At 38.5% G+C, this 72,089-nt stretch overlaps 1 protein-coding gene across 1 annotated transcript; it reads right to left on the bottom strand.

The window, feature by feature from the left end:
- Positions 1 to 20,374: 20,374 nt before the first annotated feature.
- On the bottom strand, positions 20,375 to 46,082 carry LOC128855733 (doublesex- and mab-3-related transcription factor A2). The gene is made up of 4 exons (XM_054090887.1): positions 45,878 to 46,082; positions 31,283 to 31,384; positions 30,325 to 30,664; positions 20,375 to 21,342 (listed from the first exon to the last, which is right to left on the bottom strand). Exons 1-4 carry the CDS (start codon positions 46,022 to 46,024, stop codon positions 20,375 to 20,377), a joined length of 1,557 nt encoding a protein of 518 aa, XP_053946862.1. The 5' UTR covers positions 46,025 to 46,082.
- Between the last annotated feature and the right edge of the window lie 26,007 nt (positions 46,083 to 72,089).

A 72,089-nucleotide genomic window follows, 5' to 3' on the forward strand; every position in this document is an offset into this window, starting at 1 on the left:
CTTCAATCTGGTACATTTGGTCAATGCCACTTTGTTTGTCTGAAGCTACCGTTTGCGGTAAGGAAATATTGAATTGTTTTTTCTTTGTAAATAAGGTTAACGAACAGTTCGTGCAGGAGAGAATTCATGAATAAAAACGGTAGTGTACTAACGGCTGGCTAGAGTGTTTGTACGCGGCGTATAGGTAGATTGTTTTTGGTTCGATGCCCATCGCCAATATTAAACATGAAAGTTTTTCTAATAATAAACAAAAGCATTGAGGTTGGCCATGGGCAGCCTCGGGGCAAGCAGCTTTTTAAATAAAACTTCTGCGGAAGAACGACAACAATATATGTACAATGCACATTGTACATTAGGACGCGTCGATTTGTGAGGAGGCAAAAAAATCGCCCATTGCTCTGTGAAAATCATATTCGAGGGATCAAAATAAGAAACTTTGCCGAAGGAACCATACCTCTAAAACGAATTCTGATTTCCCCCAATTTGGGTCGAACTTTTTAGTTTCTTTTCTCATGTAAAGGTCAAAAATGGTGATATTTTGAAATGATTGTATGGGGAACCCCACAGGGGATTTCCAGGGGGTGTACCACTGACATGGGTGGATCGGCCGTCCAAAGTTAGTGGGGGTCGGTCATACATTCGGACTCGATTGGAGCACTCTAAATGGGTCAAAGTGGGATTTTTCAAAATTTGCCCCTACCCAAAAGTTCGACCCAAATTGGGGGGCATCAGAATTCGTTTTAGTGGTATGGTTCCTTCGGCACAGTTTCTTATTTTGATCCCTAGAATACGATTTTCACAGAGCGATGAGCGATTTTTAAATCGATCCGCCCTATTGTACATATAATCTATACCTACTTTAATTTAAAGAAACCACGTATGGCGTATACAGTTTGTCTAATAGAAGTGTGATCGGCAAAATTCAACCTTATTTCGTTACAAAAAAAATTTAAATGCTTTTAAATAGGCGTTTCTTTTTCGCAATAGGCCTTGAGCAATTGTTAGTTTTGTGAGAAATTCAGAAAGCGAACATTGTTTTTAAGAAATGAGTTCCTCGTATGAAAATCGATTTGAAGCAGTGTTCCTATGTACCTACATACCATAAAAGCTCAAAAATGTCACATTCATTTGCAGCAAAACTATACCGAAGCTAAAAATGTGGGCGACTTCGCCGGATGAGGTGCAATAAAAAATATCTCTCCAAGCAAGATCAGAAAATCATGGATTCATTTGTAGCAAAACCGGATTCATTTGTTTTGATACTTCATAGGTATAGGGTTATTCAATAGGTGCGTTTCAACTTTTTTCCGATAGGGAGTGCGAACGACGCAATATTTTTTATTTTTCGCTTGTCATTTGTAAACTTCATTAGTATACATTTCATCATGGAACGCCACACACTTGAGCAACGATTGCAAATCGTGCAAATTTTTTATGAAAATAATCGTTCTGTTGCTGCTACTTTAAGAGCATTACGGCCATTTTACGGTCCATTTAACAAGCCGTCCCGTTTTGGGGTTATGTGAAGTCATTCGTCTACAGTAACAAGCCGGCGACGATTTGTGAGCTCAGAGCCAATATTGAACGCGAAATTGCTGGAATTTCGGCCGATTTATGCAAAAGAGTGGTCGAAAATTGGGTTCAACGATTGGACTTCGTAAAACGTGCACGCGGTGGTCATGCAAAAGAAATCGAATTTCATACTTGAATGTATATGTTCAAACTCGATAATAAAAAAAAATTAGTTAAAAAATCAAACCGTTTGTGCTTTATTCAAAAAAGTTCAAAAGTTGAAGCGCTCTTACTGAAAAACCCTATACTTCGTGTACTTTGACTTTGCCATGCAAGAAGCCTTAACTGTCTGCAATCGGGACCAAAATTTATATGGGATATTTACGATAGTAATATTGTCTATTGAGGAGGTGAGACTGAAAAAATCGGTATAAGAGCTTTTTAAGGACCACCCTAGTACACATCAAAAATGTTACTAAAAACTAAAACACGTGATATTAAATATAAAAAGTAACGAACACAATATATAATAACAAATATAAGAAAACAACTCAAATTTCAATTCAAAATTCAAAACCCAAAGTTACTCATCCATCAATCCGCTCCTGCAATTTGTGCTTAATTCGGAAGCGTTATTTTTTTTCAACTGTGCCATAATACAATTCCATTTTTTATTTTTTATGCACTTGAAGTCAAAACTCCAAACCATTAACTTCATTTGTTTGCACTACAAAATTTCAATATTTTGTGGTTTTACACATTTGGAAACTTCTGCTTTATGGTTAGCCGCCAAGGGAGAATGTCTTGTGTATGTCAAGGTATTGCGAGTAAATAAATATGAGAAATGTCCACATGTTTGTGCATATGTGCGGCCAATCGTATTTAAATTTAGTTTATATGTATAGATGAGTATTTCTTGAGCGCATCAATGAAACTCAAAAATGCCACAGAAGAAAGTCAAAGAAAATAGAATACAATTTAAATTTAAAAAAATTTAAATGAAAATGTTTACATGGCATCTGTGCGCTCAAAAATGTCGATGCTACCGATGTGCATACATATGTACATACGTACGAGTGTACATATATTTATTTACACATCAATTGGTTGGTCCATCAGCAGCGCAGTGGCGGTGCTGCAGAGCTCCGAAGATACACACGCTTGCTAGCATAAGCATAAGCATATTTATATATATAAGTATGTATCTTCATGTTGCTGGAGTAGTTGATTGCCTTACACTTGGGAGGTCACACTATTTACACAGTCATCTCATATTCGATTTCAAATTTCGGTAGTTTTGACCAAAAACAAGAAAATTAAGAAAAAACATTTGCTTTAAGTAGGTAGCCTTCCGCCGCGATAAACATATATACATACATATGCACGCAAACACATGTCTGCACAAAGCAGTTATCATTATGATTGTTTGCATTTTTTTGTTTTTGCTTTTTGCCATAAAAGGACAAATGTTACAACTCCAGAACGGCGCTCATGACAAATAGGCACCTACTCATATTTTTGTTTTAAAAGGCTCAACTTTTTATTGAGACTCCGTTTGTGGAACTACAAATAAAAAATGTCAGTTATAGCCTTCTTCCTTGGGCTATCGAAAACATGTTGCGAGACGCATAACCATTCAAACAAAATCTGAGTAAATTAAATCCATGAAAGTTCTTAAAAACCTATGAGAGATGGAGGATTTGTGGGGGGCCGAAAAGTATGAAGTGTTTAGCATTTTATCAGAAACCACTCAGATATCAAAGCTCTAACTCTTTCAGGTTCTACACTTGCCTAAGGAAGAAGAAATCGGATTTCGGCGAGCCCAAAAAAACAAATGGTACGACAAGGAATGTCATGCTGCCGCGGAAAGAAAGGATGCTCCCTATAGCGATCCCACATGGCTGTAGGAACAAAGACGGCGAACTGGTGACTGATATCCAGAGCAATCTTAAATTATGGAGGGAACACTTCTCGAACCTGTTAAACAGTGACAGCTGCGCATGTCACAGAGAATGTGAAGATTCCGATACCCCAATCGTTAACGACGGAATTGACGTTCCGCTACCCGACGCTACATGACGAGGTGAAAGTAGTGGTAACTCGACTATAGAACAACAAAACCGCGGGAGCTGATGGAAGCAACGGGTTGCCGGCTGAGTTATTCAAACATGGCGGCGAAGAGCTGGTAAGGTGCACGCATCAGCTTCTATGCAAAATATGGTCGGATGAAAGTATGACTACCGATTTGAATTAAAGTGCGCTCTGCTCAATCCATAAGAAGGGTGATCCTGCAATCTGTGCCAATTACCGCGGGATTAGTCTTCTAAATATCGCCTACAACGCCTATAAGGTTCTAGCGAACGTATTGTGTGAAAGGCTGAAGTCCACCGTCAACCAACTGATTGGACCTTATCTGTGTGGCTTTAGACCTGGAAAGTCTACCATCGACCAAATATTTACAATACCCCAAATCTTGGAAAATACCCATTAAAGAAGAATCAACCCACACCATCTTTTCGTCGACTTCAAAGCTGCATTCGACAGTACGAAAAGGAGTTATCTGTATGTCGCGATGTCTGAATTTGGTATCCCCACAAAACTAATACGGCTTTGCAAGATGATGTTGCTCAATACCAGCAGCGCCATCAGAATTGGGAAGGACCTCTCCGAGCCGTTTTATACTAAACGAGATTTCAGACAGGGTGACTCGCTGTCGTCTGACTTATTTAACTTCATGCTGGAAAAGATGGTGCAAGCCACAGAACTCAATCGCTCAGGCACTATTTTTTATGAGAGCGTACAATTGATGATTTTGACATCATCGGCCTTAACAACCGCGCTGTTAGTTCTGCCTTCTCCAAACTGAATAAAGAGGCAAAGTGAATGGGTTTGGTGGTGAATGACGACAAAACGAAGTACCTCATTTCATTTCATTTCATTTATTGCCCAAAATCATTTTAACATAGGAGTTTACGAAGTACCTCCTGTCATCAAACAAACAGTCGGCGCACTCGCGTATCGGCACCCATGTCACTGTTGACAGTTATGATTTCGAGGTTGTAAAGACTTCGTATATTTAGGAACCAGCATCAACACCGATAACAATGTCAGCCTTGAAATCCATCGCAGAATCTCTCTTGCCAATAAGTGCTACTTTGGACTAAGTAGGCTACTGAGTAGTAAAGTCCTCTCTCGTCGAACAAACTAACACTCTACAAGACTCTCATCATATCCCTCCTATCGTAAGGCGCAGAAGCGTGGACGATGACAACATCCGATGAAGCGACGCTTGGAGTGTTCGAGAGAAAGATTCTGTGTAAGATTTTTGGACCTTTGCACGTTGCCAACGGCGAATATCACAGGTGATGGACCAACGAATTTTATGAGCTTTACAATGACATACAGGGCCGTCGCGGTAAATGCGGAAAACATTTCGAAAGCTCTGGAGCAGTAGTGTTAAGTCTAAAACCGCTGATAAAGGGACATATTTTTAGTGTATTGTTTCCTGATTGACATTGGTGTGCCGGAGTGAGTGCTAGTGAAACGATGAGTCGAGAGCAGGACAGAAGAGCTGCGATACTAGAGTGACTTCGCGCCGGGAAAAGCCCTAAAGAGATAATTGAGTGGTTTGGCTACAAAAGAACGCAAGTTTATGAAATTGCAAAAGTTTTTCGCGAAGCCGACGGCAATGATGATGTTTTTTCTGATCGAGCAAGTCATACAAAGACTCAGGCTTGACTCCAGAATAACCTACCCTACCACTGGTCACCAGATTTTTGGCCACCTTCAAGCCCAGACTGCAATCCTCTTGATTATTACGTGTGGGGCACAGTTGAAGCAAAAGTTAACGCGAAGCCTCATAACACTAAGGACGCTCTAAAGACAACCATCGAGGAAGTGATGACCACAATGGACAAAGAGGAGGTAGCTCGCGCATGTGGGCGCTTCAGGTCCCGGCTGGAGCAGGTAATTGCGCGAGATGGAGGTTACATTGAATAATTTTCAACTGTGATATGTGTACTCACATTATACAAAGTTAAGTGCAAATAAAATTATTTTTAAGTAAATATCCAATAGTTGTGTTTTTAAGTTCAACATTCCGGATTTACCTCGACGACCCTGTACATACATGTCGTCCGAATGGAAGCGTTTTCGATGCGGTACCAGCTGGTGCTAGCAGAGGAAGATTAATGCCTCCTTTGTGCTGGAAAGATCTGGGGGAGAAGGAATTGGCTTCGCCTGCGCCGGTTAGCACGAGAAGGAAATGACTGGCGCGCTTTGTTAAATACGGCCAAAATCGCTTAAGCGGTTATTGCACCAATCAAGAAGAAGAAAATCTTCCTTAAACAAATGTCCAGTTTTTCTAATTTTTTTGGCATACAAATTAGTTGCAAAGCCTCTTTCTTTGCCCTGCTTAATCCCACCCTTAGAGTGAAGTAAAAAAGGAAGAGGGTGATTTCGAAAGTTGAGATTTTACCGAGCTACTTTGGGAGTACCGAACTAGAAAGCGCTCTTCTATTCGCCACTTCTCTACTGGCTAACTCTCTGATCGGCTCACATAACGAAAAATAACGAGAAAGCAACAACAAAATTATGGAACAAGATTCTACGCTACCGAGTATGGCTATAGCTTATTAGACGCACTGCCATCCCAACACAAGTAATTTAAGGCAGCTCCATTCCCGCGTTGCTAACATATGTTCAGTTCTATTCGCCACTTGCTAACTCTTGGCGAAAAGAAGACGCCTAGGAACACTATATACCAAATCTGACAAGTGCAGTGGACGTAAAACTTAACTGGTTGCATAGTTTAATGAATATAACGATGGAAAATATTCTCAAGCAAATCGCATTTCCCAAAAGAAATTTAAGACTCGGTCAATTCAATTATTCACAATTCATTGGCAAAGCATTTGATATGAAAATTCAATAAAGAAAATGCCTTCGTTGTATTTAGTTTTATACAAATTTGTTAAATTTCTTTGCAGCCCCACATTCCCATTGTCTATTCTCAAAGCGAAAGTATGCAAGTTTTGTGTTCTTTATGCTCATCATTCACATCATCCCCAGCCCCTCGCGTCAAATAGGTTTAACATCACACCAATTCACAAAGGCCATTGTAGCCATTGGTCAACTAGTTTTGACTTAGAATTGCTGTTGCTATATGGATGGTGTTTTTGTTAACCATTTGGAAGAATGGATTTAGTTTCGAAATAATAGAACTGCAAGAAGCGAAACACAACAACAACAACGAGAAGAATGTTGACAATAACAACGATGCAGAGAAGCAACTATAAGCACCGGCAGCATCAGGGGCAGCGGAAAGGGGGCCAGCAATTCAAATAAATACACTCACAAACGCACAACAACTACACCAACAACAAGAACAAGATGAGCAGCAATGTCAGCCGCAGCAACAACAATTACAAGTACAAAAAGCATTGTGGATACAACAGGAACGACAGAAATTTCCACAGATAGTAGTTTTCATTGTTTCAGCGAACAATGGAGACAAGAGACAACAAGCCGCTTAGCTAGACCGGGAACATGGCCGGGTGTAATGGCATGCATGCATACCCACAATCTGACAAAGATACTCGGGCAAGCAATGCACAGTCATACATATGTTTGTAGGTACGTAGGTGGATATTCTTATGTTTTAGGCATCGCTGTTGATCGAATTCAAGACTGGCACAATCGTATTGGCTGTTGGTCATTGCGCAGTTGGAGCCTTTTATGCAACTCCATGTCCGTGAGTTTGCACGCATTGAATTGGTCAGCTATGTGCACAGTAATCCAATGTTTTTGTTGTTGCCATTGCTATGGTATCCATTTGTTTCGCGTGCTTTTGTTAATGTAATTCCATACTTCCTTAAGGCACACACACACACACACCCAGCATACAGTGAGCCTGGTTATTCGCCACATACTATAAAATTGACATACTTACACATACGCATGTGTGAATTAGGGTGATCGGGAAAATTCGAGAAACCAGGTCTGGTAAAATGTTGTCTTCTGTATTTTTTATTCATTTATTAATTATTACAATGTTTGTTTGTTTTTGCCACTTTGTCAACGGATACGTTTTGAGCTATACTGAGTGCTGCCATAAGTTCTGTTACAAGTTAAGTCTGTTGTAGATATGAAATAAAAATACTTTTTTAGTTAGTTTTATTTAAAAACGTGAATATTAAAACAATAAACTTAAATTCTCATTCGAAATGATCACCATTTGCCTTTACACAAACCTTCAAAAGACTAGGCCATTCAGCTTTTGCAGCATGCACGGTTTCCATGGATATTGACGTCACTAAGCGAACCAAATATTGCTTGAGACTCTCCAAATTTCAGTGAGGCCTTCGACAGGCCACGTTCTACACAAACTGCCGTCCAATGCAATCAGATCTGGACTTCCAGACAACCAATCTTCTACGGCTATGAACTCAGGAATATTGTTTTTTAGCCACTGCTGGATGGCCTTTGCCTTATAGGCTGGAGCGGAATCTTGCTGGTAGATCCAACTCTCTCCATTGAAGTGAGTACTGCTCAACTGCTTCACCACGCCTTCTAAGATATTTTGCTGGTACACTTTTACCTCGGTCTTAACTCTTTTTCGCAGAAATGAAGAGATGTAACGGCTTTGCAAGACACTCCCCGCGACAGCATTTTTCTTCTTTTTTTGTCGGGACAACTAGCAAGTACATCATTCAGACACAATTAAGTCCATTGTACTACACTCGAATTCCTTTTTTAATTTTCTTTGAATCTACTCGACCTTCGAAGAAATCTGATTTGACCTTGTGGTGCCAAGGAGCCAAGGTAGTCGCTTCCTAACATATCTGTGCCAAAGACCTCCAGCCTGATGGATGATGGGCAGAGTGCACTGTCTGAGATGCCCATCATCAGTCCAACCAGCCTCCTCCAACCATTACGGGGGCTGAATTGTGGCTACGCTGAACGCTTAGATCAACAATTTTTGCGTCTTTAGAAGTTTTAGTATAGATTTTGTCGTTTTGCCTATTAAAAACTTCCTCAACCGTGAAAATTTCTCATCTGTGGGAAAAATATTTTTATGGCCGTTGACTGCGTGCCACCGAAGAAGCTGCTTGCATCTGTCGAGTCTAATTTTCTTCAAGCGCATTGTCATATGGAGATCACATGGATCTGGTCGATACATTCATTTCCCTGGACATGATTTTCTGCTTTCTAAGGGGATTTCTTGCGAATTCTTTCTCTAACGAATTTTATGGCTGCACTGGTTCGAAACGCGCAAGGACGACCACTTCTTTTTCTGCCTGTCACTTCGGACGTTTGGCAAAAACCTTTGATTGTGCAGTAAACAAACATTCTCTAAATATAAAGTTTTTTGCAATTCGTAAATCTCGCATGCACTTTTACCACACCTTTGAATGACAATCACCGCAATGCGATTTGCTTAGCTCCCTACTCCATTGTTAACAAGCGAAATTTGCCACGAAACTGAGTATAATTTATGAGTAGACAAAGCATACGGCCAAAAGCAAAAATAACGGAACTATCTTCTGCGAATTTGAAAAATTTGTCACAGGACTTATGGCAAGCCTCAGTATATGATATAAGTTCTTCCTACTTACAATATCTCGCCGACGTCTTAAAAAATTTCTCATTCTTTGTTGCAAAGTTTGAATGCAATCGGCGCTTACACCTTTTTGGGTGTTTGGCCAAGGTCCTCTTCCAATTTGTGGTGTGCGTCTTGATGTTGTTCCACAAATGGAGGGGCCTAAAGTTTTAAGCCGATTCCGAACGGCAAATATTTTTTATGAGAAGCTTTTTCAAAGCAGAAATACACTCGGAGGTATGCCATTGCCTGCCGAGGGGTAACCGCTATTAGAAAAAACTTTTTCTACCATTTCTTGTTTCATGAACGGGGATTCGAACTTATGTACTTCTGAATGGTAGTCACTCACCAAACCATTATATAAGCATTATTTCGAAAACTGACTCGGTGTTTTGAAAGTTATGGACAGCTACGCTACGAAATACAATGCCGCTCAGGTATCAAGGGCGGATAAAGACGCAGCGAAGGCTTCTACAGCGGCTGAAAATGATGCCTATGAAAAGACCGAAGAATTATTATACGCACCAGGCATAGACGAGTAATGTAAGTACGAATTTAAACGTGTTTTTCTCAAAACAACGTTTTTGTGGTCTGTCAACAACCTACAGCAAATTCTAGTTAACCAATTCATCGGAAATTTTCATCAGTTGTTTCACATATCAATAGTTCAGGCAGGTGCTACTCTCGTTTCTTTTCAGCCCTAACTTTCCATACTACAGTCTGATTTCCAATCGAAAAACATACCTTTTTTCAAAAGTCCGCCATTTTGTTATTTAAAAAAAATTCCCTTTGTAGCACCTGCCAGAGTGACAAGCCGACAGAATAATAATCAGTTTAACTTTATCGTTTCAGGCGTCCTGAAGAGCCAAAATCTTGTTGACAAGCCACCTATCTTTTTTTCTAAGACGCTTACTTTGGTGCCACACTACTACAAAAACAAATGTCAAAAAAAAATTTCTTTTGTATATTATTGATATACTATGATGTCAATAATAACATACTTTAAAATCAAAACGATCGCATTTTATTTTCTTAAAAAAAATTCCTAAAAAATATCTATAAAAAATGAGTTTTTGACCAGACTACTACCTTAATCTCAAGTCTTTGGAAGTAAGAAGATGAGTTCTCTCGCGTTCATATGTTTATAACATCATGAATGGTTGTATTGACTGCTCCTTTCTTCTGGAACCAATTAATTTTAATATGCCACAGTGCAATCCTCGTAGCTCTTTACCTTTCTATGGTGCTGAATGTAAAACGGAGTATTCGCGTAATGCTCCTCTTGTTCGGGCCTAAAGTGAGTTGAATTCAATGGATGGTCTCTACGGACGCAAGACGTTTTCCTTTCATGACCAAATGCAATTTTCGGAATAGGTTGAAGTCACAGGGAGCCATATCAGGCGAATACGGTGAGTGATTGAAGGTTAAAATGCGATTTGTAGTAAAAAAATCAGTAGAAAGAGTGGATCGATGAGATGGTGAATTGTCATTTAATAAGCGCCAGCTTCCCCCTGTGCGGTATTCAGGGCAAATTCGACGAATATGATGCAACAAACGCTTCAAAATGCCAAGATAGAAAATGGCATTGACGGTTTGGCCCATAGGCATGAACTCCTTGTGGACAATTCTATTGGAATCGTAAAAACAAATGAGCATCGATGCGATTTTTGACTTCTCCAAACGCGATTTTTTGGGCGGTGGCTCTTCTGGGGTCTTCCATTCGACACTTTGACGCTTAGCTACAGGTACATGTTGGAAACATTACATTTCATCAGCAGTTCTAATGTTGTAAAGGAAGTTATCGTCTTTTCTCGTCTCTTTAATGCGGTCTTTCGAATGTTGAATTCTGAGCAATTTTTTGCCTTCAGTCAACTTGTACGGAATGAATCGCGCACAGAACTTTCGTAAGCCCAAATTATCAGTTAAAATGCGATAAATCCGTGTTTTGGAGATACTCAACTCTGATTCCATGAATTTCAACGATGATTTTGGTTCATTTTTTATAAATTTACGAAGAATTTCGATGGAGTTTTCGGTGATTACTGATTTTGGGCGGTTACTTCATTGTCATTTATCTCCTCACAAACATCTCTGAAACATGTAAACTCCTCATGAACTCTGTCACGAGATAGACAATCATCGCCATACACTTTTTTCATCAATCGAAATGTTGCGGTAAACATTTTACCGGAGTTTTAAAACAAAATTTGATATAAGCTTTTTGTTCGAAACTCATTTTTGTACCGATATTTTTAACCAAACATACTGACACTTTAGACGCAATAACTTCGCTTCCACTTAACCGAATGTCACCATGCTTTCACTGGAAGTCAGCTCGGGATGTAACTTCTAATGCATTAACTCAATAAAAGGATGGCGCCATCAGAAACATTTTTATGACGCCAGTTTTGAAGCTTGAGTTCTTAGCCTAAATAATAATAAATAAATAAATACACTTCACAGCCAAGCACAGGGAGTGTGGTCTGGCTACGCACTTTCTGTTGACCAATGGCTTTTAAAAATCACTAAAAATGTGATCACCCTAATGTCTATGTGTGCAAATGTGCAAATATATGAATGTGCGTTTTATTTTATTTCACTTGATTTGTGTAGTCGATACTATGCTCTGCTGCTATTGTAAATTTTCCTCATATGCTGGTCATTACACAGAAGTAGGGAAATATGGGCACATAAATTCCATTATTAAATTTATTATTACAATAGTTAAACTATTTGTACCAGCAAATATGAGCGGGGATTAGTGTGGCTCGTGTGTGAAACCACATAAGTGAAAAGGGATTTCACACTTGAGCCCTCAAACACATTAATACAAAATATCGCACATGAAGATGTATATGTGTGGCTATGTGTGTGTAGGCGTGTGTGGATATCTGCCAGTGCTTGTTGATTGTTTGATAATTTTCGCAACACTCGCCGCTCCGCTACTGGCCATTAATTTTCTCATTCATAAGTATATCCTTAGTAGTTTTTGTTGTTGGTGCGTCATTGTATTGTTATTGTTGAAACTATTTGTTTATTTTAATGCCCTTCTTCTAGAGCCTATTCCCAAAGTTAGTTGGCAAATTGTATATCCCCCATAATCCCGGTCATGTGTGCTCATGACAATGTGAACGCCGGAGCGCCCTTTATGAACGGGTGTGATGTTCATCGAGATAGGCAAATAATTATTGGTGTGAATTTCAACTTATTGACCGCTTATTGGCAAAAGTCAAAAAGTTTTTGATTGTTTTGTGAGAATAACGAGAAGGGTGGCCTATTGATGTGGCACACGTGCTGGGTAGTTCAGTTGATCACGCACATCAGTACTTACATATGCTCGTACATATGACGATAGATAATAAGATTCAATGCTGGGAAAATTTGGCAACTGGGTTAGGCTGGGTTTTTACTGGGTTTTTTTTTTTATTCTTATTTAAGCCAAAAGAAAGAGTTTTTTAATTAGTTGAGTACAAAGGAATTTTTTTTCTAATGGCGACAATATTTTTATTTAATTTTTTTTTCATCAAAAATGCGCCAAATGTAATTGGCCAGAATTCTAGCGAAAAGGTGAATAAATCAAATATCACTGTTCGCCAGTCAGTTGGGGAATTAATTAAATCAAGTTTTGCTGAAAGTCTGGGTGATATTGGGATTTTTTTTAGCTGCATAGAAACTATCGATATCGACAACTATGGTTTGACAGTTGACATTTGCAAACTGTGTTGATATTTCTGTTCAGTAAGGTTTTTTCGTTGATCTGGGGCCCGTTCTGCCACTCCGAAGAAATCTGAGCAGATCTTGTGGTGCCAGGGAGCCAAGGTGGACGCTTATTAAGGGGTAAGGGATAGTCAGAGTTTAAAAAAAATTGGATTTTTTTTTTTAATTTCTTAAAGTATAATATCTCAAAAATATTGTGTGAAAATTTGAAATAAATCCGACTGGTGGACTCACCTTCATTTAATAAAGAGGCCATCCTCATCGGCTGCGAAGTAGCGAGATAAATGATCGAGGTGAGTTTTTTTTTTATTTCATTATAAGTCGAAATCTCCTTATTTGGAACAAAGGCAACACTCCCACGTTTGTATTTCCAGCATCGAAAACATCAAACGGTTGGGAGGAGGTTCTTGACATCACTCTATCGACTAATTCGCCTGCCATTAGGGTGGATAATTGGAAGGTTTCTCACAGAAATTTCTTTTCACATCACAGGTTGATCCTTTTTGAAATCAATTTCACACGGGGAACCATATCTCGCCACAGGAACCCTAAAAGAATAGTTCAATAGGGTTTTCAATAATAAATTGAACAGGCGAACTTTTTCCTACTCATCCACTGATCAATTGGACTAGCAGGTGGAACACTTGCAGCGATCCTATCAGACGGCCTTCAAAGTGGCTTGTCCAGTATCTTTTAGCAAGATAGACTTTCCTCCCTGGTGGAGCAAGACGCTGACTGACTTTAAAAAGAAGGTTAGGAGAGATTTTACGGTTGCTACCAAATAAAAAACTTTAAAAATTACCGTGTAATTTTGAATAAATACAAAAAACGCATTAAATATGCGAAATGTAACGTACTGCGAGTCCATTTAATTCATGAAGGATTCTGCCAGGCTAAGCAAGACCCTTTCGAGAGACCACTTTTTGTAAAAAGAGACCACTTCTTGTAAAAAGAGAGGACGGAGAGTGGGCTGAATCTGCAGAAGAATCTTTGATTACCCTGGTGAATAATCACATTCCGGAAAATTATATTACCCCACGTGACATTGTCGACACGAGTCGACAGACAGGGCTACTCGATGTTTCCCTGGAATCTATTCTGTCAGTTGACAGAATCACGTAGGCAATAAATAGTTTTTCTCCTTTTAAATCTGATGATATCTTGCGATACTTCAGAAAACAAGTACCTCGGTTGTTCCCGTCCTGCAAGAAATCTACTTGGCGTGTATCGCTCTTAAACACGTTCCCGCCAACTGAAAGAAAACTAGGGTTGTTTTCATACCCAAGGCAGGGAGGAGGGGTCACGTCTCGGCCAAGGACTTTAGGCCTATAAGTCTTACCACATTTATCCTAAAAGTGTTTGAAAGATTGATTGATTATCATATCCGAGAGCACATCGAATCCAAATTATCTCCAACGCAATACGCTTACCTGAAAGGAAAATCCACGGAATCAGCCTTACACGAGGTCATAGGGACTGGGGAAAAATCTCTAGAAGGCAAACAGTTTACTTTGGCGGCCTTCATAGATATAGAAAGAAGGTGATTTTAATAACATCAGGGCGAAGTCAATTTTCACTGCGTTAGATGGACTAGAGGGGGAAAGACCTATCTGTGTCTGGATCTCGTCCCTGCTTGGCTGCAGGGAAATTAATGCGGTCGCAAGAGGGGCTAAATGCACTAAATTCGTTCACAGGGGGACGCCGCAGGGAGGTTTCCTTTCGCCTCTACTATGGCTAGTTGTAATTGACGAAGTTCTTATAATGCTAAATAAGGATGGGGTTAAGGTAGTAGCATACGCCGATGGATTGGTCCTGATGGTATCGGGACCGTTTTCCTCAGTCATGGCTGTACTCAGTCGCTGGGCTACCACTTGTGGCCTCCGAGTCAACTCTGACAAAACGGAGCTGGAGCTATTTACCAGAAAATATAAACCTCCACCTTTTCGACTTCCCAAATTAAACAGCCACGTTCTTCCGCTCTCATCGGAAGTTAAGTATCTTGGAGTGATACTGGGCCTCAGAGACCTTATACCCGGTCATCGGCATCCCCTTGAGTGTTGTTAAAGGGGAACTGAACAAATTATTTCTGAGAAAAGATTGAGCTCCATTTCTTCATGTGCTATTTCGAAAACCCTTTGGCCCCAATAAGATATACAAAGGACTCAGAAAGTTCTTTGGACTCCTCGCCATTCAATTTTCAAACTCGTAGCTATGTTTACCGGTCACTGGATGATCGGCAAACACGAGGAAAGCTAGGGTTACCATTTAACCCCCATTGCAGAAGCTGTGGGGACCTTTCAGAGAAGGAGACTGTTGAGCCTTTTCTCTGTAAATGTCCGGGTTTGGCAGCTAGACGACTAAAGTCACTGGGTGCTCCTTTCTTCGACAGCCTGGGGAAGTGCGTCAACCTAATCCCCATAAATTTTCTCCACTAAATCAACAGCTCTGGCTGGCTGTAGATATCTGCCTGTTGGAGGTCTCGTAATGGTATCAAAACGGCGCTTCAGTGCTACTTGAGGAGTGCCATTTCACCCATTTCACCTACCTACCTACCGGCCACTGGTTTTTGGGAGATCATGCCAAGAAGATAGGGTGGCCGTACAATAAATGTAAAAGCTATAGTCAAGAAGAATATAAGGAAACAGTCTTTCACTATCTGTGTGAGTGCCCAAGTATGGGTGCTCTATGAGATAGAATGCTGGGCGAATTCTCAAGGGTTGATTTGAAATAAATTGCAGAATAGAAAATTGATGATATAGGCAGATTCATAGTCAAATGAAAGTTGGCTCGACTAATAAAAAGTAGTGGTTTTACAAGTGAAGTATCAAAATGGCATCTTTTGTGCTCATTGGGTCTGGGCTGTGTCACTCAGGCAACACCACCACCACCACCAGCCATGGGCGACCGCAAAATCGAGTCTTGAATGCATTGATTCAAATGAAAGTAAATAATAAATTTGTATAATAGAGCTTTTATTGTTTTATACGCTTTAACACAGTACCTTTAGTTTTACAGTAATATTTGTTCATAAGACTAAAACTAAAATTATTTTTACATTTTAATTTTAATTAAATTTACTCAATAATTTTAATCTATAGTTCTCATATAATAGTCGTATGTACATACATATTTTGTCTACGACCTACAAATCTATTTGTCGAGTACAGAAGTATTCAGTTATTGTTTTAACTAGTGGCTTCTAACGCTAGGTTTTTCTAGGATATGAATAATTATTTTTATAAGTACATGGGAAACATTGGGAAATCAGTTATATCCTACACTAAGTAAATTATAAAATTTATTCATTTCGAAAGTTGTTTTGTTTTTTCAATAAAATACACTTAGTAGTTGTTAACACTGGTTAAAATGGTTATTTGTTGGTTGTTCCCTAGTAAGATGTGTGTTTTTTTTTTAAATTTTATTTTTTTTGGTAAATTTTTTTTTATATACTCGTATACAGTTGCGAACATAAAAACGGAGCAGCGAAGGTAATGAAATTTGTGTAGTGGTTAAACGTACGACGGTTGCTGTTTATATTTCTGGTCTTTGGTATTTTTGGTGCAGTCAGGCGCCATCTGACATTCACCTTGGAAAGTACGACATATTTTACCACAAACGCACTCAGAACGTTTTGATGTGTGAGCTATATTAGTGTTGGTTACAGCGGCTTGAAAAGTGCATCTCGGCACAGAAAAAAAAAACCGAAAGTAAGCCCTGATATCAATTGCGTGAGCAATGGAGTAATCCAGGCAGCATTCAAAGAGGTTTCACGGATATTTTCTTTGCAAATGGGTCCAAGAATGAAATAGGTTCTGGAGCCGCATGGTACTTAAACGATAGTAATAAGTATCATTACGCTATGGGAGGAATGTCACCTGGTTTCCAAGCGAAGTATTTAGTGACAGTCAGGCTGCACTAAAGGCTCTAGAGAATGCAAAGTCAACCTCAAAGATTGTTCAAGAACGTAAGAAAAGTTAGTTCTGTTGCAAGACAGAATAAGCTTGTACTTATATGAGTTCCCGGACACTGCGTTGTTCAAGGGAATGAAATTGCCGGTGAATTTGCCAACTGTGAATCAGCGGTTACCCCACAGAGACCAGATGTAGCCAATAATCGGAATTAGTTCTGCAGGAATTATGAAGTGGATCAGCGATTATGTAGGCAATCTACATAAAGAGCGATGGTCCGGTCTGGAACGCTGCAGAACTGCAATGTGTTTTGTGACAAGCCCGAACAAAAAACTGTAGGACTTTCTTCAAAAACTTGGGAGAAAAGACGTTGGATAGATGGTCGGTATTATTACAGGTCACAATCACTGGGGTCAGAATATGACCACCATTGGAATCATTGAGGACCCGATTTGACTGTCTTGCTTGGAGAAGGTGGATAGCACTGAGCATTTTCTCTGTGAGTGTCCTGCGTTTGCTACGAATTTTGGATTCCGATGCCATGAGAATGAATAAAATTCGTTTTCTCAAACTGGAGAATATTTTCGGACTTACCAAAGAATCTAAAAAATTCCCACAGGTCTAACTACCTCTATTACTCTATTCTATCCTATCTTTCCCTCTGTTACTTCCCCCATTTCCTCCTTGAGTATCTACCATTTCAGTTTCCAGAGCTTTAAATAAAATGCGCCTTTTAGCCTGAGTGTTTTAAGTGTTACCAAATCCCTCGGTGCTTCTTGGCTCGACTGAACAAGTTTGAATTTCAAGCCTTGAGTATTTTCGTGCGATTCTTTTTCACAATTTTCGATGTAGGCTCACAAGAAACTAAACTAAAAAGAACTAAAATGTATATACGGCGAGCAAACATCAATCTTAGGCACCGTATAAAACTGTTACAATGAGTTTTCCTGAAGTTGTTGTTGTTGGTGTAAGATCATAGGCAATCCCCTTAGAAGTTTCTGGAATTCTGCTGTAGTGACAGTCTTTGGCTGTATATGAGCCCGGATCATTCCGGTAACGTAGAACGGACTATCATAGGAACACCGCTGATTGCTCACCAACGAATCCCGGGAAGGTTGTCCAAAATCAGTTGTTGTTACAGAAAATAGCGGTGCTGGGAGCGAAATGATTGAGCAAGCTTGTTATGTTGCATACCGTGAAATTCAGAAATCCTTAGTATGAGGAGCATCAATGAAATTTTCCAAGACCTAATTTTGGGCCACCATCAGTAACGTGACGAACAACACTCTAGAAACTGTCTATCCAAGGACAACTCGCGCAGGTCTAGGGATAAACGAGGAAAAAACAGGCATGATAGTTCTTACTAGGAAGTATAAGGCCCGGCGTGGAACCTCGCGAGTCTAGACAACAACGAACTACACCTCAAAGATCATGGGAAGTACCTTGGAGTAATACTGGACAGTAAATTACTGGGGAAGCGCTATATGCATGCAAAAGAATGCTGGGCGTTACTTGGACGACACCCTCACTGATGCATTGGTGCTACACGGCAATAGTTAGACCGATATTGCTGTATGGGGCCCTGTTATAATGGACTGTGAAAAGAAATTTGACATATTTAATGGCTTTGGAAAGGATTCAGCGACCCTGTGCATAATAGGAGCAATGAAAACCACTCCTACGGCGGCACTTGAAATGATACTTAGCACAGCACCTATTGACCTTATGGCGGAAAATCTTGCAGCAAAACCGCGGGAAGGTTAATGGCTGCTGGAGTATTTACTTACAGAATTTTCTGACAGAGCTCAATAGGAAATAGGACTACAGGTTGCGCAGTTTACATGACTCCGCACGTTAATTGGGAGAGAAGGTTTCATACTACAATTGAAGAGGATGGATGGCACAAAGGCATGAAGCCGGCCGCAGGACTTTCCACATTTACAAAGACTGCTCTAAAACCTTAAACGGAGTGCGAGCGGCTATTTACCGTTCAAAGCTAGGGTATAGGCAGCCAATCCAGCTGCCGGATCAGAGCAGTATTTTCCAAGCGGAAGTTTTTGCTGTTGGGAAAGCTGCGGAACTAGCCTACTTCAATAGGCTACTTTCAATAACCGAAAATAACTCAATAATTAATATTTACGTGGACAGTCAAGCAGCAATCAAAGCAATAACTTCATATTTGTATGAAGTCCAAAAATGTTCAACAGAGCAGGGAGGCTATAGAAAGGCTAGCCGCAAACAGAAGGCTGCACATCTATTGGGTACCGGGTCACCGAGGCATCGTAGGTAACGAAATAGTAGAAGGGATAGCTGAAAATGCTATTAACCTACCTTCTGAACAAGAAAACAACAACAACAAAACTGCTAAATATAATATTCAAGGAAATGGACGACTACATGGAAAGGCAAGTGCAAACTAGGTGGACTAATCTGACCACATGCAAAACCACAGAAATCATTTGTAGAACTAACGACAACAACTGACTCAATTCGTACTTAAGCTCTCGCGAAAAGACTGCAGAACTATCATAGATATGATAGGGCAGACAGGTCATAATCTATTGGCTGCACATGCGTACAAGATAGGAATTGCTAGCAACCACAAATGCAGGAAGTGCAAGGAGGATATAAAGGAAACTTTAGAGCATCTTCGGTGTTTTTATCCGGCATTATCAAAAAGGCGCTCAAAATGCCTGGGAGCCCCACAGTTTGATAGTCTGGAGGCTATTTCAAAAAAATATCCTCCTGCGCTGCTTAGGCTTGCTAAAAGCATTGACATCTTACATCGTGTCTACTTTACATCTTAATGAAGGTTAGTCGCCATCTGGTATCGCTGGGACCGAAAGGTTTATGCGTGGCTTAATGCCACCCGGGTTAACCTAACATCACCTGCTTTTGGGTAAAAAAGGTGTGCTCGCCTAGGATCCCACACAATTTATAAAAAATCCAGGAAACGCGATTGGACAAAGTACTACAAAAATTGGTTTAAACGAACGCAAAAGTGTGTTGATCATCATGGAGAATAATAAAAAAATGTATAATTAAAAAAAGTAAAAAATTTAATAAAAAACAGTTAAATCATTTTCAACCCTCAATTCTAATTTTTCCATGGTTAATCCAGAAATATAAATAACCACCCTCGTATGAGCAAAGTTATGTAAATACTGTATACTGCATAAAGTTGTAGGTACCTCCATTTGTGTAAAAACATCAAGCCGCACACCACAAATAGGAGGAGGAGCTCGGCCAAAAACCCAATAAAGGGTTTAAAAAAATTAATAAAAATTTTAAATAAATACCAAAAATATTCTACTGAAAACTCGAAATATACAATATATGCAGAAATTTTACTCACAATTACTTCATTTTTTTTCAATAAGCTATTGCACATAGCTACCAACTAAAAACAAATACATTTTCCTGCAAAAAATCACACGGGAATAGCAAAATTTTTGGTGTCCGCATTTTCATGTTCGCAACTGTTTGTTGATAATTTGCTATTTACAAAGAAAAAATATGCACAATCACTCCTCTAAAATTACGCAAAGTACAAGGAAGAAATCTCCATTTCCCGCTAAGCATACGGCCTGAACATGCAACGTGCCACGTCCAAACGACTCACTGTCCAACAAGTTTTTCAATCTTGCGAATCGCCGGCGTTGCTATTGCGATCCATCGACGTACCACCATTTGACTCTGCCTGATCGATAACATCGGGTGGCAGCACGCCGGGCAGATAAGCAGCACCAGCGTAGGGCCCGGCAAGGAAACGCTTCGCATGCGCCTGCATGAAGGGCGGGTAACGATGTGTAGGCGAACCAAAAACTGCGGCGGGTGGCACTAGCGGCGAGAAGGCCGACTTTAGCGGGAAGGGCGGCGATGGCGGCACATTGGGGGGCGATGCTGCGGCCGATGCAGCAGCTGCTGCCACCGCCGCTGAGGCGAGCGCCTGCGTCATATCCTCGCCGGAGAGCATTGCCTCCATGGCTTGGAGTACATCGCCGCGATAACGCGCCAGCAGCTGCTCAACATCACTGCGACGACGATTGGGAAATACGCGTAGCAGTACATCGACGGGTGAACGTTGTTGCTGTTGTGTCGCCTGCATTTGCTGCTGAACCATAGCTAGTGGCAGCGCATGTTGCTGTTGTTGCTGCTGCTGTGTGTGATGTTGATGTTGATGATGCTGATGCTGGTGCTGATGATGTTGTGCATGTGGTGAATGTTGATTGTGTGGATGTACACCGACGGCAGCAGCGGCGGCGGCAGCAGGCATGGCAGCAGCAAGGAACTGCGGGTGGTGATATGGAATGAAACCTTGTGCTGCGCCATTATTGAAAGTGCGCAGCAAATGTAAGTTGTCAGTGGGCGTGTTTGGCGGCGATGTTGAATCTTCCTTTTTCAGACTGAGATTTTCGGGTGTTGCTTCATCGGGCGCAGAGTCAACATCGAGATCGGACTCGGGTGAGCTGGGTGGTCCGGTGCGTGTGGGTGATAGATTGCCGCTGTCATTGTAGTTGCGACCCTTCATGCGGGGACTGCTGGGCGAGGACTCAGAACCGGTGTCTTGATCGGTCTCGTTAGAGAGACGGGCACGCTTAGAGCCTATGGGGTGGAGAGAAAATAAAAGAAATCTAAATAAGTAAATAAATGATTTTTCTGTAAAAAAAACAGATTAAAAAAGACAGATTTTTAATTTGTGTGGACTTTTACATCGAGAGGCTACGTTACACCCCGTGTTTGAGCTGTGGATGAAGGCGTAAAATGAGTATAAAGGGGGCAAAATAATCGATTCACATATATATAAGGTTGTCAAAAAAGTCTTGCGGTATTTCCGCAAGCTTGTCTTGGCAAGCGCGTAGTTCTAGTTGTATTCGTCGCATCGGTTCACGCTAGAGCTTTTTGGAAAGCTCTTTTCACGTGCTAACACGTGTTTGATTAATTGTTGTTTGCTCTTAGTCGTTCGTGAGTTATAGCGTCGCAAACATGGAGCAAAATAAAGAGAAAATACGGCATATTTTACAGTACTACTACGATAAAGGCAAAAATGCATCTCATGCTGCCAATAAAATTTGTGCAGTTTATGGACCCGATACAGTTTCCATTTCCACCGCACAACGATGGTTTCAGAGGTGATCGAAGATGCGCCACGGTCCGGAAGGCCTGTCGTCGAAAATTGCTATAAAAGTCATGAGTCATCAAACCGTTATAAACCATTTGAAGAAGTTTGGATTCAAAAAGAAGCTCGATGTATGGGTGCCACACGACTTGACGCAAAAAAACATTTTTGCTCGTATGGATGCATGCGAATCGCTTCTGAATCGCACCAAAATCGACCCGTTTTTGAAGCGGATGGTGACTGGCGATGAAAAGTGGGTCACTTACGACAACGTGAAGCGCAAACGGTCGTGGTCGAAAAACGGTGGCCAAGCCTGGATTGACGGCCAGTAAGGTTCTTCTGTGTGTTTGGTGGGATTAGCAGGGAATCATCCACTATGAGCTGCTCGCCTATGGCCAAACGCTCAATTCGGACCTGTGCTGCCAACAACTGGACCGCTTGAATGCAGCACTCATGCAGAAGAGGACATCTTTGATCAACAGAGGCCGAATTTTCTTCCATCAGGACAACGCCAGGCCACACACATCTTTGGTGATGCGCCAGAAGCTCCGGGAGCTCGGATGGGAGGTTATTTTGCATCCACCGTATAGTCCGGATCTCGCACCAAGTGATTACCACCTATTTCTGTCCATGGCGAACGAGCTTGGTAGTCGGAAGTTGTCCACAAGAGAGTCCTGTGAAAATTGGCTCTCCGAGTTTTTTGACAATAGGGAAGCGAGCTTCTATAAGAGGGGCATTATGAAGTTGGCATCTCATTGGGAACTCGTCATCGAACAAAACGGCGCATATTTGACTTAAATCGCATTATTATAACCAATTTTATGAACAATTGAAAATTCAATAAAAATACCGCAAGACTTTTTTGACAACCTTATATATATTATATTTTTTTTTTTTGGTGGGTGAGGAAGTGTTCAAAATGCCTTCGCACTTACAGCGACCGTCGTCTACTGCATCGTGTGGTATGGCCATTAAAACGATCCCTCCTCTCCTTTTGGGACAACCAAAATTCTAGCTGCTATGAAAACAGCAGGGCATGCGCTGACAATCAACACCCTTAGTAGCGAATAAGTTTTTATAAGTAAATATAGAATCAGGTGGTCATAAAAGCAGATATCGTTTTTTGGTATAAAGAAACCTAAGAAGGATTGGTAAGGTCTCGAATCGTACGCTTTTATTGAGTTCCGAGACGCAGAAACGGCAACTAAAGGGCTGACGAAATACACAAGGAAGAACTCCATATCTACTGAACGTATCGGAACTAGCAGCCAAGACTCATTAAAATTCTATTACCTGTCAAAAGAAAGGGCTCAAGACTTATGTTTGCGCAACTGAATAAAAGTGCTGATATCAGCTGAGTAAAACGTGGTTTTGTTTGTGCTCTTGGGTATTCGTTTTTTTTTTTGTGAAATTTGCCAAGTGTTGCTGATTTGCCGGTGTGTGTCGTCTCCCAGTTGTTCCTGTTGCTGACATATCTACGTGTTGATTCACCTGACCATATCAGCTTTTTTTTCACGAATATTTTAAAAGGTGCATACAAGTGTCATCAACAAAAAAAAGTACAACAAGAAAACTTGTATCGCCCCTGAAAATTCCTCTCACACCTACATCAGTTATGTTGGAGAGTATGGTAGCAAAAATGGAAGAGCTGAGAGACTCAATCATCTAACAATTGACTGCAGTAATGGTTACATTAGAAGAGAGGGTAATGCAGAAGATTGGCGAGCAGGCTGCTGAAAGGGCGAATTTCAACCTAACAATAACGGGCACTGAGAAAAGAGTGACTGCTGTTGAGAGCAGATTCATATATGTTTTGGTTCTTCGCAGTAAACTAGCCCCTGCTTAGCCTCAGCTCGGTGCTCTTGAAAGCAGCGCAGTTTCAGCAGCTGTAATTATTAACGGGATCCTAGCAACTAATGAGTGTTTGCCAGAAGTCTTCCGGAAGATTTGTGATGCAGTTCAGCACGAACCTCCGCCTTTGCATGTTGCTTTTAGGCTGTGCAGTGCAAATTGCAGTGCATAGTGCAAAAGCAACAACAACTGCCCTATTGTTAATAAGCTGTTCTCTGATTTTCTCTGATCGCAATCAGCTCTTAATACTGCTGTATTTCGGAAATCCAAAAAGAGATCGCTTGCGCCCTCTCTGATGTTGGGTTACCGGTATACGGTTCACAAGAATGATAGAAAGAAGATTGCGCCCATCAGAGAGTGCGTGACGTCACGTTTTTCCGAGTTGTGAGGTATTGCCAACAATTTGCTCTTCGCAATAAATTTAGTGCTTTTTTATAACGAAAATTTCGAATTTTCGTGTTTGTTTCTTTTTTTAATTAAAAACTAACGAAATTTCAGTTAAAAAAAAAACTGTATTTTTATATAAAAGAAGGTCAAAAAAGGCCACTCTTAGAAGATTTTACTGCTAATGAAATTTTTTTGATTCTTATAAAATTTGATATTTTGAAAGTGTGAATTTACTTTTTTTCTCCTTTTAAGGTTATGCAAGAATATTAAATGTCCCTCTTTCAACTCTTCTTAAGATTGAAAACCTTTTTACACATTTTAAAAGGCGTTTGAATTTACTGAATGCAGATTAAAGCCATCATTTCTTCCGGCCGTCAATCTTTAGTGGGGCATAGGGCATTAACAGGTGTATTCGTTGTAAAAATAAGCCACAAAATACCAGAAAATACTAAAGAAACCATACTGACATTTTTACAAAAAGAGTACCTTATCTAGTTACATAACCTCAAATTTAATATAGCAAATAAGTCGTTCCCTTAACAAAAGAGGTGAGACCTAACAAAAAACAAACTCATAAATTAAATTTTACATAAACATAACACATTTATTAAAAATTATTTCTAAAGACAATTTGTCACGCATACAAAGTTCTTTAAGTAATTCAATAAAAATTTGGTATTTTATTTTCTTTAAGGGGGCACTTTAGTGCGTTTTTATATCCAAAGCTAGGCAGCACTGCAGTAGCGAGAGAGAGATTTGACTGCTGAAAGCAGAAGAACACCAACAACACCGGCAATCGAGGGCAGTGCCACCAGATGTTAAAAAAAGTAAAGCTAAATAAAACTGAATGAATTATTTCACTAATTATTACAAAATTATAAACATTACATTTTAATTAAAATAGGCTAGAAAAATGTCATGAAGAAAGAACTAAAACTCCGAGACTAAATAGCAAAAAAAATGCTAAATCAAGCTACGAAAATGGTAACCTGGCCATACTGGTGCTAAAATTACGTAACTCGTTGTCAAACTCGCTGAGAGCAAAATAACGGGTCCACGATAGGCGCCATTATTCATTATTCTTTCCATCATGGGTTCAATTATTGTGCATGAGAGCCTGCCGAAAATGATACATGAAGTAATTTCGTATGTCATTCTCTATCCGTGGCAAAATGTTTGGCCGGCTGAAACCAACTGGGGGAGAAGACATAAGAGGACTTACTTTGTATTTGCTCAGTACTCGGTAGAGTTAGACTGAGGCTATCAAGTCAAGAACAGCTAAAAAGTTTGGTATTAACCATCGACAAATTCATCAAAAGGACGGTAGTGTTCGCTGGTATCGTTCATGGTTCTGAAAATTAAGATTCACCAGTCGCGACTGACTATAGACCTGCCGGCTCACGTAACCACTCACATTGCTCGCTATTTGCAACGCTTTTTTACTTTACCTCCAATTTTCTACTTCGATTCGAATTGATTTTAGGTCTTTGAAGTCCTAATACTTAACTTTACAAAATCCCATCATTAGACTACAGAAAAGCTTACATTTTCTAAGCCATGACACCACTTACAAAAACAAATTTGCATAAACCATAAAAGGTATTACAAATACAGAATCATTTCCTTTCTCTCCAACAGCCTCAGCAATCAAATTTTCACGATTTTCTTTAACGCATACCTTGGCAACTATTTTGAGCAGACATCTGATACTGCTTTGGTGTAGAAGTACAAACAAAGAGCGTAAAAAAATTGAAATATGTTCTGTTGTGCCCTTCTGGTTAGCAAAAGAAAGTATCAAATTGAATAACAGAAAAAATTTAATCACGGGAACTGTAAACATTGAAATCTGTGCAGGGATGCAAGGCACACACACACACACACACACAAGCTCACACGGCACACACATCTCGTATAACGCAACGCATAGCCAAAGATGGAAAGCAGGCAGGTGTTGGTCGCTTGGAAACGCGCAGAGTATTGATAAAAAAAAATAGCAAACGTCATTTGATATCTTCTACATTTACCTAAACAATTTTTTATTTGTCTTCATAAGTTTTTTTTTTTGCTTCAATTGTTATTTTTGTGACTTTCTGCTGAAGGACTGAGGATGTGTAATTTAATTAAGTCATTCCGAGCGATGCATGAACGACCGGTGATTGGCAGGTGGGGAATTATTTTTTTTAGTATTTTTTTTTTGTAATTTGGTAATTGTGAAGGGTATTTCAAAAGTGACGCGTAGATGCCACTGGTACCTTTCCATGTATGTCAGCTTTCAAATTTATAAGTAAAAAGATGTACAATTTTACGCGATAGAACAGTGCGTTAAAGTTTTTGAAACTTATTATGAAAATCTAGCCTAGGTGCGTGAAGTACAGACGCTTCATCTAACCTATTATGAAAATAATCAACCTCGTTCTTACAACCGCGCAAGAGAGCGCCACCAAAAAACACTTGGAGAAGGTCGATGTTACGCGAATTAGCAGATGCCGACATCTCATGGGACGGTGCAAAAACAAGAGCACAGAATCGTGTAGGACGGAAGAGTCATGTCGAGGCCTTATGCTCCCGAGAGGAGTGAACAAATAAAAAAAAAGAGATCGACATATCGCAAAATTCGTTCGTGATTTTTTGGTGGCAATAAACGCCCAAATGAGTTGTTGGAAAAATTTGAAGAAACTATTTCAGTCAAGTATAGAAAAAGAGAGAGAGAAATAGAACGTTGCTGCCGTAGCGCAAAGTGTTGCTCAATAATCTTCAACGTCGACGTTCTCAACAATTAGGCATTGCGTGAATCGTTTGTTTGGCGGAAATTAGTCTGTAGAGGCGCTCCTGGTGGACACTCAAGTGATGTCATATTTCACGTGTAATTGTTAAGGGGGAACACCACTGTGATTAAAAAAAAAAATTGAGATTTTTTTTGCATTTTTTTTAAGTAAATATAGTCAAAAATATGTAAAAAAATGTAACTTAAAATCTTCGAAATTGACGAAGTTATACCCAATACAATAAGCGCAGGTAGTTAGTTACAACGACCAATAAAAACTTTAAACGCGTTTTTCTTATAACGACTTTTCTGAACACGGTGGCCTCGATTTCTCGGAGACTTATGAACCGATTTCAATTTTTTTTTTAATTTTTGTACATGTATTGGCTACAGTCGTTTTTAAAAATTCCAAAACTTAATATTTTTTCAAGCCTTTCGAAAACAAAAAAGTGTAAAAACACGAACTCATTTTTCAAACCTACACCGTTTTCTCAAACAAAAAAAAAAAAAAACAAATAAAACAAACCGCCACGTACGGTGATAGCCATTGATGTATAAATTAAGCATTTTTTTGGGGTTTTTGCTTTCAGATGATTTTTCACCGCTGTATCGCCACCAGGGTGCATCAATTTTTTATGACGTCATTGCATTAATATTAATAAAAATTGTAATTTTTAATATTTTATAATAAAAATTTGTATCGGTATAGTTGAATATATGTTAAATAAATTATAATTTGTCCGATCCTCAAGTAATCATCCCTATTTATAAAAAAAAAATCCTAGAAAATCACTAAATTTGCACGCGTGGTGTTCCCCCTTAAACGCCATATTTTGAATAAAAATAGTCAATCCTAAAAGAATCTAAATTCTTACATGTTTTATTTTAAAACAACATGTAGACGCGTCTTTTGAAAGACCCTTTATTAGAGTAGAAATGAGTTCTTCGGGTTTACTTTTACATTTTTTTTTTGCCCACAAAGGATTATTAATAAGGGTGCGACATTCTCTTATTGCCTCTGTGGCACAAAATGGATCGCTTACCGCTTGCACAACGTTCCGAAATATTGAAAAATGTCTTCTTTTAATTGTGATGTCATTTTGACAGTCACAAGTTAATTAATACTTCACATATCAATTTGACTTATGGTTAATTGGATTGTTAAAGGGTTATATACCTTGTGTTGGACTAAAACGTCGAACATTTTTTTATGGCATCTTCTAAAAGTACATCATCTTAAAAATATAAATTCAAAAAATCATAAAGATCGGAGCACTAGAACGAAAGTTTCAGACCGTGGAAGCGCGCGACCTTTCTTGAAACGAGAAGTGTACGCAAAACTTTAGGTGTATCTCGAAGTCGTTAGGTATCTCGAAGTCGTGTTTTTTTTAAATTACCGTCGCGGTAATCATTATTCATCAAAAACTATTTGACCGATTTCCATAAACTTTTTTTTTTAATAATTCGAAGTTACAACCTCGTGAATCTGAACGGTTCACTTTTTATAAGTATTTTTCATAGTTCGCTGGAATTAACTTTTTTTTGTTTAATTTTTCAACCCCTCAAAAATCGTTTTTTGGTGCGAAGCGATTTTCATATCCAGAAAAATTTTTTTGGGTAAATAAACCGTTCAAATTCACTAAAAATCATTTTTCCACAATAATCATTTAATTTTTTTGATTTCAGTTAAGCTGCTCATGCGCTACCGTGATCACTGCAAGCCTCTTCTAAAAGACGGTGTTTCGGCGGACAATAAATAAAAACATTTTTTAAAATAAAACACCAAAATGTATTCTTTGAGAGTTACCCTTCACTATAATATACGCCTCATTTGAATAAAAGTTCTAATATTCATTCTAATATTCATATTTTCGGGCTCACAAGGTATATAGCCCTTTAATTTTTTTGGCAAGCACCGTTATGACAAAAAGTATATATGCACTCAGCAGCAAAACTGAGCGTGCAAACTATTTTCCTTAGAATTTATGAACATACGGGTGGGGCATATAGCGTTTGATTTTTGAACCACCTATTTTTTTAGGCTATATGTTTGCGCGTCTTGATGGACATAAATGGAGGGATCTGCAGTTTCAAGCCGACTCCGAAAACCAGATATAATATTTTTTATGAGGAGCTTTTCCATGGCAGAAATACACTCGGAGGCTTGCCATTGCTCCAATGACAGAAATGCAAACGGAGGTTGTCCATTGCCTGCCGAGGGGCGAAAGCTATAGAAAAAACTTTTTCTTAATTTTGGTCTTTCACCGACATTCCGACCTACGTTCTCTCCGATTTCCGAATGATAGTCACTCACCAACCCATTAGACTACGGCGGCCGCTGAGCAACTTTGTTATCTATATTTTAGACTTTAATTTTTAACGTACTGTGGTTAAAATGGGATGTCCCATTTAGTTTTTCTGCCTGGTCTTTATGGATGTGGGAGCTTTAAATAAATTGCTTTGGTTTTCTAAAAGTTGCTCTTGCTATATTAGCTTTACAGTAGTTCTTTAACCCTAGAGTGCCAACCAAAGTGTCATAGCGGTCTGATTATTTAAATTCGAATACGTCTTTAGTATGCGGCAACATCTTCTAGGTTGCTTTCTCAATTGACTTGCTTTTGTATGTTTAAAATTTATTTTTTTACAATTTTATTTAAACTGTTGACTTTATTAAAACTGCGGATTATTGCACAATGCGGTACCTAAGCCTACAGCGCAGGGTTTCAAGATTGAATCTTTCCTTGCTGATATGATTGACTGAATAACTTAGTAGCAGGCCTCCGTTTCAAGCTAGTAAAGCTTCGAATGTAGTTCTGTTATAAAAAAATGCGCTCTAGGAAATCTTATGCATATATGTACAAATAAATTTATATTAAGTTATGTTTTTCTTAGCTTAGTACAACTGCGCTGCAAAAATGGGTTAGACTCCGTTAAACGAAATGTGCAAATTTTCTGACCTTCTTTGTCAACTCATACAAAAGAGCCAACAAACAAACCTCCACACTTTGCCAAATTTTGCCACAATTCGTATTTCATGTGTAGGTAAAACCTCTTAAGGCAGCACACCCACACTCATTGCTTGCACCAACTCACTCACACACACACACACACACATGCACGTGCATACATTCGCCTACTCGAATAAGCACTCATTGCATCGCTGCACTTCCGTCTACGCACACTGAGCGTTCAAGCGTTTTCATTATTTCAAATAAACGTTTGCTGTAATTTTTCCGCACTCTTAACGGTGTTCTTGCGCGGAAGTCGCCAAAGTGCGCGCAAACACACTTCACCGCTTAAGTACAACAATAGCAGCAACATAGAACAGCAAGCAGAACAACAAAGTGTCTCAAAATGTGCAACATTGCACGCCATTCACTACAATTTTCTCCTGCCACCTCTCCATCTTTTTCCCCCTCATCATCGTTCACACTCTTTACGAGTATGTCTTCACAACGCAACTCACCTGGACTCTCCACTTCGGTGCTGCGATCAGGCGAATAGCCCATCGAAAGACGTTCCGAAGAGCGCATTCGCACATCTGTATCTGATTCATTGCCATTGTATTGCATGCGTTGACCGTTGCTGGTGTCCAAGCCGTCGCTGGGCGGTGAGGGAATGCCGGGATGAAAGGCTGCGGCGGCATTTGTCAACGGCGGCGGAGGGCTGTGTTGATTTGGTGGAACGCCACCGCCGCCGCCTCCGCCTTCAACACCATTCTGTTGCCCAGGTGGCACATTAGTGTAGAGTAGACCCAATTCGCGTGCCTCGTTCTCCTCTTGCGCTTGTTGGCGACGCAGCGCGACCTGAAGTAGAGCGTAGAGAAGGAGAAGCAGAATAGTTGAGATTTTAGGTTTATTTGATTGTGATGAAGAAATATGAGAAGGTATATAGGTTGAGATTAATAGAGAGCTAAGCTACATACATAGATTCACACCCATGGGCAGGGCACAGAACGGCGCGAGACAGCACAGAAAATGAGAGACATTTTGCTACGTTATTTATTTGGCATACTCTCAAGCGCATGCAGGTATTTCCAAAGTGAAGAAACATTAAAGAAACTCATCGAATTGGAGATTTGTGCTCGACCAAATAAATACTTTTTGTTTTTTTCTTATTTGTATTATCTGGTAATTTAAAAGTGAAGTAGAATTTCCTTAAAATCTTTAATGCTTTAAAATTATATTTTAACTATTTAAAAAAAAAAAATTTAATATTTTCTTTACTTAGTTTAAGATTTTTTATTATTAATTTCGGTTTTTTCCATTTCTTGTATGCTTCCTTTGCACTCCGCTGCCGCTGAGTGCGAATTATGATTTTCTTTTTTAATTTTGTTGTTACATTTCATTTACTTGATAGCAGTTTCTAAAGTATTGTAACGCATCGTTCCGTGCTGTTAGTTGTGAATCGACCTTAATGCGTACCTGTGCGGCCATGACGCGTTGTCGTTCGGCAATCAAAGTGCATTTCGCACAAACACAATCTCGCCAACGGCAATAACGTTTATGTCCTTTCAGGGCGCTAACCTGTGGGAGGAAAAATAAAATTAGTAATGACTTTAAGTAAAAAATTTGTATTTACAAGTATACGTATATTTTTGTATTATTATTTTTTATATATCCTATCTACATTTTGAAATCTATGAGATTATATTTTTTAGTATCTGTGAAATCAATAACTTTAACGTGAAATTTTTGAAAATTCTTAAAACTTACTATATACCTCACAGAAATAAATATTTGTGCAAGGGTATTTTCAAATGAAAAACTATAAAGAAGCAAAGAAAGGTTCATCCAATAATTTTAATATATATTTAGGAAAAAATAGAGACAAAAAATTATACAACAAAAATTCAACTTGACTAAACTTATTAAATTAAAAAAGATATTAAAATAACTTCATATGAAATAAGTATATGTGCATTGGCCTTTCGTTGCACTTTTTTTCAACGTTTTTATAACTTTCGATTTTCTAATAATTAATAAGTTTTCCATTTTGAAAAAGGACATCATTTATATGTTTAGGCATAGAGTCTGCCAAGTTTTGAAGAGTGGAATCACTTATCTTGTCCCACTCTTCAACTAAAGTACCTTTCAAGTCTCTGATTGTCTCAAACTGCCGACCAGTTTTATAAATAAGGGCCAACAATATTCCCCAGAGGTCCTCAATTGGGTTTAAATCGGCACTTAGTGCCACCCAATCCAGAAAAGTCCTTAGTTAAACGAGCCGTATGGATTGGGGTGCTGTCTTGCTGAAAACCCCAGTCGTCTCCGTATATGTTTCCTGCAAATTCAATAAGAACATCCTCTAATATTTCAACATAGAATTCTGCGTTGGTTCTTGACGGAATAAAACAAATTGGAGACTTTCCCCAATGCGGCCCAAATCATCAAAGACCCGCCACCGTGGTTCCGCTTATGGAACGTTTACCATGGTTGCCTAAGATCCCACCAATGTTTCTGGCAGCCATCTGGATCTCCTAAGTTGAACTATTTTTCGTCCGAAAACACAAGGTTTCGGAATTCGTTAGTCCAAAATTTATATATTCTGCCAAATGCTAAACGAGACTTAATGTGGCGTGATAATAGTCTTGGTACCGGCTCCCGCAAACAATATTCAAGTGTTCCGTCCTCAACCAAAATTTGATGTATTCGCCTATCGGTGACTTTAAGACTTCAATGGTGTTTGATTTACTTGCAAGACATTTCTTTTTGAGCAGCCAGACGTCGAATTTCTCGTTTGCATCTGCTGTCGATGTTAGTTGGCCTGCCGCTTCGTTTGAGTTAACCATATCTTTCTGGATTTTTAAGAAAGTTGCTGATGGTATTTTTATGCCGATGCACTCTAGTAGCAATATCATGAATACTTTTGCCACTTCCGCTTAGCCCTTAATCAGACCACGCTCTTCATCGGATAAATGTGACATTCTACAGATTAACCCATCAATAATTCAATTAATCTTTGTTCAAAAGAAGTAATCTATTTTACTTACATTTTTCTTTATGGTACCAATGCAAATAACACAAATTTGTAATAACGGTACCAAGAATAATGACTAAAGAAGAACTTCGCAAGCGAATAGGTAAATTGGACTGCAAATACAAACTTTGGCATACCGAACAAAAATGCACCGTTACTATCAAGAAAGATAACGGTATACAAAACTTTGCACACATACTTATTTCTGTGAGGTAAGTTCTGGATGGATAGTCGCAACTTTAAGACCGCTACAGTCAACATATTATTTTTTATTTTCATTATATTTGTTTGTTTGTCTTTGAATGGATACTTTCTTACAGACTATGTTAAGTTAATGTAGAATAGTTTAGTAATTACTAAGAAGAAAAAAAACAATTTATGGTGGTTGTCTTAAATGCCATACGGCCATGTAAAGTCAGTACCAGAAGAATTGAAAAACAAATTTTAATCTACACATGCCGTAGAAATCGAAAAATTCAGCCCGTAAATAGTACTCGAAAGCCAATTTTCAAGGTTTCCTACTGTCAAAGTTTCTATTAGGAATATTAAATAGAATTTTACCCAAAAGGGAACGGCAATCAATAGTATCAGTAACGATACGAATAGTAAATGAGCACGAGAGAATAGATCGTCTGCTATCAAGTGCTTCTAAGTCAACCAATAAACAGCGAAAGCGATACGATGGTACGGGCTCAGAAAAGTTTAAAGACCGAAGGGCAAAACTAAGAAAAACTTTCTGAGCTCTCTGAATACGGTACCTATTTGGTACGGTCTCCAAATAACAGCGGCATACACAAAACTCGATCTAACAAAAGCACAGCACAATGTTTTGAGAGCGTGTGGGTTTGTAAATGTAGAACAATTTCGGCGTACGAATGGCCGTCCTAGGGCATGGTTAACGTGATTAGTGAAATTCTGCTTAGCCCTCTCGCCCCTCGGCAGACAATGGCAAGCCTCCGAGTGTATTTCTGCCATGAAAAAGCTTCTCATAAAAAATATCTGCCGTTCAGAGTTGGCTTAAAACTGTGGATCCCACCATTTGTGAAACAACATCAAGACGCACACCACAAAAACCCAGGAAAGGGTTTAAGCGCCAATTATATATATGTTTAGGCATAGATATAGTATACGATGCAAAGAACCCTATTGGTATATGTTTAAATGCGTCTTTCTTCTTCAAGATATAAAAGCGGAGGAAGTAAAACGTTTATTCAATATTGTGCATATATAGGTAAATAAGAAAAGCTTAACAAAAAAGAATTTATAATAACTAGAATACACGTTGACTATTTAAGAGTTGCCATCTCAACACTCCTCCTCAACGTGGATACTGTTTTACAAAAATTATTCAAAATTCATTAATTTCATGAAATTATAATGTTTGTTCCTGGCTAAATTCTTCGTTAAAATATCAGCCAGCATTTCGTCTGTAGGACAATATCTCAGCTCAACTTCCTTCCTCTGTACGGCTTCGCGAATGTGATGGAATTTGATGTCAATAAGTTTGCTACGTTTATGATAAACAGGATTTTGCGCCAATTTCATAGCGCCTTGGTTATCGATATACAGCTCTACAGGCTCGTTTTGACCAATTCCAAGTTCAACCAACAATCGCCTCATATATATAGCCTCTTTTGTTGCATCTGATGCAGCCATATATTCTGCCTCTGTGCTGCTGAGTGCAACCGTATGTTGCTTTCTCGACTCCCAAGATATTGGACAATCGCCGTAGAAAAACATGAACCCAGTATACGACTTCCGGTCCAACACGTTTTTCATTTCTACAGTGCCAGCCAAATACTTAAGAATATGTTTCAGTTTGCAAAAATGCTCTACATGAGGGTTACAATTACGCTGCGCCATTTTTGACACTGAATGCAGTATATCAGGACGCGTTGTAATGGCCAGATACATAAGAGCACCAATAAGGGACTGATAATCCGTTTGATTTGCCTTCTCGCAATCATCTGCACAATCGACTTGATATCCCTTCTCTAATGGAACCGATACAGCTTTAAAATTTTTCATACCATACTGTGACAACATTTCACGTATGTACTGTGCTTGACAAATAGTCATCTCGCCTGTTTCTCCATCGCGACTAAACTCAATTCCCAAAAAGTGTTGTAACATACTTTTATCGCTTACCTCGAATAGTTCTGCCAGTTGTAGTTTTATTTTAATCACCACTGCCTTGTCTCTGCACCCTATGATCAGGTCATCAACATACACCAGCACCAACGTAAGCTGCTCGTTGAAATTTGCCTTGTATAAGCAGGGCTCATTTTCGCATGCAGTAAAACCAATGCGCGTTAACACACCATCAAGCTTGCTATTCCACTCTTTGCCACTTTGCTTTAACCCATATATGGCCTTATGGAGTTTCAAAACTTTTTGCGATGACTCGCCCTCGACGAAATGTTGCGGTTGCTGCATGTAGATCGTGTCTTGAAGCTCACTGTTTAAATATGCTGAATTCACATCTATTTGATGAAGATGCATTTCATGTTGCACTGCTAATGCCAACATAAGTCGAATAGTAGAATATCTTGCAACCGGTGAGAATACTTCTTTGTAATCAATTCCATAACGCTGATTACAACCTTTCGCCACAAGACGTGCTTTGTAGCGCACAATGTTGCCGTGTTCGTCTTTCTTTAATGCAAACACCCATTTACATGGAATGGCTGTGCCATCAGCTGGCAAATCTGTCACTGACCAGGTATTGTTTTTCTTAAGCGCGAAATATTCGTCTTCCATTGCTTTTTCCCATTTTCTACTATTTTTAGAAGTTAGCGCTTCTTCAACCATGCTGTATAATTCGTTGAATTGATCTTTCGGTCTGCTTACCTTGCACTTGCGCGGAAGTTTGGGTCTGCCTTGTTCGATTTTCACTTCTCTCTCTGCTTGCTCTTCGCTCATCTGATGCGCGCTTGAATCGCTATCGATGTCACTGTTTGGTGTATCATAAGCATCTTCATGCTTACTTTGCTGCAAAGTGTCTATCTCTTTCTCCCAATTCAGTAGCACTAAATCTACCCCTTCTTCAGGTTTGTCGCCATCAAAACATTTATTAAAAGCAGTTTCGTCAAACAAAACGTCTCGGTGCTCAATAACTTTATGACTCTTTTTATCATATAAGCGATAAGCTTTTGCTGTTGTTGAGTAACCAACCATAATGTACTGCCTACCTTTGGCCTCGAATTTGGACTTCTTATGTGACTTGTCTAATGCAACTGCAATAGAACCAAACGTGCGAAAGTGCTTTACAGTGGGCTTTTTGTTCCACCACACTTCGTACGGAGTTTTGTCTCCCAGCTTATTTGATGTGCATCTATTCCTGATATATGCTGCCGTATTTATAGCTTCAGCCCACAAACATTGAATAACACCAGCATGCACCATCATCGATCGCGCCATCTCGACCAGTGTGCGATTTGCGCGTTCCGCCACTCCATTTTGCTGCGGAGTATATGCCACTGTCAACTGCCTTGTTATACCGTATGTTTGAAGATATGCGTCGAATTCTGCATTGACGTACTCGCGACCGTTGTCAGACCTGATCGCCTTGATTTTATGTCCAGTTTGAAGTTCCACTTGTGCTTTAAATATCTTGAAATATTTAAAAACTTCATTCTTTGCTTTCATGAAGTACACAAAAATACGTCGTGATAAGTCATCAATGAAGGTAACGAAATATTTTGAGCCACCTACTGAATTAGTTCGGAAGGGTCCACACACATCTGAGTGTACAAGTTGTAGCAAATCCTTTGTTTTTGTACTAGACTCATCAGGAAACGGTAGTACATGAATTTTGCTTAGCATGCAAGTTCTGCACTTTCCTGTATCGCCACGACTGTTTACTTGCATATCGCGCACTATATTTCGACGACTTAGCTCCCGCAAACTTTTGAAGTTTAGGTGTCCCATTCGGTTATGCCATGCTATGTCACTATTGCATGCTGCAAATGCTTTTTCTGCGCTATTTCTTAACACAAAAAGGCTATCTTTTCTATCGGCTTGTAAAAGTACTTCGCCTGATCTGTCGTTTATTGTGGCTTTGCTCGAGTCGAATATCACTGTATACCCTTTCTCTACAGCTTTGCTTACAGAAATAAAATTTGCTTGCAGTTCTGGTGAATACAACACATCTTTCATTTCGATTCCACGACGAATCACAATATCTCCTTTGCCTATTGCTTTTATATAGTTGTCTCCAGCAAGTGCAATCTGCTCGTCGTGTTTATCCAAACGCGTGAACATGCGGCGGTCGTTACACATATGTGATGTCGCGCCACTGTCGATATACCATGCTATCTCTTTCCAACTTTTGACTTCAGCAGCACTCAGCATCGCTAGTCCTTTGTTCTTATTGTTCTGTTTCTTCTCACACTGATTTGCATAATGCCCCTTCTCACCACAAACGAAGCAATTTCCTTTGAATTCTTTTCGCTCCTTTTTGAAGTTGTTGCCGAACTTTTTCTTTTTCACGCTTTTCGCTGTAAACGCATGCTCACCTGTTGCTACTTCGCTCTCGTTGTTCTCATTTCTCCTTTTGCCTTCTTCCAGAACTTTCTGCTTCAAAATGGTGAAATTGGGTAGGGAGTCCCTTGTTTCAATAGCCACCACGAAGTTCTCGAATTCTTTGGGCAAACTGGATAAAAGCATAATGGAAAGCAACTCCTCCTGAATTTCTATACCCGTTTCAGCCAGCTTTTCTGAAATTTCTGTGAAATCATTAATATGTTGCACCACATTGCCATCTTGCGCCATGGTCAAATTCAGCAGTCTCTTGTAAAGCGAAACCTTTTGCAACGGCCCTTTCGGATGATGCACCTCCTGCAGTTTCACCCACGCATCTCTAGAAGATTTGCACTTCTTTACATGTGCCAATTGCGGCGACTTAACACATAAAAAAATTGTTGCTAGCGCTTTTTCATCGTCGGCTTCAAACTTCAATTTGTCCTCTGCATTCTCATGGGTCAACTTCCCAGACACCATCTTCCAGTAGCCTCCATGGATGAGCACACTCCTCATCTGCACTTCCCAGGAATCATAGTTTCTGTCATCTAATTTGTCGATTTGAAGACTAGGTACACTCATCTTGAGTCCTTACCTCACAAAAATTTTTTTTTCTTCAAAAGCGCAAAATCGAAAGGCCCTGGGCCCATAACCTGTTTAAATGCGTCTTTCTTCTTCAAGATATAAAAGCGGAGTAAGTAAAACGTTTATTCAATATTGTGCATATATAGGTAAATAAGAAAAGCTTAACAAAAAAGAATTTATAATAACTAGAATACACGTTGACTATTTAAGAGTTGCCATCTCAACAGTATATATTATATACCTACAGGCTTTTTTACTTTTTACACATTTTTTAGCACATTTTGCTTTTATTTTAACTTTAAAATTAAAAATAGCTCCATCAATTTTTAAGCTATTCTTCTCGAATTTTGCACAGAACTGTATCATTATATTACAATATCAGTTATTTCTGAAAATCATTAAGGTCGGAACACTTAAAAATATGTTGAAAAGTTCTTCCTAAGAGAAATTTTCAAATATTGTTATCTCGAATGCTGAAGCTAATTTGACAAAACAGGGAACGACATTGAATTTAGAAGGCCTCAATTTTAGAAACCGGCCTTTGCTCAGAAGAAAGGCTAAAATCCCAAAGTAAAACATTAAACATGAGAGTTACGCAATATATAGAAACTAATTTGTAATAAATTCAATTCTTGCAGTTTTTTGTATGGAGACAGCCTAATAAAATGTAATTATTGATAAATCAATATTAAGGAACAACAAGTTCTGTGTTTTTTTAACGCTTGCGAACTTAAAATGATAATACAAAACAGACATATTGTTGGAATGAATTTTTGTTTACTATATTCCTGGTGGACAATTTCATGGCATTTATTTTGTCAATATGAAATCCAGCATATGTCCGCTGTTGCTGCGAGTCGATCAGTCCAATTTTTGACTACTAATAAATCTAAATATGCCCACCACAGGTAACGGTTTGGGCCGCTGTAACTGCAGATGGGCGCTCTCCAATCGTTTTAAGAGCCTGGCGTTAAGGTAAATGCGAAATATTATCGGGTATTCTGGAGGTTGCTTTGAAGCCGTGGGCATTTCGGTGACAGGCCAGGGACGTTTCAACAGGGCTCGGCACCGTCTCATAAAGCTCCAGTGAACCAAAAATGGCTAAAAAACAACGTTCCTAACTTCATAACGTCCACACAATGGCTCTTAAATTCACCAGACGCGGATCCGATAGATTATATTCTTTTGGCCATTTTGGAGAGCAAAGTCCGAACTAAAGATAAAAGATTCACCAGTCTCTAGGCGCTGAAAAAAGCTATTAACCGCGAGGGGGTCAAATAACTGCAATCCACATTCGGGCAGCTTGCGATTCGTTTCTGGACCGTCTCGAGGCATAGTCCAAGCAAAAGTAAGTGGATTTTTAATTTTGTATTACTCGTATTTTAACAAATTTTTTATTTTTAATTGAATAAAAGTAAATTTCCAAACTAAATTTATAGCGTTTTTAATTGGTTACACTTCGAGTGCTGGAGCCTGTATAGGCACGTAAGCTAAGATCCTTGCTTAAAACTTCGAATAGACACTTCATTCAACGCACAGATTTTTTCAAAGTAAATTTCAACACTTGCCAAACCTTGTCCTTGGCAAGAACTTGTAAAATCTTACTGAACAGAAATGTTAACAAAGTTTGCCATTCTCAGCTGTCAAACCATAATTATCGATATCGATAGTTCTCGTGAACGGGAATGAATGAGCAACTAGCTCTGGAAACGCAGTCGATGTGGGAACACTTAACCTCGTACAAAACTTCGTCAAAATTATGCTACAGACTTCGAATACCAAAACTACAAATTTAATTTTATCACTTTCAAGAAAAGACTGCAAAATATTGGTTGAAGTACTGGAGGGGCACTGTCTCGCTACTGACTGATGTGCTCTTTGCAGAACTCAAAAAATGTGCATGGGATCAACATATTTTTCATCCTTGAAGGATAATGCTGACAAAAGACTGAAGGGCTTGTTAAAACTCGCGAAGACGTATAGTAAAAATTACATAAAACGATATCTTTGACTCCAAATACATAGCATTGGCAACACAATGGACCCAACCAAAACTACCTGACATAATAAGAATTTCTAGCAAACTTTTGGGTATGCAATTTTATGGGCCATTCAATTTTAGTACAATGAAGTGTAAGTTTGAAGACGCTTAAAACTCGCGTTGATTTTTGACAATTTTTTTTTTGGTGCGATGTGAGAATTTTCTTCCATATAAAGGGCATACTCGGAAGTCTTTCATTTCTTGAATAGGGTTAGAAATTCTTGAAGATTTGCTAAGCACATATCGAAATCATATTGGAATATAATTGTTTAATTAAAACAAAAAAGCTTCAATTAAAAACCGAAGAACTAAGTCATTCTTTAAAGTCAATACAAGGTAGAAAAACACTAACAATGCATATAAGAGTACATAAGGAAATAAATAAATAGTTTGGTATAATTCCGTGGTCACAAACCACAAATAACCGCTCAAGTCAAAAGGCATTTTTTAGAAAAAAATTACTCAAAGATTTAATTTTTATTACAAAAAAAATAATAATAATTAGTGTACAGTAAAAATTCAGTTCATAAATTAGGAAAAAAAATTAATTTTACAAGTCTTACTAAATCAGTGTATTAAACAGAAGCAATTAAGTTAGCCAATATGCTTGTATTTCAAAATTAAATTCTTTTTTATTTTAAAAAGCTTACATGATAATAAATTTTTGGGTAAACAGAAACAAACGCAGCGCTAGCAGCAGAGGCTTTCGGTTGATATTAGTAAATATTTCAAAGCATTCTACGGGAGTTGAAGGTTTCATGTGCATTCGAGTAAGTCGATGTTGATTTATTAGTAGTTTGTTAGTTCTAATATCTACTTAGGCGGTCTTATAATACGTTCAACAATAACTAGATTATCCACTTTTTCGAGCTTAACTCCCAACACGCAATTAAAAAGCGAGATTAGAGATACACAATTTCTATCCCGAAATCCCAGATTATAAAAATACTTGTTGCTGTACAACAATGGGTTTCCTGTGTTATCGATAATTATTTATTTATTTAATATATGGAAAATAACAATAAATTATTATTTTACAATAAAAAAAAGGAGCACTAGCTGCCAGGGCTTACGGCTCAGTCACAATATTAGTATTGCAAATGTGAGGAGAAACGCAAAGTAAAAACTAAATGAAATGGATGCTGGCAAAGAAAATAGGTTTGTGGACACAATTCTGATACAATTTTTGTTAGATATTATTAATCATGCAGACATATTACAGAAAAAATCCTGTGCCCATAGACGGTTTGTGTCCCATAATAATTGAATAAACAAAAAACAGTAAAATATTCCACCAAATCAATTTCTATTGAGAAAAACCTTTCAAAGCAATTTTAATTTAAGCAAATTAAAATTAATTTCAATTAAAAATTTTTTTTTCCAAAATTTTGAAATATAATATTTTTTTTTTTCATTTTTTTTTTTTTAATTTACAAAAAAATTGTGTTCAGCAACAATACTGAGAACTTATTGAGACTATTTAACCGCTGCGTACCCTAATTTTACTTATGTTTATTTTTTTGAATTGATACCCCCAAGACATTATTCAATACTCGATCTAGAGAATTCGTGCAATAAATTTACGTATTAAATTTGCTCCTGACTAAATATACGTCCCAACAATAGTTTTTTTTCAAAACTAATCTTTTATAAAACCAAATTATTTAAAATTTTGTTCAAAAAAATTTGAAATTGAAAGAGGAAGGTATGCCGTTAATAGTGGAAAATAGCATGAGGCAAATAACCACCAAGACCACGCTTACAGGACAATATCCTTTTCATGAAATTTTCCATAACCGAATTGCAAAGTGGCTGCCCTATGTCCTTGATGGCCTCACGAATTCTATCTTTGAGGTCTTGAATCGATCCTGTGCTGTTGGCGTAGATCTTCTCTTTGAAGTGGCCCCAAAGAAAAAAGTGACAAGGTGTTAAATCAGAAGATCTCGGTGGCCAATTGTGATCACCTATTCGAGAGATAACACGATCCGGAAACTTTTCCCGTAAAATATCAATGGTTTCGTTGCTTGTGTGGCACATTTAGATAAATGTTGGCTGTTTATTTATTTACATTCTAATTTCAATTATTTTTTTATAAAAATATAGTTCATTGTAAAGGGTGGTTAAACTTCAAGAGCCACACCTAAACGTTAACGACACCGTTGGACTTCTTTCTTTGAGGTTATTTGAAAGAAAAGGTGTACGTCGATATGCCAGCAACAATTCAAGAGCTAAATGATGAGATAATTCGGCACATTAACCGCATAGAACCTCAATTATGCCTCAGCTTCATCGACAATTTGGACCATCGGATGGAGGTGTGCCGCCGAGGCCACGGCAGCCATTTGGCCGATATTTTGTTCCATACGTAATTGAATCATACCAGGATTATCATAATTAGGAAAAGTGACAATAACTTCTTAAAAAAAATTTATTTTATTCCAAATCTACACCGGCTTGAAACTTAACCACCACATAGATACGTTCCCAAAGAATTCGTGTAAGAAGAGAATGAGGCGCAAATTAAAGTTTCCGGCTTTGTATAAAATTTGTAAAAATTCGGCAAATTTTCAGCAAAATGTCATACTTTTAAATCAGAGTTTTAAGAAGAATTTCAGGTATGCAGTTTTATAGAGCACTGAAATTTAATAAAGTTCAAGTTTTAAGTAGGTCAAAAGTCATACAGATTTTTGAGAATTTTTTTCGGCCGCGGTCTTATGCATTTTCTCCATTTACCACATTTTTTATATAGTAAATAGAAGTTTGGGGGAAAAGAAATCCATTATTTATTGATAGATGGCTGTAGTGATTGATAAATTAAAGTATAGATCAAAAAGTTTAAAGTTTATGCTCATTGTTAAGGTAACATTTCACACTAAAAAATTCTTTTGCTGTTTTTTTTTTGCTCCAGTTAGTTATGAGTTGCAGGGTGGAGTTACATAATAATAAATTTATTTTTCCCCAAACTAATATATAGGAGAAATAGAAAGTAGGTTAAAGTTCTTTTACGAAAGCAGTAACCTACTTAAAGCAAGAACTGATTGCAATTTTTTAATAAAGTGCATAACCCGAAAAATTTTTTTAGATTTGTTTAATTTTTTTTTTTTTTAATATAAACTATAAATTTTTGTCGAAAATTTGTTGGCTAAAAAATAAAACTGATTAAAATTTTTTAATAAGTGCATAACTCGAATAATTTTATTTAGACTTGTTTAGTTTTTTTTTTTTTTTTCAATTGTAGTTTATAAATTTTTTGTCGAAAACTGGGGTGCTAAAAACTAAAACTGATTAAAATTTTTTAAAAAAGTGCACAACTTGAATAATTTTATTTAGACTTGTTTCATTTTTTTTTTTAATATAAACTAAAAATTTTTGTCGAAGCTTTGGGTGCTTAAAACTTAAAATGATTGCAATGTTTTTAATAAAGTGCATAACTCGAATAATTTTATTAAGACTTGTTTCATTTTTGTTTTTTCAATATAAACTACAATTTTTGACGAAAATTTTTGGGCTAAAAAATAAAACTGATTGAAATTTTTTAATAAAGTGCATAACTCGAAAAATTTATTTAGATTTGTTTAATTTTTTTTTAATATAAACTACAAATTTTTGTCGAAAACTGGGGTGCTAAAACATAAAACTGATTGAAATTTTTTAATAAAGTGCATAACCCGAAGCATTTATTTAGATTGGTTTGATTTTTTTTTTTTAACGTAAACTACAAATTTTTGTCGAAGCTTTGGGTGCTAAAAAATTAAAATGATTGCAATGTTTCTAATAAAGTGCATAACTCGAATAATTTTATTAAGACTTGTTTCATTTTTTTTGTTTTTCAATATAAACTACAATTTTTGAAGAAAATTTGTGGGCTCAAAAAAAAACTGATTGAAATTTTTTAATAAAGTGCATAACTCGAAAAATTTATTTAGATTTGTTTAATTTTTTTTTAATATAAACTACAAATTTTTGTTGAAAACTGGGGTGCTAAAACATAAAACTGATTGAAATTTTTTAATAAAGTGCATAACCCGAAGAATTTATTTAGATTGGTTTGATTTTTTTTTTTTAACGTAAACTACAAATTTTTGTCGAAGCTTTGGGTGCTAAAAAATTAAAATGATTGCAATGTTTTTAATAAAGTGCATAACTCGAATCATTTTATTTAGATTTGTTTGATTTTTTTTAATATAAATTAAACATTTTTGTGAAAAATTTGGGCGCCTAATCGGAAAAATTTTATTTAGGTTTGTTTGATATTTTTTTTAAATTTAAGCAAAAAATTTTTGTCGAAAAGTATGGTTGTCATAAAATAAAACGCATAATTAAGGGGTTTGTTTAAAAACAAAAAAAAATTGTGGTGAAGGTGGGTTTATACAAGATGATGCCACTTGAGCAACAACAACATTTGTATTTAAGAATTTTGAGGGTCCAAACAAATGTGAATAAATAAACAAAATAACAATAAAAATCCGTAAAACTTCCTAAAAATTCAACATAAAAATTCCTTTCATACTCAAAATACCAAATCGCAAGAAAAAACAAATAAGTTGCCCTACCGATATCACCTTGTACAGCAACGCCTTGGTTATACGGTTATTTATTTATTTTTATTTATTTAGTTTTATTTATTTATTTATTTATTAAGCCAAAAATTCTTATAGGCTAAGTGGAAAACAGAACAAAACAGAAAGCACAATTAAACTACTTCTAATAAATATTGAAAGATTTTAATAGCTGATCTTTTGAAAATATAAAATCTATCTCAACAAATTTTAGAGAATTTATTAAACTCAATTAAGGTTCTAGTAATAGGAGTATTCTGTACATTAAGGTATTTTGTAAGAGCAACATCGAAGAACTCCGACCTACGCAGAGCTCTGACGGGAATATTAAAGAAAATTCTCTCAAGATGCATCGTACACTCAAAAGCACTACGGATTAAGTCAAAAATGAAAGATAAAGATAGGATTATTCTCCTGCTCGGAAATGATTTTAAGTTGATCAATAAGCAACGCGCTTCATATGTACGGATAGGATCCAAAAAGCGTAAAGTACGCAACGAGAAATGTAAGAAGACTTTCTGGCAGCATGGCACGTACAGGTATAATACGAAGGCCAAATGAAGGATGCATACTCCAGTTTGGAGCGCACAAACGCCGTATACAAAAGCTTCAGCGTATGAGGGTCGGAGAAATCGGAGCTGTGACGCCTAACAAAAGCGAGCATGGCGTAAGATCTGGCAAATAATTAAATTTGTATAACTAGTAAAAGTAGGATGCGAATCAAATATGACAAATGCCTTTTGTTAGCATTGCCAACTTTAGAAACCCGAAGAGAAATTGCAACGGCAATATTTATAAGGGACATAGCGATGAATCGTATCAAATGCCACTTCTAACTGTAGCTAATTTACTGCTTACTGAATCCTTTTAATTGTCCTACTCGTAACCTTAGACTCTGCACTATGTTCCATTTACCTTATCACAAGACCCATTTTAGTCATAATGAACCACTTACACGTTGATCAGACAATCCAACCAATTTTGTAAAAATTTAGCGAATTCTCCAACTCACGAGAGACTTTCAAGTCAAAACTTAAGCTGGAGATACACTTTTTGAATTGTGACTAATGCATCTCACCGAATTCTATTATATATAAGCTTTAGTATTTGTTATCTATTTGAGTTGTACTTTAATTAAAGAAACAATGAAAAAGTAAATAAAAAAAGAATAAATAAAAATACTTAATTTGAATTTGCTAATCAAAACTTGTCACTAGGCTAACAAGGCTTGACTTTCAGGCGTTTTTAACCATCATATCCATTATGCTATAAATTTATTATAAATCATTGTCTAGTTTATAATTCTAATCTACAAAATGGTATAAAGCACCCACCACTCCGTGATTGCGGCAACGCGCACACTTCGGTGTCCGCTGGTAGCGCTCGGAGGCGGCGCGTAGAAAAAAGGCGGGCGGCAAAGCACCTAGAACCGGATGTTGAGACATTAAGTTTTGCATGTCCACGCTGCTGGGTAGGCTCATGTTTTTCCGCCGACGGCTGAGCAATTCCAAAGCGTTTGCAACGGCAATTTTTATACGAATTTCGAACTATTTACTAACGATTTACTGCGTTTTTGAAAAACTTTTAACAAGACATTATTTTATGAAAAACTGTTTACGCATTTCGTTCACTGTTCGCTGCAGCAATTGCTGGTTTACGTTTGGTTTAGTTATTTAAAAAATAAAGATGTTTTTGTTTTTGAGTTTTGAAGCCCTTTCTTCACTTCAACATTCACATTTATGTTTGCATTGTTCAGTTTCTTTGTTTTCTCTTTTGTTCTATTAAATCACTTTGAATTTTTAATCGCTCACAAAGAACTACCCTTTACAATTCCGGTTTGTTGCATATCTCCGCGCGCTAACACCTTTTCAACGTTGTTACACGACGGATACTCAGTTGAAACTGAATCAACTTTGCCAAGCACCGTCAAAGCCCCCAGTCATCGAGTCCATCAGCAGCCAGCCAGCTTACCAACCAACCAAGCAATCGCTGAGCCTTGCAGGCAAGCACTCAGTCAACCAGTCAGTCCGCCGCCGCCATTCATACATACACACACACACCCGTACGCATGCACACAGTTACATTTAGCCAAAGGCAATGAAATGCAACACATACAACAATTGAATGCGTGCGTGCGAGTGAGCGAGCGAGCATTTGAATTAAGCGTTCGTGGCGAGGGTTGAAACTGAAACCGCTTACTCCTACCCTAAATTGTGGTCTCTGAAGTTTCTTTGATAGTTACTCTGCAACAACCACCGCAACAGTAGCAGCAGCAACAACAAAGCGCAGCAGTAACAACATAAATTGAGCAATGGCAACAGCAACAGCAAAGGCAATACGACAGAAATAGCAGCAACGTTGGCATGGCATGGCATGACAATTCTGCTAGCACAGCTGGCTGGCAGGCTGGCGGCGGGACGCGTAATTAAAAAAGTTTCCAAATTCGATTTTTTGGGTACTGTATACAAAGTTGCTCACTCACTCGGCTGCGTCGCTGACGTCGCGCTTGCCTTGCATTTCACATATTTACATTTGCATGTAAAAACCCCGCACTATACAGTTACACTCACACATATACATATATAGCTAAGTATATGAGTAGATATGTAAATGGAAGAGTGATCATTTTTAACGTTGTTGCCTCTTATTTTCGTCGACGTTGGCGTTGTGGCACTGCATTTTATTTGTTCACCCTACAGCCATTCGATGAGGCTGTAAACTGAATAGCAATTAATTGAGATAGAATTTTCTAATTGAGAAAGCGAATCAGAAACACACAATTTATTAGATGGACATGAAAAATATTTCCCGCACAATTTTAAGGGGTTATACAAGGTGGCGCAAAAGTAACCTTGCGATATTTTTTGGCTGTAATTAAAAAAAAAAATGAAAAACTTTGATTCATCTTGTGGATTATTTTTATTTGGTCTTGTAATTTTTTTTGCATCAAGTCGGGAATATGATGTCATGTAAATGGCCGCCGCCACAGCTGATTGCCATTTGAGCCCTTTTTATGGTATTTTCCATCACTTTGGCCAAAACTTCCGGCGATAGGTCGTTACATTCTTGACAGATATTGTCTTTAAGAGCTGCAAGAGTCTGAGGCTTGTTGACATAAGCCCGCGACTTCAAAAAGCCCCACAAAAAGAAGTCTGGAGCGGTCAAATCAGGCGATCTTGCTGGCCAGTGCAAATCGCCAAAACGGGAGATTAGGCGCCCGGGAAATTCATCCTTCAGCATATCGGTTGTGGCACGTGCAGTGTATGCCGTTGCACCGTCCTGTTGGAACCACATGTTTTCCAATCCCAATTCATCAAGTTGCGGCAAAACGAACTCGTTGATCATTGCTCTGTAGCGCTCACCATTCACAGTAACCGTTTGGCCCGCGACGTCTTCGAAGAAAAAAGGTCCGATGACTCCTCCAGCGAAAACAGCACACCATACAGTGACTTTGAGCGGGTGTAATGGCTCTTCGTGGGTTACACGCGGATTTTCAGTGCCCCAGAAGCGTAAATTTTGCTTATTTACGTACCCGCTAAGATGGAAATGGGCCTCATCACTCATGATTATTTTTGATGAAAAATCATCTTCCTCTTGGTGGTGATTAAGGATGGCTTGAGCGTATGTTAGACGCGATTAGCGGTCAGCAGCTAACAGCTGATGCACCGTCTGGACTTTGTACGGAAACATCTTCAAATCTTGTACCAAAATTCGCTGTAAAGACCGTCGACTGATACCCATTTGCGTGGCACGTCGTCTGGTCGATGTCGAAGGCGCTTCCAAGACATCCTCGGCTACAGCAGCAATATTCTCTGCAGAACGGCTACTCCGGGGTCTGCCACGCCTGGCAGCATCTCGTGTTGTATCAGTCTCTTCGAGGCGAGCGGCTAAACGTCGCAGTGTTTTACCAGTAGGCGTTGGACGGCGAGGAAATCTGCGACGAAATTCACGTTGTGCCAAAGTCACCGACCGATTATTGGTCAAATAAATAGTCAACAATATTCCGCGTTCTGGAGCAGTGTGGCGTAACATTGTTTATTAACGTGATGGAATTCTGTCACAATAATATAAGAGATTTCCTCGTTAACACGCACTGCATCCTGTCTCAGACCAGGTTCAAAAAGGAAACACGAATAACATTGAGAAAAACGATCGAATTCTTCTTCTACTTATTATAATTTGACTATACTTAATTATAATTAATTTATTCAAAGCATAATTTAAAAGATTACCTGAACCATACAACACACACATACGTATGTACATATATATGTAAATATAAAATTAGAATTGGTCAGTAGTATTTCAAGTGTGTCTGTTAGACCGAATGTAAGCCCCTAACGATTTTCTCATTTGTTTCTGTTACTCGTTGCTCTTCTTTGCTTTTGTTCGATTTCCGCGCCACTTTCAACTTGAAAATATACCCACGGTCTGCCCCAACACCAACACACAGCAATAAGCAAGCAATCTTATTTAGCAGTATGAAGAGAGGAGCAGCAGCAGCAGCAGAAGCAGCATCTGCTGACAGCAGCAGTTGTAATAGCCAACCAAAAGCTTTGCCATTGCCTTTGCCGTGCTCTGACATTACCCGCTCTCATCAACGCAAAAGTTGTGTTTCTGTAACTGTTTTGTTGCTGGTTCGCATGGTGGCTGTCGCAGCCTTCATTCACATACACACTGGCATGCGTAAAAGGTTTATAAAAACGTGCACTGTGTGTTTGTTTCTAAGTCAAGCAACCAATACCAATCAACGCTCTGGCGGAATACAACAATGCAATAGTACAATGTGACTGTTAAAAGTTGTTGCCACGATTGGTGTGAGTATTGTGGACTAGCAGAGCAGCCCACAACGATACTGCTGGGCGTATTGTAGTAAGCACTCCATTGTGGAGTGAGGTTAGAGCAAATCCATTTACTACATATGATATGTTTAAGTGTGTATGTAAGTAAAAAATAAGTTTGTGCAATGGCGACTGTATTTAAAATGTTGAAGTATACTGTGATTTTTTCTTACTTTCTAAGCAATAGAATAATCAAGTCTACACATTTGAGACATATAGAATATGTACATAAATATGTATTTACTGAAATCCATATGGCTTTGTATGCGTCTATAAGTTACTTTTTTACGAAATTCCTTCTAAATATAAGTGTGTGCACCCTTTTTTGGGAATGGCATGAATCAGTTGAAATATTCATTTAAAGAAGATGCTCAGAATATGAAAGTCATGGTCATATGCATTACATTCGCCTGATCGATTTTCGAAAAAAAACCGATCAACATATCTTTCAGTCGCGAATTGTATAGCCTCGCTTTCGTCGTCCGCTCCCCAAGCATGCTTTTCCTTACACTGCTGATTTTGTTCAAGTCTCTTAAAGTCTTACACAAATATTCTGGTCGCATCTGCAATGACTACTCGACGCATCTAAAGTCTCTCGTTGCTCTGAAATATTTTCGATCAATTCCACGGCGCGTGTAAAAAAGTTCCTCTCGAAAAACACGTACAAAACCAGCCAAACGAAATTTAATTACCACACACCTCATAGCCGTTTTATCATTTTTCTTTCCTTTTTTAACCTAGCCTTATTCTACTTCGGAGGAAAGTCGACGTCCTCGTGCGAAATCTTCAGGTCACGCGGTCCTGAGTCGTCTCTTCGCTGACTTTTCTTCATCGCATGTCATTTTCCATGGTGTTTTTCAAGTTTCTTTGTACCTGGCCCTCTTTTCGCTACCTCCATGTGGAACACTTGCCCCACTGCTTGATCCTCTGGTCTTCTCATTACATGACCGTACCAGTGTAAGCCCTTTCCTGGAGCTGCGTATGTTAAACAACGTTTGGAGATCTTCGTATATATCCAGGCATACGAAATTAAGAGTATTTGAGTCAATCGCGCAGTCTGTCATTCTGTATGGATGTGAGACATAGAACACAACAATGTGCGATATACAAACTGTGCAAGCAATCATCAAACGATGTCTCCGCAGGTTTGTGCGCGTCTTCTAGTCAAACACCATCTTCAACACTGATTTCGGAAGTATGAGGATAGTAACGCTTTCGTAAAAATGTGTTACAAAAAACTATCAAAGCTGTTTTTCGTTCGGAATTAATGATACCGATATCGCGAGTTTCCAAATTGCAGAAGAACTACTTGATTCCGTCGGAATTGCTAATAACTTTCGCCTCCACAGAATTAATAATATGCCTGACTGTGTTCGAAGTAAAATTCGAGTTATAGTGACTTTAAATTCCTGTTTTTATTTTTGTTTTTGTTTTACAGGGTTTTATTGAGCCTTAATGAGCCTTCCCGCGTGGTGGGGGAAATGATCGTTGGGCCTTTCCCTTCCACTAGAAACCGGTCCCAGTTCGCTGGCAACAGCGGTGCAGGCAACATCGCTCCGCGCGTGAAAGCGGTTTTAAAAGTGTGTTAGGATTTTGCAGTGGCGAAAATACAGCTGATCATCTTTTTCGACTCTCGAGGAATCGCCCACAAGGAGTTTGTACCTCCAGGAAGCACTGTAAACGCGGCATTTTACAAAGAAGTGCTCCTTTGGCTGAAAAACCGCGTCCTTCATCACGACAATGCGCCGGCGCACATCGTCTTCCTCTGCAACTCTACATTGGCCAAGATGGGGGTTCCGGTGCTTCCTCACCCTCCCTACAGCCCAGACCTGTCTCCTCCGGACTTCTTCTTGTTCTCGCGCCTGAAAAGAAAGCTGAAGGGGAGGCGTTTCGACTCCATCGAGGCGATCCAAAAAAAACTGTGACAGCCGAATCGAACGCGATTCCGGCGGATGAGTTTAAAAAATGTTTCCTGCAGTGGAAGGACCGCTACCAGCGGTGTATTGACGCTCAAGGGTCCTATTTTAAAGAATATTAGTTGTATAAGCCAAAAGATTTAATAAAACTGCTTAAAAAAAATAAGGCTCATTACTTTTCAATCAAACCCTGTATATATACGTATATATTTTTTTCTTCTTTTGTGGCGAATTTCGTTATCCCGTCGGAATTGATAAAAGCTGTTTCCCGACGTTTTCACAACGGAATTAATAATGTAGCTGAGAATTTTCGTGTGTTCGAAGTAAAATTCGAGCTATAGTGTCTTTAAATTCCTGTTTTTATTTTTCGTTTTATTAATTTATTTATTTTTTTCTTTTGTGGCGAATTTCGTGATTCCGTCGGAAATATCAATAACTCATTCCCGCCATTGCCCTGACCGAATTAATAATAGGTCTGATAATTTCGCGTGTTCGAGTAGGCTCCGAACTTGTACCAACAATTGATTATCAGCGTTTAGAAGTCAACTATCTATATTCTAGATACTTTTTTAAATTATAAATCGATTTACCATTGCAGTACATGCATACTTACATACACCCTAATTTTAGGGAATCTATTGTAGTTTTTCAATTATTTCATTTTAATTTCTGTATATAACTTAACCACAGTAACTATTTAACTTGCATTAGTTTGAGTGTACATGCCTACAGCCATTCTCACATAATATCCACTATTTGCAACAGTAAATGCTACAACATTGAGTACTCAAAATGGGGGAGGAAGGAGTGTTTTCTCTCTCTCTCTGCCTCTTATCTGTGGCCTCTGCGCCACTCTCATTTTCATTTGCAGTTACTGCTCCATTGTTGTTTCTCAATTCCTCAGAGCGCAGAATCTGCAACTGCGCTTGCGATAATAATAAAATAACAGAAATGAAGACTGTTCTTTCCACTCTCTCTCTCGTTACTATGTAGAAGCAGGCGGTTCGCCTTTTAAATTTCAGCATCTACGCCCCTATTCAGAGTAATATTTCTTTCTTACTGTTTTATGTTAAATGTGGTCATATTTAATATATAAATGCAACTAATTTAATAATAATATTCAAAAAAAAGAGGTATATTTGATATCAGTTAAGTTAAGGCACCTGAAATTATGTTACAAAATATCGGTAGGTTCAGTTCATATTAATAACAGTTCCGAGTTGAAGCCGAGTATGTTCAAGGCTTATTGTACATTAGTCTTTTGAATTTGCTGGGGTAATGTGATAATTACGCGTGAAAAGCTGCTTCATTTTCCTTTTTTTTTTAATTTTTACAAAACTAAATTATATAAATCCGTCAATAACTTCAGAGCGGTAAGAGCAAAAGAAAAATATTTATGTACTTCCATTATTTTCAAGTAGTTGTAGAAAGTAAAAAAATGCATAATTTTACGTAAAATTTTCATAAAAATATCTTTTTGTGATAAAATCAGGATGCAATCGTTTTCAATCACGACATTACAGCAGTATCTGGCTTTAACATTTTAACAAATAGGAAAAGCAAAGGTTTTCTATGAAGAATTTGATGTCAACTCTATTCCAACAAAAGTACGGGCTTTAGCTGTCCCTTACTTGAGGCTCGTATTGTAATCACAGTTGTGCTAACCTAACAAAAACAAAAAAACAGAACAGAACAGAACAAAAAAACAGAACAGATCAAATCAGTTGACTTAGAGCGTCATCTGGCGATTGCTCCGGGAACTTTTTGATCAAGGTGATATTCCCCCTTATTCTTTGCTATTTTTATAAACCATTAATCTTTTAGTTATTTTGATTTCCGAAGGCTTCGATCTTAACTCTGACCACTCTCCGATCCTTTTAGAAATATCAGAAAATGTGGTACTAAATAAAACGTCTCCTCGTCAATTTAATAACTTCACCGACTGGCAGTATTTCCAACTGCAATTGAAAGCTGCAATGGTAGACTCCGACCGTATCCTGACCATTGATGATCTTGATTATGGCATGCTTCAATTCACGCAAATAATGGCACAGAAAATAAGTGGGTACACATAACAGAAGTGAAACTGTCAAGACAGACAAAGAAAGAGGGAGAGACCCGAGATAGAATGAGAGAGAGAGACAGAGAGAGAGAGAGAGAAAGAGTATATATCTAAATAAATTCACAACATTTGCAGAGAATACTAATAGACAAAATTTACAAAGAACGGGTGAATGCTCGAACGGTGTAGGTAAACGCCGGACACAAACTATGGCAACAATGCGCACTACTCCGAGCGTTTATCACCCGCAGAAACGCAGCGATTCCAGGATCACAGCAAAGGCACAAATTACCGCAGGGCAATAAAAATAAATCCGCACTAGCACTTTATAGTACGCACAAGCACTGAAACGGAAATAAGCGCCAAAAAGTAATCACCAAAAACCCCAAAAAAATTGGGACCAAAAAACGCCCTAAGCAGTAGGCACCAAGGAAATATAACGCCAAAAAGTAGGCACCAAAAATATATTTCCCACAAGTTTGCACCAACAAACAAGCGCCAAAAATTAGGCAGTGTTATATTTCACTATAAATTACCAACCACAAGGAAAAACTCAGGAAAAATAGCCTAAAGTGTATCTAAGATATATACTATATAAGGTATAGCTCTCTCTCTCTCTCCTTTTCCTCTACGTTATATCTTTTTCCCCTCTCGCGGAACGAAAATGCACAAAACGTTGCATGGCCTTGAAATTTTACTCTCCATTCTCGCTCATCCATCGACGCCTAAGAAGTTTCACTTCAAAAATACCTATCATATGATATATCAATACGCTGATAAATAAAACACGAAAATTTAGACGTCGTTGGCAGCAAACCTGATATCCTGAGGACAAATTGAAACTCAACCAAACAACAAAACAACTACACGTTCAAATTCAGACATTCAAAAATGATAATTTCAATCGATTTCTTAATGGTCCCACATCTGATAAATCCACAGACTACTTCTTATGGAAGGCAGCAAAGTCATTCAATCGTCCGATAAAATACATATCACCCATCAAAATAAATGATACCCAATGCGCAAAAACCAACCAAGTAAATTTATTTGCAGAGAATCTTCGTAAAGCCTTCTCTGCCAATGATGGATCTGAAGATATTGACATCGCGTCAAATTGGGTTGAAGGTGATATCAGCATTGAGCCTGTTAGTAGCGAAGAAGTACTAAGCGAAATTTTCAAATGTTTTGGTTTCAACCTCATAACTGCAGAAATTCTTCAGAGACTGCCCAATAATTGTATTACTTGTCTGGCTCAATTGATCAATTTGTGTTTTATGTTAAAATATGTCCCTATGTACCGGAAGGCAGCAGAAGTAATTATAATTCTGAAACCCGGAGAATCGCCAAATGGTGTGTCTTCATACCGACCTATTTCTCTGCTACCAATGCCTTCCAAACGTTTTAAACGACTGTTACTGACTCGAATGTTGCCGATTATAGAAAACAAGAGAGGTACTCCGACGCACCAATTTGGCTTTCGCAAAAATCACTCAACAATTGACCAAGTTCACTGGGTTGTTAGAACCATAGAGTGTGCGATAGATGATGTCTCGCAGGCGTTTGAAAAAGTTTGGCATACGAGCTCATTCTACAAACTAAAATTGATTTTGCCCAGAAATTATTGGGAAATCCTTTCTATCTACCTTGATAGCAGATTCTTTCGTGTCAGACTTGACAACGCCTATTCTTCATTACATAAAGCAAGCGCAGGGGTACCTAAAGGAAGTATCCTAGGCCCTCTGCTATACCTCTTGTATACGCATGACTTACCGGTCCACGAGCAACACGTTACCGCAGCCTTTGCAGATGGCATGGTTATCCTAGAAGTTGGAGAATTAATCGAGACTACAGCGACACGAGGCATTGAAAGCCAACATCACTAAAGTTATTCACAAAATACCGACCGAAGTCCTCCAGCGAGTCATTCAAAAGTGGTGTGTATGGATGGGCGAATTACGGCGCAGTTGCGGTCACCATTTGAAAGGGATTATCTTTAAAAAAATAAATGCCATCAATATACAAAAATAATAAACATTGCCGAATTAGTTTGAATTTTCGTTGTTTTATTTCAATTTAAAATCCGAAAACTTTAAATAGATCACCCTTTAGTTGAAGAAAAATGCCCACATGCGCGCATCCAAAGTGAGGGATTTTGTGGTTTTGATAGCAGTGAAAAATAGCACTTTTCAGCATACTTAATATGAGAAAAAAAAATTATAAAAAACAGTAAAAAAAAATGCAACGAATATAAAACTTTACCGATCAAAACATGCGAGTTGTAAAGTTATTTTTCTTTTTTTACATGTTTCACTGCTCAAACGCTGTTTACTTCATTTGGCCGAGAGGCAAGTGCCAGCAGAAATGGTTGTAAAGCAATTCTAGTTTATTTGCTATGTGGAAAATAGATTTTTAAAACATACAGATATTTGATTTGGTACTCCTTGGTTTTCAGATACTTCTTCTCGATAATACCTCGAGTTGTCATGATAGTGCTGAACTAAATTTAAAAAAATGTCGTACTTTGGCAGTGATGGCTTAGGGGGAGACTTTAAAGAAGTTGAGATGGAAGTAGATATTGGGTTGACAACTAAGTATCGGTCAGTCCATAAGTTCGTGCGTATTTAGAGGATGCCCCACGCGCTGGTCGTCCTGAAGTCTTTAACTCCGACGACTTGCTCGAACACGTGGAAGCTGAGCCAAATTTGACAGTCGATATGATAGCTCCGAGGTTAAATTCATCGCATGGAACAGTTCACAGGCACCTGGTTCAGTTGGGAAAGGTTTCAAAGCTGGGAAAATGGGTTCCGCATAGACTTTCTGTCGCCAACCTTCAGCAGAGAGTGAATGTGTGTTCTCAGCTGCTGCAACGGCTTGAAAATAAAAGTTTTTTGAACCGTATCGTTACTGGGTCCTTTACAATAATCCTGTTCGCAAACGCCAATGGTTAGATAAAGATGAAACACTAGAACCGACCCCTAGAGATGGTCTTCACCCCAAGAAGGTTCTCCTGTCCATTTGGTGGGATACGGGCGGTATTGTGTATTATGAACTTCTGGAACCAAACCAGATGATAACTGCTGATTATTATTCCCATCAGCTATCAACCCTGAGGCACTTTAAAAAAAAATCGACCGTCTTTAGTGAATAGACGCAAATTTTTGTTTCACCACGACAACGCAAGACCTCATACCGCAAGGCAAACATTAGGCCAGCTGAAGGAGCTCGGATGGGAGCTAATGCCGCATCCACCATACTCTCCGGATATTGCACCTTGTCATTATCACCCTTTCCGTGGACTTCGATCCCACATGAGTAACAAGAACAACTCCTCAAAAGAAGCTATAAAAAGGGATATCGAAGCGTATTTTGGCTCCAAGGACAAACAACTTTTTGAGCAGGGAATTAAAAATTTGCCCAAACGTAGGGAAGACATTGTAAATAATGAAGGAAAATATACTATTGATTAATAAATACTTTGAACATCTTTTTTACTCATTTTAAAACCACCTTTAAAAAACGCACGAACTTATGGACTGACTTGATAATTGCGGATTTCACTCATAAAAGGCTTCAGTTGAATTTTTCATGATATTCTGCTCTTTTATTTCCGCAAAGGGAAAACCACATCGCAAGCTCATAAAAAGTTATGTGCTGTTTATGGTGATGAAGCCTTAAAAGAACGGCAGGGTGAAAATTGGTTTGCCAAATTTCGTTCTGGTGATTTTTCACTCAAAGATGAAAAACGCTCTGGTCGTCCAGTTGAAGTTGATGGCGAACTAATCAAAGCAAAAATCGATTCGGATCGTCACAGTGTAACAGGTGGGATTGCAGAGAAGCTTTATCTATCGCTTGCATTGAAAATCACTTAAAACAACTTGGATATGTTCAAACACTCGATACATGGGTTCCTCACGCACTGAAAGCAACGCATTAACAGCTGCGATTTGCTAAGGAAACGTAATGAAAATGATCCATTTTGAAAATGACTGATAACTGGCGATGGAAAGTCGGTTGTTTTCAACAATATCAAGCGGGAAAGATCGTGGAGCAGGGCAGGTGAACCAACTCAAACAACATCAACAGCTGATATTCATCAAAAGAAGGTTTTGTTAGCAGTTTGGTAGGATTACAAAGGAATTGTCTACCTTGAACTCTTACCACCCAACCGAACGATCAACTCTGATGTCTACATTGAACAATATCGAAATCAAACAATGCAGTTGAAGAAAAGCGGCCCGAATTGACAAATCGAAAAGGTATTGTATTCCATCATAACAATGCAAGGCCACACACATCTTTGGCCACTCGGCAAAAATTATTGGAGCTTGGTTAGGATGTTTTGCCACATCCACCACATAGTCCTGACCTTGCATCATCTGATTACTTTTTTTTTCGATCTTTACAAAACTACTTGAATCGTAACTATTTCAATAACGATGATGATGTCAAATTGTACCTGTTTCAGTTTTTTGATAATAAAAACCAGAAATTTTATAAGCCTGGGATTATGAAGCTGCCGGAAAGATGGCAAAAGGTCATTGATCAAAATGGAAAATACTTTACAGAATAAAGTTATTTAGTTCTATGGAAAAATTATGTTTGATTTTCTAAAAAAAAAATCCGGAGTTATTTAGATGCCAAGGCGATATTTGGTATAAAATAATTTGCAATATGCAGTCGGAGGGAAGGCCAAAAACAGTTGTCAAAAACATTAAACTGTACCCAGAAGATACATTGCCGAAGCTATATAATTTATAAACTATTCTAGCAACATTCTACTCTAAAAATTTTTGAGAATGAAACTTTAGATTTTATATATATACAGATTGTGTCAGAAAAAAAGAACCGGTTTTTTCGTTCTCCTTAGTCCACCTCAAGAGCTACGACGCCAGTGCTAACTCAGGTTAGTGTCGTACGAAAACGTCGTTCGTAAACGAAACCAAACAAAAAAAATTATAAAAAGATCAAGAAGTTGATTATGATGTGGAATCATCGATATAAAGTGTACAGAAATGTTGATGAGTGACGACAAAAAAGCAGGATAAAGTGATGGTGCGACTTTTTAAGCGAAACCCTTCTTTGTGACTACGCCAAGCACTATCAGTTCATGCCATCGAACGTCGACTGAAGGAGGCGAACATATCCTACCGTCCAACATCATGAAAACCACTGCTCTCAGAAAAACATATTGAGAAACAACAAAACAAGAACATGGTGCCACCAGTAATGGACTGGCCTTCCCAGTCCCCAGACGGAATTATAAAAACGCATCTTACCGGAAGGTCAGTCCGAGATTTAAAGCAACTCGTGCGTCAAGTTCGCAACACCAAAATCGCCGTTCTCAGCAGTTGGGCATTGCTCGGACCACTTTACAACGAATTATCCGCCTTGATTTGCATTTATTCCCGTATAAGATTCAATTGACGCAAAGATTGTTGCCTGCGGACAAGCCTCGTCGATTGGAATGGGCCCAAAAAACACATGGGTCCGTCGAATATGGGCAACCCTGTAAATAGTAAACCGACTTCGATTCATTTGACTTATGATTTGCCCTCATTATGCAAATGCAAAATTATTTTTTTTTCAGCTTGAGTTATTTCTGTTTAATAACGCGAAAGCAATACCTAAAATCACCAAATACTATAAGTTGAGTTTCTAATGATCATATCCATAAGGGAACTTATTCGCAGTGGCGTAGCAATAGGGTGGCATGGGTGGCAAAATGCCACGGGCCCCCGACCCAAGAGGGCCCCGGGCCAACAGGCCGCGAGCTCGAGAATTTTTTTTATATTGTACATGAGTAATTTATTTTGTGCGAAAAGTATATTTTGATAAATTCTGCTTAAAATCCAATCAATAAATCGTTAAGGATTTCAACCGAACTTAACAAAAAGATGTTTCTTCATTTTTAGAGAAGCACACGTGACGAGTAATTTTACTTACTTATGACCGTCAATCAAAATACCCATAATTGCAGGTTATTATTCATTTTAAAATGCATCCATTGGTTTCTACATATTTTGGAGAGCAACGTTGGCAGCCCGGTTGATTTTAGTTTTTTTGGTCTCGCTACTGCGGGGGTGAGTTGGCCACACTATGTTAGTGGAATCCCGTATTTGATATTTTTTTATGAGGGCTTCACTGACTGCGTATTCTTTGTGCGAGTATTTTAACGATTGGTGATTTGTATGTTTGATTTTGTTATTTTATTGAATATAAAAATAGTGGCAAAGTAAAGTTTATTGTGAAAGTTAAATATTAAAACGTCTAGTTCCAGAAAATATTTAAGTGGAAGCGAAAAACGAAAGAGGAAGAAGGAAACTGAAGAAAAAAATAAAAAGCTATCTAAAATAAGTCAGTACTTGAAACATGATGACTTAAATAATAAAAAATCGATTGAACAGTGCTCCAGAAGTGAAGAATCGGAGCTTACTAAAAGTACACCAGAGTTATCAGATGCAGCCCCCAACATCAGTGAATATCCAGATGCAGAACAACCACAACAAGCTACCGGCAAAAATCAAAGTGAATTATATTCCAGCATGAAAAATATGAAAAATATCGCCATATGTTACTGATAAGGGTAATTTTAAAGAGGTAACTAATCAAGTGAAAAGGTCTGTGATTGAAAACGGGCATTGCAAACCTAATGGCCCTTTCTGAAAAGATAGTAACAATAGATCTTTTATAGAAAAACATTACTATATTGTTTCGAAGTCTGGCGTCAACCTTGAATGTGCATGGCTTTCCTATTCTTTAATACTTCAGAGTGCGTATTGTGAACCGTGTTGGTTATTCGCAAACCGGGCATCTAAGAATATTCAAAATGTTTGGATTGAGGGCTATGACGACTAGAAACATATTGTAGATGGCATACAAAGACACGAGACATCAAAAATTCATCTGGATTCCTGTCTTACGTATCAACAGTGGCGACTACATGGAACCCTCGATGAAGAGCAAGAGTCTATGATCAAAAAAGAAAAATTCTTTTGGCGACAAGTACTTTCTAGGCTCCTTTATGTTACTCTGACACTTTCGTGGCCACAGCCACTGCAAATAGTAGTGATCCAAGCTCCAAAGGAAACTTTTTCAGTATTGTTGAGTTATTAGGAAAATACGATCCGATTTTGCAAGAGTTGTTAAATAAACCAAAGGCCCAAATAAAATACTTAAGTCCGAAAATACAAAATGAGCTAATTTCTGTCCTCGATACAACGCAAGATATTTCAAAAATTGATCAAATGTGTGAACTTTACCGTTATTGTATGATCGAAAAAGATTGTAATGAGATCCCTAACCCTTTCAATACTGACGGGACACATACGTCCCAATGCACGTGCTAGGTCAGTAAGTGGAAAAACGACAATTATAGATCTACTGAGTGTTCATTACGGGTGGGACAATGTTTTCCCAGGACATTTTCTCAATTCCTAGAAATAATTTCTTTATTTATACAAGAGGACATACTATTTAGATCACTAGTACTAACTTTTCATGGTTAAATATTTTTCCCCTAAAAAAAATCCGTATTGAAAGGGCTAAGGCACATGTCATTAAAGAAACATTTTTGGGATTTCATGAAGTTAAGGATCAAACTGCCTTAGCAAGGTTCAAGCAAATTATTAAATCCATAAATGACAAAAACATTCCTCTAAATAAGTGTCGAGGACAAGGATATGATGGTGCTAACACATTGAAAGGGACTTATGGTGTAGTTCAAAAACTCATAAATGATGTTGAGCCAAATGCCGTATATGTTCACTGTGGTGCTCATATGCAAAACTTTTTTAAAACAATTCAACAAATTTATAATTTTTTTGGGCATAGTATCAAAAGATGGAATATTTTATCAAGTTTGATATCTAATGAAGAAAGTGAGTCTTCAAATTCAATAACATTGAAAACATTAAACCATACTAGATGGGCATGACGTTATGATGCCGTTTTTGCTTTAAAAGTTCGGTTTGTTGAAGTGCAAGAAGCGCTAACGAAAACAATCATGTTAAATTGCAAATCAGATGAAAAAAATGAAGCTGTTTCAATTAAAAAAGAAAATCGAAAACTACAATTTTGTTATGTTACTGATTTTCGATTTTGTTTTTTTGTGCTATCGATGCAGCCTCTAAAGCATTTCAGTCTAAAGCCACCGATCTTTCAAATGCCGTAAAAAGTTTGAAAATCTGCCTAGAAGTACTCGTATTGGAAAGGTATCGACGTGAATTTGAAAATTTGAAGATGGAAGCAAATAGTGGAGCTGAAAAATGGTCCATCACCCCTAAATTTTCTAATACTCGTCAGAGGAAGGTAAAACGCCATTTTGACAAGCTCTGCCAAGATGAGCGCCTCCAAGATCCGGGAAGTTTGGTCAGAGTGAATATATTTAAATGAATATAAATAAATAACATTTTGAAATTAAATTTTTGTTTTGTTTATTAAAATCATCTGTTGAAATAAAATTTGTTTCTTTTAATCAAACTGAGTACAACGTGACGATTTTTATTGATAGGATTAGCCACGGGCCCCAGATTTGTTTCATGGAATACATTTTTTTTAAGTTTATCTTAATTTTATGTACACAACAAATATGTGGATTTATCTCAGAACAAAATTTCCAATTATATTATTATTTTTTCTAGATACCGCTTATTAAATCAAACATTAGGCGGTGGTGGGTGAATAATTTGGTCTGTGTGTGTCTGTTGTTGTTGCTAGAAGATATTCTGCGATCATTCTAATTTACCATTTCGATCCAGAAGTCTTCATGCCATGCAGTTTTACGCAGTTTTTTTGACATGAACAGCGTGTGTGGCTGCTTCAAAAATGTTAAAACCCATTCCGAAATAACAGGTCTGTTAAACAAAAATGTACTAAAGAGATGCATTAGTTTTGGTCAATACTGTATATGCATATGTATATGCATACACACATATTTACTTCTTTGTATTCCTACAAAACTTCTTTGAAGTGCGTTGCTGAGTGGGAGGGCAACCATTCAACCTATAAGAATGTTACAAAATAACAGCTAACAATAACACTTATCCAAATACATACATACACACATGCATAGATAAGTTCATTGCACATTGTACACAATCTAACCAAACCACAAGCATTATGAGTCCTAACACAGCACACCATTCCACCGACCCAATATACATACATACATACATGCACATACGAGTACGAAAGCATGCATACATTTATCGTATTATATCATATAGTGTAACCAAAACCACTACAATAAAGCAAACTCCGCCTCAGAGCACAGGCAAAACAAATAAAAGTTACAAATTGTGAGAGAGCAAACGAGAGAAGCGCGCATATGCGCATGTGTTGCGGTATAGAGGTGGAGCTATCACACATTCACATTTATGCAACAACAAACAATAGGCAGCTATAAAAGATACGCAGAAGATACAAAAACAACGTGAAATAACTTTTTTTCAAGTGGACTAAAGGGGCGCGCATACATGCACGCACGTACATAACCTTAGACACACTGGTATAGGTGAGTACCTAATTCCATTATAGTGGAAGGAAGCGAGCGAGTAAAAAGGAAACAAATTTTGAGGCAAGCGTTGTCGCTTAAGTATCAACTTTTTATTTTATTTCTCATGCCCGCGTGTGTGTGTAATTGTGTGTTTGTGTGTGAGTTTTCGTAGATGCTTGTGTGCGCTTATGTAGGCTCTATGGCTATGGGTTAATGGCGTTCATGACGCAGTTGGCAGATGGTGCAGATGGATGCTTGTTGCGACGGGAAATTGTTAAAAAAATAAACTTGGCGGAGCCATGCGCTTTTCGGTGATTACTGGTGCTCAACGTTGTAGGCTTTCATACATACATACATATGTACACTTGTATATAAATATTTGTATGTTCATATGTTAAGCACACAAATGTGAGTGTATGCACATGCAAACATACCTAACGAAAGTACTGTTAAAGTTAGTAGCAGGCGGGTAGGAGGTTGCAAGGCATTCCATATACTCCAGGAAACTTTCATTGCAGATGTGAAATGAAACTTTATTCCATTACTATTGCTAGCAGGCAGGCGACGGCAAAGGTAGCAAAGCAACTTTTGATTCATGTGAAAAGTTAAAAGTTTTAATAACGAAAAGAGGGAGACAAGAAAACGCCTGAACTTATTTGGCTGCCATTGAGAAAGAATCAAATGCTCCGCAAGTATGTTAGTTAGTTAGTTGCACTCAATTATAGAAATTTATATGTGTGTGTGCGTATGGTAATTATGAGTAGTTTAAGTCCTTTGACAGCGTAAGCACAGCTGCATGCATTTTTTAGCAGTTGTCTGTTTTTTTATTTTTATTTTTATTATTTTGTTTTTTTTTTGCTGACGCTTGCAGCAAACTGGCCTTAGCAACTGTCGCATTATCATGAATGACTTTAATGAATACCACCTTGGTGGTATTTCCGAATGACAGCCACTTAAAGCAATTCAATTGCTTGCAACATGCACCACACTTCTACACCGCCACTTCACATGGGTGTGGTAGATGCCAATGTGTGCTCTTCCAGTGTGCGTTCTGTTGCACAGTGTTTCGCAATGCATGCAAGAAATATACAGCTATGGACACGTAAATGGCACATTTTTTAAAGCCAACTTTGATATGCTATACTAACGTCAATTTAAAAAAAAACGAACAGGTATTTGCTTCTTTATAAAGATTTATTTCTTATATTCAACGATAACACAAAACAAATATTGAATTCAATTTGAACACCATAAAAATTTAAAAATTCAGAAAGGTAACAGAATTTGTTGGACACATAAATGGCACAACCTTAAAAAAATTAAAGAAAATCTAGTTAAAAGAATATTTTTTCTTGTTTTTGTTTCACAAACCTGCAAGTTATTAATATTTTGTGCTGTAGCCTTTGTTTTTAATTACTGCTTCACACCTGTGACTCATACTTTCTACGAGTTCTTGGCACTTGTTGTTAGGTATGGAGTACCATAATTCCTGAACGGCAGACCAAAGATCATCCAAATTTTTATAGTTTTTCCTTGCCACTTCCATCTTAATTTCATTCCACAGATTTTCGATTGGATTTAAGTCAGGGCTTTGAGCAAGCCAATGAAAAAATTCAATTTTTTCCGTACTAAACCAACTCTTTACTAGTTTGGAGGAGTGTTTGGGGTCATTGTCTTGCATAAAACACCATTTAATGGGCCTATTTTCATTTTTGAAAATTTTTCACATTGCGTTCATATGAAATTTTGTGCCATTTACGTGTCCATAGCTGTATGGCTTCACGATGAACAGATTTAAATAGTCCGGTTAGTGGGTGTAACTTAAAAGTTATGTCTTTAAATCTTAGAAAATGCAGAATTTTTTACCATCTTGGCAAACTGTTGAGCCGGTTTCTTATAATTTTTTATAAAGGGTGGTTAAATTTCAAATAAATGTGAACTACACCTAAACATCAACGACACCGTTGGACTTCTTCTATGGGGTAATTTGAAAGAAAATGTGTACGTTGATAAGCCAGTAAGAATTTAAGAGCTAAAGGATGAGATAATTCGTCACATTAACGGCATAAAACCTCAATTATGGCTCAGCGTCATCGAAAATTTGAACCATCGGATGGCGGTGTGCCGCCGAGGCTATTTGGCCGATATTTTGTTCTACGCGTAATTGAGCCATACCAGTATTATCATAATAAAGAGAAATGACAAAAATTTCCTAAAAAAAAATGCATTTTATTCAAAATTAACACCGACCCTTCAAACTTAACCACCCTTTATAATCACTATGAGGCTATAATTTGGAAGAGGTATATAACTTTATCGGCTTATATGCTAGGGCCAGCTGGTGTAATTATGCACGAATTTTCTAGATTTTAAATACTAACAACTCTTAGAAGTCTTTCATCTATGCAGAATTTCTGGAAAGTTCCCAAAAATGAATTTTCCATTACCCCACTTCATTCTGTGAGTTTCTTCTGTTTTAAAACTGCAGTTAGGTTAGGTTAGGTTATGGTGGTAGTCGGTCTATACGACCAACTCACTTAGACCTTTCAAGTCCGTTGTGATACCACTGTGCTGCACGGGAACCCCATTTGCCTTCCTTTGTGGAACCATTATGTTTTGATCCAATCCCCACGCCAGACAGCTCTGTAAGAGAATTGAAAAAATATTTACCTAGACAACCTGCTCTGATTTTAGCTAATGCTGGAGAATTGCAAAGGAGGTGCTCAACTATTTCTTCCTCTCCTCATCTCCACAACTTCTACTTCTACAATATTTATGAGAGAAAGCTCCTAGTCCCGAGGAATTCCTGCCAAATAGCCAGTGGCCGGTGACACAAGCCACGACCTTCGAGATATCTTCCCTTGAGAGGCTAAGCAATTCCTTTGTCCTTTTCTTGTTTATTTGTGGCTATAGTAGCCTAGCTGTTACACACGCATCTTCATCTTCCCATAACCTATTAGCCTCTTCAATAATTTTGTTTTTCATTATTAATTTACTCGTGGCCAGAAGTATTCCAATGGTACTTTTATCAGGGAACATTTGAAGAGCAGTACGTTTCCTGGCCAGCTCATCGGCTTTACAATTTCCCTCAATATCTCTGTGCTCCGGAACACAAATAAGGCTGACCTTGAATACGACGCTAATAGCATTTAGGGCTGCCCGGGCTGCTTCCTGTGCAACCTTCGATCTTAGTATAGCCGCATTCATTGGTTTAATGGCCGCCTGGCTATCCAAGAATATATTTATAGTCGCATTTAGATATGTAGCCTCTTCTTTTATAACTAGAACCTCTGACTGATAGACGCAGCTGTTCTGTAGTTTTTATTTATTTTCATAGTTCATGAATTGGTATTTGATAGAAGAAATCATACAAGTTCGAAAATGACTGGAATTGGACTAGTTGCAAACTGACCAACTGAAGGTTTGTATTACGGCATGCCTCTGCCTGATAGACGCTGCAGTAGTCTGGTAGTCGAACGGATAGTTCCAGTCCTAATTCCTTCGAAAATATACTCCATGGCCAAACTTATCGTCTAGCTTGGAACCATCTGTAAAAAAATTTAATTTCCCCCTTCTGCATGGCCTTGGTGTCTGTCACTCCCTTCTTGATAGTATACTCGTCTTGAAGAGCCTGTCGAAGGTGAGTCTAGGAATAGAGTAGTCTATTTCTTGTTTTTGACTATTCAGAGAGTGCAAAAAAGAAGTGTGGCCAAACCAACGACGACAAACCCGAAGCGACCAGCAACCAGTTCAGCTGCTTCCAAAGGCGGTTAGCTTGGTGCCCGCTTTGCATGCCGCTTTGACAGCGCCGGAAAACTGTTGGATAAACTTATACAGCGCAGGCAAGCAGAAGCTGTTGAGAGCGCAGGAGGACTAATTCCTAGAATGACACATATCAAAATAGTATAAGTATTGGCGCATACAAGCTTTTCGGGTTCTCCTCCCGCCTCCCGTTTGTTGTGTTAAAGGTGCAACATTTTCCACAAATGGAGGGACCTACAGTTGTACGCCGCCTCCGAAAAAGCGTGAGCTGTGAGCATTTTTTTTTTCAGGAAAGACATACTTTCGGAGGCTTGTCAATGTGTGTCGAAGAGTTACCGCTATTAGAAAACACTTTTTCAATGAATTGGTATTTCGGGATTTCGAGCCTGTGCACTTCTGAATGATAGACACGCATCAACTCATTTGGCTATGGCAGCCACCTCAGGTTAGGTTAGGTTTGGCAGCCGCAGCGTACATAGAGACAGTGATGTCACTTAGACTACGAAATGGGTCCGTTGTGAGCCGCAGGAGCTGGGCTATATTTCCCATTCCATATTGAACCATCCTGAGCTTTTGACAAAGCGTAAAAGGTTGTAGATACCTAATGTGTATAGATTGTCTATATTCGTTAAAAAGTAGGATCTTAAATAACGGTTCCTGCTTCTGGCTAGAGCCGGGCATGTACAAAAAAAGGTAGTTTCCAATTAATCCTCATTCCTGCAGCTACGACAGAAATCATCCATGTAAACGGTCCTTGCGTGATTTCCTGTGAGGCAATGTCCTATGAGGGCCCCTATTAAGGACCTCATTTGAAGTCTATTCTTTTATAATATTCTTGGACAGACGTAGGCTTAGCCTTGGCCATGTTTGTCTAGCAATTTCACAGGTATTGGCACTTACCTATCTTTGATTTACTGAACTTATTAGTGCTTCCATAATAAGAAGCTTACAAGTTGCGAGAGGTATCTCCATAAAATTACTTATGTGTGGCATACAGGTACTTTCTCTTGCAAATTGGTCAGTCCTACAGTTCCCTGGTATATCTCTGTGGCCTGGAACCCAGCATAAGATAATATGATATTGTTTGGCCATCTCATTAAGAGATTGGCAACAATGTAAGATACTCCATGTTGTTACTTGGAATGCGTCCACGGCCCGTAGGGGAGCTTGGCTGTATGATGCAGATTTCTTTTGAAGATGTTCTCTTGATCCCTAATCATCTTAAGGCTTCATGAATAGCGTTTCTTCCACTTGAAAAATACTACAGTGATCCGGTAGTATATAGGATTCACTGATAAAAAGCTCTTCGCGATATAACCCTGATCCTACACCGGTGTCCATTTTAGATCCGCCCGTAGATCTTAAAGGGTGTGTTGGTTGATGGATCTTCTTCAAGCCATTCCAGTCTAGAAGCGATTTTCATTAAGAAATTCCTTTCGAAGCAGAGAATGCGAGGGTGATAATCACAATCACGGGGTATATCCGTATAAGAGTCTAAGATGGTTGAATGTTCATGTGTGGTAATCTTCCATTGTGAGCTCGCTCTGAGCCTTAAAGCGGAACAGGCCGTTGAGTATTTGCAGAAGAGATCTAGGGGTGGCAGATGTAATATGATATCCAAAGCCATGGATGGCGTGGTTTTCATGACACCACATGTTGCACATTGTTCAATAAAATAGAATAGGTTTTTTCAGCATAGCACACCAGCAGTCAACATTTCCATATAGAGGAATGGGTCTGACGACAATGAGCAACCTTAGGTTTAATTCCCCAGGTCTTACCTAAAGCTCTCTTACAGGCATAAAAAGCTAGGTTCACTTTCCCAACTCTTTCTAAGATGTTTGACTTCAAAGTCAATTTCCTATCTATGTTTAGTCCCAAGTACTTGGTTTCTTCCGAAATCACAAGAGCTTCCCCCTTGCTCATAATTGGACTTACTTATTTGAGGGATTCTGTGTTTCTTAGTGAGCATTTTGAGTTGTGTTTTGCTTGGGTTGACTCCTAGACTACACTTTTCTGCCCACCTAGAAAGTATATCTAGACCATTTTGTATTAGGTATCTTAATGTAGATACAAATTTACCAGAGACAGCAATAACAACATCATCGGCGTAAGCTATCACCTTACAGCCCGCCGATTCCAGTATTGACAGAAGCTTATTTTCAACTGCGTTCCATGAAAACAGTGAGAGGACCCCACCTTGCGGTGTACCTCTACTCACCAATCTCCTGAGCGCCGATTCTCCCAGATTTGCTTCTATTTAGCATTTTGTCAATGAAGCCTACCAAGCCTCTCCTCCAAGATCAGTGAGTGCTGCAGTGATTGCAATTTTCCGATGCCCCATTGGTGACAAACCAATGGATGCTATCGATAGCGTATAACCCCAATACGCAATTAAAAGAGGAACCTGGACGCAGGTCAAGGTCAAGAAACTCTTTTTCATCTTTGAACGTCCACCACAATAACGAAATTCATACTGAACAAGAACCTTTATGTATTTTTGATTTCATAAACACGGCTCCACCTTGATGAAATTGCTTTTAGCAGTCCCAGGGTGGATTCAGCCGAGAGGGGAGAGATGTTATAGGGTTAGTGGGAGCATGCCCCACATACCACTGGTGTCACGGTACCTTCGATGATGTTCCTGACATTTTCGATTTTAACCTCCTCTGCAAAGCAAAAAAAGAAACGATCGTTTACGAGGGAACAGTCTTGTCGTGGCCCGAGCGGATTGAACAATAATAAAAAACAAATTTTTTTTTCATAGGCTGTCAGAAATACTGCATTTTTAGATTACTAAATGAATAATAATAATTATTAAAAAATCACACTTCAATCAACATTTTGCTGCTTTTTTTTACGTAAATTTTCCGCTTCTCACACCACTGTGCCATCTCATTCGGAGCCGTCCACTTGAGTGTGTGCATCATTGAGGCGTTAACTGCAGTAGCAACAAAATATGCAAATTAGTTGACAACATCATTTCAGTAGCAACAATGACTTGAATGCTGTGCATTGTCTGATTGACGCACCCGTCGAGCGTAAATTCGACGACGACTTGTCTCGCCCAACCGACTAACCGACCAACCGCCTAACCAACCTACCGTACGTCTCTTCGTCCGACATTCAATGATGGTTTTCTCCGCTTCGTCGACCAGGCGTCGATCCATTATGTACGAGATTCAATATTCCGAAATGTTTACACAAATGTTAAGACAATAATAATAATAATAACAGTAGTGATAGCATAAACAACAGCTACACACACACACACATATGCATACATACATACATACGCGTATGTGCGGGCATGCTTACAATGGATATGCGGTGAAATATTACAAAGCCATTTTGAATCATTGCAAGATCAACAAAAATTAATAACTAAGAAATTTATTCATTTCGAGTTAAATGCTGACGAACTGGTAACTGGTAACTGCAGATGGAATGGAGGACGCCACTACTGTTACGGCTGATTGACCTACCGCGCTGATGACTATTTACTTTTTACGTACATAGTTTTTTATTGTTCAGAAAATATATGTATGTATGTGTGTGTGGATATGTAAATATGTGCGTACATATGTATGTGTACGCTATAACTCATTAAAACAGCCGAAATGCTGGCGTTTACCTTCATTCAGCTCAACGAATTGCGCCCAACTCGTTTCTGTTTGTATTTTTCAGACAAAGCGAAGAGAAGTCGGTCTGAGCCAATAAGATTTTATAATAATAAATGTTATGAAAAAATACAAATATCAATTTGACATTTCAAGTGTCAAGTCCAATGTCTACGCATGAATTGCAACAATGCCAGCAACAAAATATAATAAAAGGCTCAACAACTAAATTTACACTGAGGGACTTAAGTTTATATACAGCAGCATATTTTGTTAGCAGCGGAAATGAAAAAAGATATTTGATTTTTGTTTTGCGTATTTTATTTTTTGATCCATTGTTAAGAAATTTTTTTTTTTGGCAATACGAGGTTCGTTCAAAAAATTGGCAGCCTTCAAAAAATGGTAGCTGGCCCTACTGAACCGATTCTGATGAAATAAAATCTAACTGGCGTAGAATTGATCTCGTTATCGTGTGAACTATTATCATTTGAAAAAAAAAATAGAGACTAAATAGAGGATAAAAAAATAGCTTTTCATCCCTGAGCGTCCGCCTTTTTGTCAAAGTTTATTTGTGTTTTTAAAAATCGTAGTTCACACGAAAACGACATTCACACCCAACAAGAACCTTTTTGTCTTTTTGATTTCAGATACCTCTGAGTCTCACCCGTGGGGTGTAAAGCAGATCGCCTCCGCGTGGTGCACCCTGGATACCGCCAAATGATCTGCGGCCTGAACGGCCTTTCCGACAACCTGAACGGTGACGACCCCTGCTTTCGTCTTTGGATCTATTCTATTTTTTTTCGATTTGGAATCTTTCTGACCCTGTGCTGGTGGTTGCGGCATTCTGCCACCTGAGTATGTTAGGGTGAAACTTAACAAAAATGGCTGGTGGGCTAATGCCGTAACCGCCCCGTCCCGTTAAAACCCAGGCAGGCCTCGGAGGACGTTCCAAACCCGTCGCCATTTTGTTGGCGGTGTAGGTGCGGTTGAGATGACTCCCGTCTTTGCGTTCGGTCTGGCTCTGAACGCATGCCTCATGAGGGCATGCGTCAACCCTCGCATGGCCTCCCTGCCGCAGCATAGACAACCATGGGACCTCTAAGGGACGACTACACTTCTACGGGCTTTGGATAGCGGCTTCGAGTGGGGACCCACTTAATATAAAACATGAACACCAATTCAACAAACACAACAAAAGAAAACAACAAAAACCTCAGATGGTAGCGGGAACTCGGAACTGAGTCTTAAAACCATCTCTCGTAAATTCTCCCGGGGTCTTACCCTGAGGGCTGAAGTTCTCAGTGGCAGCAAAATGTCGAAAGCGACTAGTAGAGTAGAACACGAGGGGGACCCTGAGGGGAAGTCGGAACCGACTTCTATCAAGAACGTGGGGGTCACGGGAAGCCGCTTATGGTAGGTAGGAGGCCGCAGGCGGAACCGGCTGCGTCTTCTAATTTAGCAGCACTGGATGGAGTGGCCAGTACCATCAAGGGGTCCTCCATCAGTTTTCCGGGGGCTTCGGGGTTGCCTCTTCGGGGACCCCCTGTTAAGCTTAAACGGCAGGCAGGGCAAAGCAAACGGTTCTTCTCCGACCTTCATCTCGCGACCAAAATCCTGGAGCGCTACGGCGACCAAAAAGCTTCTCAACTATCTTAGAAACATTCCCAGACGCTTGAATGGGCCAGGAAGGTTCTGCGTGGGGCGGAAGAGGGCAGAGGAAAGGGAGTGAGCGCGCCACAAGTGGATTCGGTGGTAAAGAGACAACGATTCCAGGAGGAGGATGTTTCCCTCGAAAAGAGACCCAGGACTGATGGCGGTCTGCCCAAATCATTTAGCGAAGTCGCTAAAC

Source organism: Anastrepha ludens, chromosome 2 (assembly GCF_028408465.1).
Source record: "Anastrepha ludens isolate Willacy chromosome 2, idAnaLude1.1, whole genome shotgun sequence".
Classification (NCBI taxonomy): Eukaryota; Metazoa; Arthropoda; class Insecta; order Diptera; family Tephritidae; genus Anastrepha; species Anastrepha ludens.

Bases quoted from the DNA above. Each gene is read 5' to 3' on its own strand.
- LOC128855733 (XM_054090887.1), bottom strand. From the start codon at position 46,024: ATGAGCCTACCCAGCAGCGTGGACATGCAAAACTTAATGTCTCAACAT. The intron at 31,385-45,877 runs GTGGGTGCTTTA...TTCCTCCCACAG, and splicing joins GTTGCCGCAATCACGGAGTG to GTTAGCGCCCTGAAAGGACA. The intron at 30,665-31,282 runs GTACGCATTAAG...GCTCTACTTCAG, and splicing joins AACGCGTCATGGCCGCACAG to GTCGCGCTGCGTCGCCAACA.